General features: G+C 43.5%; 1 protein-coding gene across 1 annotated transcript; it reads right to left on the minus strand.

Moving 5' to 3' along the window:
• Positions 1 to 28,522: 28,522 nt before the first annotated feature.
• HEY2 (hes related family bHLH transcription factor with YRPW motif 2) lies at positions 28,523 to 54,801 on the minus strand. Its single transcript, XM_088443108.1, has 5 exons — positions 54,477 to 54,801; positions 49,369 to 49,447; positions 45,900 to 45,983; positions 39,040 to 39,121; positions 28,523 to 30,976 (listed from the first exon to the last, which is right to left on the minus strand). Exons 1-5 carry the CDS (start codon positions 54,557 to 54,559, stop codon positions 30,306 to 30,308), a joined length of 999 nt encoding a protein of 332 aa, XP_088299234.1. The 5' UTR covers positions 54,560 to 54,801; the 3' UTR covers positions 28,523 to 30,305.
• Positions 54,802 to 72,089: the final 17,288 nt, after the last annotated feature.

The raw sequence follows: 72,089 nt of genomic DNA on the forward strand, positions 1-72,089 counted from the left end.
AACATTTCTAAGAGTATTTTCCCTAGTTGCAATCAATACCTCTTCTTGCTTGGCTTCCTTAATAAGTTCAATTAAAGTTGGATTATTTACACTAAGGGCTGAACAACGAATCCTCTGAGCCACTGGGTCAGATGTTAAGGCCCCACGGATAATCTGTTTCATCCTTTGTTTATCAGCATCTCTTCTCTGAAATCCTCCTTTTTCTATTATCTTAAAAATAATTTTATCTATCCTATATATATAGGCAGTTAATGCCTCGTCAGGCTCCTGGAAAGTCATGCTCAATCTAGAGATTAAATCGTCCACTTCTTCTATTGTTCCGTAAACGTAATCCAAGGCCTCTATATAGTCATGCACAGAAGAGGCTGGATTACTTAGTCTAGTAGCTTGTACTATGGCCATAGCTGGTCTATGCAAGCTTTCCACAACTCTCTGTTTTTTAACATAGTCTGGACATTGCCATTCTTCGATTTGATGCATGGCAGCCTCCTTCCACACCTCATAGGTTTCTTCCCCAGTAGGAATTGGTGTAATTCCAGAGAATATACAAAGCTTACTATAACTACTTTCATAATGCCACCTTTCTAGTCGTGACACCATCTTTCCTACAAAGTTTTCAAATTGGTTTCCAAAGGGATCATTTTTAAAATTCAAGGTTGTAGTCTTATTACCACTTGGGTTAGAGGACAAATTATCATGTGATGAAGCATGTTCTTGCGAGTGTATAATTGGTGTTGATACATGAGGAGAACTCATTGAAGGCTTTTCGGGCCACACTAATCTCCACCGCTTTCCTCGATCATTCTCAGCAACAATTATTGAAGGGAGTATTGCAGGTTCTAGCTCTTTCACATTTTCAATGAGTAGGGCACTAATAACCTCATGCTTTCCTACCCTTTGGTCTACTATACATGGTTGTATTATACCATATAATTTACTCAACATACCTAACACTTCCTCCTTCGGGGTGTCTGTTAAATTCCAACTCAGTCCAAAACCTCTATCTAACTCTACCCCATACTTTTGACACCATACATACACATCATATCCAGTGATACTCTCTATCTCTGTAGTCATGGCGCCCTGTGTGTTAGGACAGAGATCCCTATAATTTGGTTGTTCCCATCTCAGCAGTGCCCCCATTATGTAGCAGGTTTTCTCTCTCCCTTACTTGCTACTATAAACCTTTCTATATTTCTTTTCCTTTAGTGCCTCCACCCAAGTCTTGTATTTCCTTATGCTATAACTGGAGTGGACTTGGGAACATATACAATAGGCAGGAGTCAATGTTGTCTAAGAGCAAAAATAATAATGCTGAGCCGGTGCCGGATGTTACTATGACTAATTACTCAATATCGATATCTGTTGTATTGTCACATAGCTCTCACTATAATATTCTGATGTATTGGTGGCTTGAAAGTATGTAATAGCGCTTTACTTCTCATGTAGTCCTTAATCTAATGCTCTTAGTACAACAAACCTATCTGCTTCAATACGATGTTAGTCTATAGACTGCTGAACTGCTTTCCTGTACTCATGCGGTAAAGATAGTTTTACTGTAATAAAGAGACCTGTCAGCAGGACTAATTTTAGACTTATCTCTGTCTCCTTCCTTCTCTTCCCCAGGCACAACAGCGCTGACTAGACTCCTCCTGGGGCTGGGCCTCAGACCCTCTGGTTGGCTGACTCTCACGTTTCTCAAAGTCGAGTTTTAGGCAGCACTCACTCTCCAGATCCTCCCCCTAATGTCTAGCAGCGTGTCCCACAGTGTCCCTTCTTCTATCAATCACTGGTTTCCAGCTCTCCAACACCAGGCACAGCCTCCTCTCCTCAGGTCAGCAGCCGTTGAAGAGCCACTCTTCTAACTCCTCCCCTCCCAGCTCCAACTGTCACTTCATAAACTGCCAATGGCACCCCTTCATTGCCAGGGGTACTGCAATAGTTCATAGTCCTCCCATTATATAATCCCACTGTCACCACTGCAATCATCAAACCACTGTATATACATTACATTACATCACTATGGCACTCTATACATATTCATAAATACATACAAAAACTATATATATACTATTTACATGCTTAAAGTTGCTTATTTTAATATTGCAAGGGATTACATATGCGCTATATTAATAACTGGTAATAAACAAATAAATAATTACTCACACCTCAGGAGTGGTTATAAGTGGTTTAAAAATAATAATTGGTTGGCTCACAATTATTCGCGAGGTGCCTCATTTAGTCTGCCAAGCTTCTTAGGCAATTGCTTGACATCATAATCCTGGGCTGTTGACACGATAACAGGAAAACCCAAAGTGCGGAGTCCCCCAGTCACAATGTCACACAGTCCCAGCCTGTTCTCCCTAGGGATGTGTGCCTCTTACCTAGGAAAATAAAAACCCCTGGCTGAAAAAGCTTGCTGGAGCTTGTAGAGAAACATTCAGGACCCACTGGAACCTCAAGTGCCACTGAAAAAATATTGTTAAAAAAACACTATGACAGAATATTTGATTGATTTAAACACTTTCCAAAACCCTCTTTTACCAATTTACTGTTCTTGGCCTACACTTAATGTACATGCATATAAATAATCTGAGCGACAGCACTTAAGTGATAACCACAAGGTAAATGGTTGTTTTAATATTGCATCCAGGAGAAAGTGGAACGTTCCTGGGGCTATGTTAGGAAAAAGAGTGAATCTCTGGCACTGGAATGCAAACCCACAATAAACCGTACAATGCTTTATTCTGGGTCTGACTGGCCCACAGTCGTACAGGGGGAAATCCACGGTGGGCCCCACCTCCTAAAGGCTGCACCCCCTTCTCTGATGGCAGGATCCAGACAATACCATCAATTTATACATTGTTACTCTATCAGAGGGTTAGTTACCTAATAGAGCAAGAACATGGATGAACATGTGTAATTGGTTTGTTTCTATAAAAACTACACCAAGATTTGCCCTCCTGCCAATGAAAAGCAGCTGGGTTAACAGATCAAATGTTTTCTTGGGGCAAAATAACATTTAATATATAGCATATTGCGAACAAAGAATTTAGGTGTAAAAGAAATCTCATGTTGCATACACACGGTGAGATTTTTCTTCAGATCTGAACGACAACGATTTAAAAAATCGTTCAATCGTTCATATCTGCAGGTAAATCTGACATATCTGACATGTTTGTCAGATGAACGATGAACGATGCGGGTTCCCGCTTGTCAGATAACGATATCTGACATCTGATGTGTTTGCAGTCAGATTTGGACGATTCCATTCATTTTAATGCAGTCAAAAATCGTTCATAGTTCAAATCGTTCAAATCGTTCATCAAATCGTTCAGATTGTTCAATCGTTCATCTGACACATCTGACAAATCTGACCATGTGTATGCACCTTATCACTTAAGTCATCCCAGTGGTAAGAACTCATATATCATCATGTGCTTTATTATTATACATATGTTGCATTATACTGCATTCCCAGGACTATGAGTCACCACAGTGCATGATCTGGTAGATTATACTGCATGAACTATCAGCAGGTACTGTATAAAATGATAAAGGGGCCCAGACTATGCTGTCAGGATGCGCCCTGGGATCGCGCCGGCGTCCTTGGGCTTAGGTGTCCAGTCGCTGGGAGTGGAGGTGAGTGGTATCTGAGTATTCTCCCCAGGGTCTGCTAAGGCTTCCTTGCGTGCATCCTGGGTGCTGGGCATGGGTGCAGCCATGTTGGTCCATATCACCTGATTAGTGTCTCCCAATGGTAGTCCTGTGGTCACTCAGCTGCTCCTCTGATCCAATGACCAGCTACCCAGGGGTATTTTAGTCTGATTTCAGGAACAGGAAACTGCTGTTCATCTTCACTGTTCCAGTGACTTGTGATACTCACCAAGTGTTGCTCTGTGATATTTCCTTCAGAGTTTTGCTTCAGCCTACTCACAGTTCTCCAGTATTTCTTGTATTAGCTCCCATTCTAATTCTCAGTTTGAGACTTTAGTTCTCTCTTAGAAGTCCAGTATTTTATGTTGTTTTTCCTGTGTGTCTTGTAGTGTGCTGCTAATTCTCCTGCAGCCTCCCTGTGTTACTGAAGTGTCAGGTTTCCTGCTAATTTATAGTTAGCTCTCAGCTGGATCTAAAGCAATCCCCAGTACATGCCTGTGTCCACTTCTCTCTGTGTCTCTCTGTGCAAATCAGCACCTGAATCTGTTGCAGTTCACAGTACATTTCCCTGTGTTTTCAAGCAAGCCTGCGACTAGGATATCTACATTCTCAGGTTCATCACCAGTGTTTAAGTATTCCTTTCATCACCAGTATTCAAGTATTCCATTCATCACCAGTGTTCAAGTATTCCGTTCATCATCAGTGTTCAAGAATTCAGTGCATATCCAGTGTTCAAGTGTTCAGGTTATTGCCTGTATTCTGTTCATCTCTTGTGTACTAGTTACAGGGTCATCCTTGTTTCCTCGGTTCTCCCAGGTTCCTAGTCAGAGTGCCGCGACCTGCTCACTGGGTGCAGTGAAACCCACATCCCAATTGGAGGGGTAACTGGTGAAGGCCACCGAGTGGGTTAGACTCCGCTCCTCTGGCTAGGTCTCGCCAATACCTGGGTTTGACCTTTATTGGGGAAACTAGGACTGTCACTTCCCTAGCCATCTGAGGAACTCTTACACCGGATTGTGACACATGCACTTTAGTATCCATGTTCTCTGCATGGTATGTCCTCTCTAATGGTTGGCCAAGCCCCCTGTGGTGGCAGTGCAGCACTGTCTTTATTTGTGGGTTTACATTCCAGTGCTGGAGATTTATCCTCTTTTCTACACTTACTTGCTCCTCCCCTCACCATTCTGCCTCTCCAGATTTAATGATGCGCAAGTTAGGGATACAAAACATGCAAAAAAATTATGTTTGATTGCACATTTTTCAGGTGTATAAGTGGTCTAATAAAAACCACATATTACACTCTAAAATGGGCCTTATATCCAAGTCTAAATGACAACCCAGAGTGCACCCTAAATAACCCTTCTGCTCCACGGGAGGTTTCTGTCCTCCCTGAGCTCGCCTTAGAACACCTGCGTTACGGTTTCACAGGTGTACCGCCCCAGTCAAACTCCCCACCTGCCACTGTCCCTGGAGCAGAGCGGGAGCACAGTGGGTCTATTCTGTATATTAGTCAAGCATAACCGGGATATATGGTATACTGGTCAAGTTGCATGGTGCTAAACTGAATATCTATCATGAAGACTCACTGTATTATGGGCATGATGGGGCCTCTACTGTATCTTTAGCATGACCAACTATATTGTATATTCCATAGAAACCTTACAGTTTCACATGTCCCATTAAGGCTGCTTAGACATGATCTTAATATTCACAACACCTATTGAATTTCTGCCACTCAAACTCCAAAAAGCAATGAAATTATGATTATTAAGGCTGATGCTTTAATGGACATGTTCCTTGCGTAACACAGATATGGTATGCCATGACACCATGTGGATAACTGCAGATTCAGCACTCTCACAGAGTGAGATTGCTGTAACTCACAAAATGGCAAAGCTGCTAATTTACAGAATTGTGTGCTCATTGGAATACACACATGCAGTCTATGCAACTGAGGTCTGAGCAGTTATGTGGCTCCCACATCCCACTCAGTGCCCACAATCTTCCCATTCCGTCACCACAATAATCCCACCACAACAATCCCACTGGGTTCCAACATCCTTCTCACTCAATACATCTATCTCATTTATTATACACATTCAGCTTCCTAATTGCTAAAACTATCATACTCTGTCTATGCATGTACACTAACCTCGCCTCCATGCTGCTATAACTCCCCCAATCCCTACAGCTGTGTGTTCTCCCAACTGTGCTAGTCTGCATGCCCTCATCCACACCAATATGTCTTTCCCCATGTGCACCGCCCTATCTTCATGCATCCGTGCCACTATGTTTCCATCCATCAGCACCACTGCCTTGCCCCCAGCCACATCACTCTGTCTTCCCCTCATCTCTGCCACTCTTTCTTCCTCCAATCTTTACCACTTCCCTCCCCCAACTGTGCCACTCTGTCTTTCCCCTTCCACCCATACCACTCTGTCTTCCTCTCATCTCTGCCACTCTTTCTTCCTCCATCTGCACCACTCTGTCCCCCCCAACTGGAGGAAAACCTTACTTCTTTTTGCTTGCACCCCATAGAGGTGCTGAAATAACTAGTCTTGGCCTCACTGTTTATGTCAATTTAATGTATAAACATCATAAAACAGTATTTTAACTTTATTTTTATTTTTTGTTTTATTTCAATCTTGAAATATGGAAAGTAGACAGAAGCAGCAGATTAATTAAATAAGAAAGCAGTAAAAGGAGCTGACTGATGGAATGATTAGATGCAGTAAAAGAGAACTTTGGAGAATATGGGGATGGTAAAAGGACAGATGTGTAATAAATGGCAGGTGTATAATAGGAAGCGGTGGTGATTGAGGAATATAAACATATCATACATCACTAGAGATTATTACATTAGGACCAGGCCAGGAAGTCTACTACGTACCTTGGGGGACATATGCCATCCTGCCAGTAGTATCTTTTACTGTGAGGTCCATCCGGGTAGCCGCTTGCCAGCAGTTGCCTGGTACAATAAAGTTTTTTATTTTATTGTGACACGTCACTGACAGAATAGCCAGCCACAGCACGAACAGCCAGAAGACACAGGAGAAGGTAAGTGTCTATGGGGCTGGATGCGGGGGCTGGGTGGAGAAACAGATGAGGTGCTGGCTGGAGAGACAGAAGGGGTGCTATCTGGAGAAACAGAAGGGGTGCTGGCTGGGGAGACAGAAGGGGTGCTAGCTGGATAGATGGAAGGGGTGCTTGCTAGGGCGACAGGAGTGCTGGCTGGAGAAACAGAAGGGGTGCTAGCTGGGGAGACAGAAGGGGTGCTGGCTGGGGAGACAGAAGGGGTGCTAGCTGGAGAGACAGAAGGGGTGCTGTCTGGGGAGACAGAAGGGGTGCTAGCTGGAGAGACAGAAGGGGTGCTGTCTGGAGAAACAGATGGGGTGCTGGCTGGACAGACAGAAGGGGTGCTGGCTGGAGAAACAGAAGGGGTGCTGGCTGGGGAGACAGAAGGGGTGCTAGCTGGACATATGGAACGGGTGCTTGCTAGGGCGACAGGAGTGCTGGCTGGAGAGACAGAAGGGGTGCTAGCTGGGGAGACAGAAGGGGTGCCGGCTGGGGAGACACTGCGGAGCTGAAGTTTCACCGCAGGGGGGAGGGGTACTTATTTTGTCAGTTCCAAGCCATACAACTTTTGATGGCAGCCTTGATAACATATATATGTTAAATTTTATTAGTGTCCTCAGTACTTTACAATATTTTCTGTTGACATTTGCTATGCTATAATGGTATGTTAATTCATTTGCCTGTTTAGTTCTAATTTCATTTGTTTAAAATGTTAAAGTTGACAGGTCAGCATGTTAAATTCATAACAGATCTAGTTATTAGCTAAAATAACTGGATTACATCAGACACTAGCTATGTCTGTATTTGCCACTAGATGGTGAGCTTACCACAAAATCATATACGAATAACATGACATTTTAACTGTTAGCTGAAAACAGAACTGGTAGAAATGCTATAAATAAATATGTATGCAGGAGCTTATCATAACTGAAGAGATATGAGATACAGATGGGGCATAACATTTTTTTTTCCTTTTGTGTTTGTGCTGGGAGTTAGAAATATGAGGAAAATATTTTTTACCAACTTGGAACTCACTGTTGGGAAACATTATAAATAATTCTGTATTTGCTAATAACAGAGTAAAGTAGCTATCATTTAGTAATATATGGAGGGTAAATACAAAGCTGAATAAGTTCTGTTACAATGGCTCTCCACCTTCAGAGTCTCACGCAATAATCAGTATCACTCTTATATAGAGTAATGTGGGGATCCCTCTATAATTACTTAAACATGAACATGATTAACACATTCAGCCTTAGGGTACTTTCAGCCTTACAAAGTGTTCTGTATCTGGAACACAGAAGTTAATTTGGCACTTATGACTGAATTCAGCCATGGCTACACAATTACAATTTGCAGAATACTTACGAATTTGTCTATACCTTATGAGAATAAGGAGTCTATGTATGTATCAAGCTTTTTTTCATAAAATTATGTAGAAACTCCAGTTTCTGCATAATTTTATGAATTGTTGCTGCTTTGTACTATAGCACAATGGAGGAGATAGCACAGAAATCTCTGGCAGAATGCTAATTAACTATGTAGATCACAGTCCCCATTATTATCAATGGGGACTACGATCTCAGCCCTGTGGACCTGATTCAGCAAGGATCACTGATGCGATCGAGGCTGCAATCGGGCACGTAGATCTGCAAAAGTATGCTAATGCTTGCAATCGCAAAGCACTCGCACGGACAACATGCAGACGCCAACTTTCTCCCTCTAACATCCATAATACCTTGCAAACCTCCTCAAACATCGGAAACATCGAGTGCCATCGACCCCTCACTCAGAATTACAGCAGCCCTGACCTTACCTATAAATTGCTAACTACGTTGCACGCATTGAGTACTCGAGCTGCGTATGCCACCGCAGAGGCTAATTTATGCATGCCCATGCAAGGGCATTCAAATGAACAGGCACGTCTGCATTTCTCTGACCACCCCCCATCACCACCCCCAAACGTTTACTACCTGTCCATCACTCTGCGATGGCTCTATGTGGTCTCCGTGATTGCACTGCGATCGCAGTGGTGCCTTCACGCACTGCGATGCATACACATGCGCATTACACAACAATCGGCCGTCTGCGTACGCTTTAGCAATAGTGATCCTTGCTGAATCAGGCTCTATGTACCAAACTCCAAAAAGCGAAGGACAAGGGGCTTCTCCCTCCAGACAGCCCTGCAGCTTTTTTTTTATACTGTTGGGCTATCGTGGATGGTAATCTATCTTTACAGGGCAGATCTCCCACCAGTGCTTCCTCAACTCTTATTTTGAGTTACCAATCTTCCCGTCTATCCATCCCCTCCCATCTGCATGTGACAGCCTCTCCCTCTGCTTCTGCCTCCTCTGTGTGTGCAGTTGTCTTCTCCTCAGTGTGTGAAATTCTTTCTCTGTTTCTCCCTCTGCCTGTAGCAATTATGTAAATACCAATTAGTGATTTACCTATGCGCTGGCATCATTATATATCCATACTTCAGGAGTATTGCATTCACATGATGTAATATTTGTGTCACAGGCTTGACACTTGGTATTTATTTTATTGTGTGGAACAGCAGTTCTTAACCTGAGTTATGAGTATCCCCTGGGTGCTGACTCTGGCATTCAGGAAGATGTGAAACATTATCTGTAATGGTGGTTCAGGAGGTAGAATGTTTTGAGAACGTCGTGGTGAATTAGAAATACAGGGAAAGCAGTGTCCCAGGGATCTCTACCCCCATAAATTACAGTGTGGCCCTGTCAACAGGCAGGAAAATATAGTGATTAAGGGGTATATTTACTAAGCAGTGGATTTTTATAAACCCTAAATTTTTGCAGATTTTGTCTACCAGATTTAACAACAATATTTTGCATTTACAATTAATGTTCTTCTAAATATAGCAGGCAAGATCTGCAAAAATCGTGGGATTTGAGAATCCATTGCTTAGTAAATATACATCTTAATGAACTCCAGATGGATTAGAAGAAATGGTATATCTCAGTGAAAGTGATATAGTTGTCTCTGAATTAACTGCTGGTTCACGCCTGGTGCACCTCCCAAAAAGAGATCCTCCAAGCCTGCTTATGGGTATATTAACCAAAGTGATTGAGTCAGCCCAATGTTATATCCATAAAATGAATGTGTTTGTGGCCATGTGATCTCTGTTGTAATTGTGTATTAAGTTTGTGTAGTAGTAGAACTGACCTAACTATGAAAGTGTGTACACTGATTAGGGGGCCTATTTATGAAAGTGAACAGGCCCGTAATACATGTGGAACAGTAGTCTCTTCATGTTTCTTGAATATTTAAGAAATGGACTCATTCGTGATTTTGGATATTTCCTAGAAGAAATTAAACAATTCATCAAGCTCCGAAAACCAACTGCAGGAACCAACGCCTTCTTCAGATGGTTTTAGCCCGCTCCTTCTTTTTGGATCTTGAGCCGCAAAGCGTGGCAAGTCAGATACTTAGTTTGCGTTGCACCTTTGGGACGATTAATGAATGAGCCTCTAGCTGCATAGACATGGATAGTGGCAGCACAGATATTGGGGGTGCTCAGCCACCCACAGATCTCACTGAGCTGGCTCCTATGGACTCATTAGAGCTTGGATTACTTGCTGTATGTGATATCCCTGCTCTCCCATTGTCCCAACCATTCAATAATATGTCTATAAATTCTACTGTCCAATTTAGGAGGTAGGAGACCAGGACAGTAAAATCTTACCACAATTTGAAATACAGTTAAATGCTCAAGCTGCTGCCTGTCTTGCAGGCATATAACAAGCTGTACTTTAGACCCCATATGAGGGAATACCAGATGAAAAATAGCATCAATTAGTCCAACTGCTTCTTAAGCCATAGGGGAGGAATGGGGACTGTATAAAACTAAAGTTAAATAAAGTAAAAAACATTAAATATCATCACTGTATCCCAGTAGTCCTCGGGACCCCACACAGGTCATGTTTTCCAGATCATCTTGTAGGTGCACAGGTGTGTTCATTACTCACTGACACATTTTAAAAGATCCACAGGTGGAGCTAATTATTTCACTTGTGATTCCTTTTCCAGCATGATGGAGACCCTTGTCATAAGGCAAAAGTGATAACTTAGTGGCTCGGGGAACAAAACATCAAAATTTTGAGTCCATGGCCAGGAAACTCCCCAGACCTTAAACCCATTGAGAACTTTTGGCCCATGCCCGGCGGTTGGAATCCCGACAGCGGCATCCCAGCAGAGGAGGAAATCCCGATCGTCAAAGGAAAGTATATACTAACCTATTTCTACCCCCTAACCCTCCCTTAAGGGTGCCTAACCCTAATCCCCCCTCTAAGTGCCTAATCTTAAACCCCCTTCCCCGCCGCCTAAACCTAAGTCCCCCGGGGGGGGGTGCCTAACCCTAAGTCCCACCCAAGGGGTGCCTAACGCTAACCCCCTTTCCCCTAGCCTAAACCTAACCTCCCGGGGGTGTCTAAACCTAAGTCCCCCCCGGGAACCCTAAACCTTAAACGGCTATCCGCGCTCGGCGCCCGGCGTCCCTTCGATCGGGATGCCGGACGTTGGGCTCATGGCGTATGTCTAATGACAGGCGTCGGCATATCGATGCCTGTCTTTAGACCCTTGCCAGGATATGACAGTCGGGAAGACGGCTGTCGGGATTAAGTCCGCCGGCTTCCCGACTGCATACCAAATCAAAAGACCGAAGTACTAATTAAATCATCTGTGCCCAAGCATGGTTATCCTTAAAACCTGGACAGTTAGGGTGCCTTGAGGACCAAGTATGAGAACCTCTGGCTTATGCAGTGTGGGAATTTGTGGCACTCTACTATGATTTGTGAATGTTTTAATAGTGTTATAACTACACAATAGTACATAATACAAGCTAAGGAGACACATTTGCTGCTATAACACTTTTTACATTTATCCTATTCTATACATTTAATGTTGGCAACAGTACCCATCTTATACCAGGCAACATACCTTTGTGGTGAGCATTTCATAACAGTAGTATGAAAGCAGAGAGAAGCATATGCTTAGTGTATTGATATTGAAGATGGGTGTAGACTAGACACATATTTTGATTTCGGTAGGAGCTCATAAATATTGTTGTTTTGCCAAATGAAAGGTGTTAGTGATTATTTTGGCAAGCAGTAATGAATAGAGGATACTAAAAATGGGGAAATAAAAAGACGTGTGTGTGTGTGCCTATTACAATTATTAGGGTACCCCAGCACTGCCTGCAGATTGACCTTGTAATACCTTGTTTTGACATATTTCAGAGCTGCAATGTCTCATCAGTAAGAACTAACAGATGAAAACAAAATGATAACTGTATTTTTATGCGTGTGCTGAATATGCCAAGCAGAAACCACCAATGTCTAGTTAGTAAGTGACCACCGATAACGCAGGCTGGTATGCAAAAGAATTTCACTTTCATGGACTTGGTTCTGTGGCTTAAGGAGTACTAAATTGTGTATGGCAGTCATTGTCATGATATTATTCTATTTATAAGGAACAATTGAATTGTTATACAGGAGGCATCAGAAATGTATAGTGAGTTATTACGTTATTATGCATGTGGTCACTGGTTTGGGATACCCTAGGATTGAAATGGTCACATCAAAGGGGATTCTCTGGCGTGAGAACCAGCCAATGTGAGCTAGATAATTCATGGACTTATTATTCAGACTGGTTCCCATGATTGTCAGTGAGCAGTGTGCACTGCTTCTTGTAATCCCTTTTCTCCTGCATATAATGCTCAAAAAAAAAGTTTAATGATCCAACTATGATTTACTAATGTGATAATGTGAAGATCTACTGAGGGTTTGCTGGTATCATTCAGCGAGCAAGAGCAAAGAAAGGTCAGGGTGCTGCCAGCAGCCACAAAGACTGTTTGCCAACTTCTTAAAAATATATATTTTTTCATTTGAGGCTCAGTCCTGGATGATGTGATTTGCCTTTGACATGTAATTGTTCTGACTCACACTGCTGGTCTATTCTCATATTGGATTAAAACTCAATATTTGTATATGCAGGTAAGGAGCTCAATCTCTAGTTAGTCTGTTCATGCATCACGTTTCTACTGTTTGATATGTAACTGAATTACTGAGGATCAAACCCCTCCATCCTACACAAAGGTGTTGGACTCTGCTGATGCTATACCTGGGATCTGCACAACTCAGGAGGTGCTTATTCCTGATGGCACCTGTAATGGTCACTTCTTCTTGGCTGACGTTTGGAGAAGTTTAAATAAACTGTAGGCATTGGAAAGTTGTCAATGTAGCTTACTGGATCACTGGGGGCATCCATTCTGGGTAAGAATCTCACCCTTGGGGAGATTTATCAAAGCTTGGAGAAAGATAGAGAGGGGAGAGATAAAGAACCAACCAATCAGCTTTTAACTGTCATTTTACAAGCTGTGTTTGAAAAATGTATTTATTATTTATTTATTACCAGTTATTTATTAAGCGCACACATATCCCGCAGCGCTTTACAGAGAAGATCTGGACATTCACATCAGTCCCTGCCCCGGTGGATCTTACAATCTATATTCCCTACCACATGTACACGCACACATACACACTAGGGTTAATTTTTTGGTGGGAGCCAATTAACCTACCAGTATATTTTTGGAGTGTGGGAGGAAACCGGAGCACAGGCAGGGAGAATATACAAACTCCGCACAGGTAGGGCCATGGTGGTAATTGAACCCATGACCTCAGTGCTGTGAGGCAGTAACGCTAACCATTACACCATCTGTGCTGCCCTAAAAAAAATAATAGTTGGGACCTGATTGGTTGCTACATTGGGGGATATTTATCAAAGCTTGGAGAGAGATAAAATATCAACCAATCAGCTTCTGTAATTTTTCAAGCACAGGGGTCTATGTACTAAGCCTTGGCGAGAGTGCTCCTGCTGGGAGACCTGGAAAACGTGACCTGTGTGGGGTCCTGAGGACCTAGTTTGAGAGCCACTGCTATATACTATATATAGCAGTGGTTCTCAAACTCAGGCCTCAGGACTCCACATAGTTCAAGTTTTGCATGTCACCTAACTGGTGCACAGGTGTATTCATTACTCACTGACACATTATAAAAGATCCACAGGTGCAGCTAATATATCACTTGTGATTCTGTGAGAAAACCTGCAAAACATGCACTGTTTAGGGTCCTGAGGACAGAGTTTGCGAACCTGTGACTGAACTGTTAGCCTACCTACTTGGATTCTTTGGATGGCGCCATATGGCTTAATACATTCTTTTTAAATTAATTGCGACATGACAAACCCTCACTTGTTGCTTTGTGTTAATACCCGCTGGACAATGGGTTAGAAGAGTCAGTGAAAATATTTTTTTTGTTTATAAATAAAACAATTGCATCTATTCCTGTAGATCTATACATCTACAATGGTTTCCCTGTGTTCTGCTCATGGATGACTCCAGCTGTTAGTCCATTACTTTAGTGTAACCATGATAATACCTGACCTGTACCTTTAGTGTGAGGCCTCGCTCCCGCTAACTAGCTGCAGATGCCTTTCACACACTTGTCCCACAGTACGTGTGACTACATACATATAGGATCACAGGCAAAAGAAAGAGTACTGTAACAGTTTGTACATCCCTATCTCTGTACAATGTCATTGTGTGAGATGACTGGCGTTGCATGCTATGAAACATTATGCTGGGTGAGGGGAGTCTGTGCGTGTGGTTATATTAATGATGAAAATGGATTACAAATGTAAAAACAGGCGTAAGCAGAATGCTAGGAATTCATTGTGGCTTTTCTCTTAACAAGAAGATAGCCTCCAGACAAAAACATTTCATTTAGATCAAAGTTTTCAAAGCCAACCCTAAAGAAGTTGGAAGGATGCCTTCATATCATTTGATGACATTTACTCACACAATGTACACACACCAACTGTATGGATATAGGCACATTCTTTGGTTGTAATAAATAATTCCTTCTTTCAAAAACAGATTTTACTGGAAAAAAAAGTTGCTTCCCATTGAATGTATTTGCAGTTGACAGCTGGTATTGAGACAGGAAAAAATATTCTAGAATAAAATTAGTTAGTCTTACATTCATTTATACATGGCTCAGTGGATAAGGATGTTGACAATGGCCTGGCTAGAGTTGCTGAACATGAACTATGCAAATGATCTGTAGGTAGCACATAATATACTTGGAAAAGGGTGTTGCAGATGAGATGGCAAGTGATTGGATGCGAACTGGACAATGTAGCTTGGGATTGGTTACCATGGCTACACTCAATTACACAAGGTACACTGATTGACTTAACATGATGGTGAAAATCTCACTGACATCACTGGGTTTGGTGTCACCCAGTGCGCCTACTACTCACCCTGCGAACTCCAGCGTGGAAGGTGCTTGCAAAATGGGCATGCCCCGTTTAAGGACATTTCGGGGAAGTGACCGCATACCACACCCCGGTTCTCGTCACACTGACAAAGTACATCACAAGATGATATAGAGTACGTAGAAGCTTTTACCATTTGTATTATCCTTTGACCTTATTGCTGCACATGGTATGTACTCTGTAGCTATTATGTCAACACCAGAATGGCAACAGTCAACATTACAGGTTTAGAGTTAGGTTTAGGGCTTTAATATTAGAAATATGTTACATCGACATGCTGTTGAACTGCACAATGCTGACATTATGTGCATGTTCACATAACGTCCATGTCGACATTCTGGTGTCAGCATAACATACTCACATGATTTAAATTGTATTAAAAGGTTACTACCATTAAAAAAAAAATTATAACGTATTTTTTTTATGTAATAGTTTTATCTATGTTGCAAAAGGTTAACATTTTATTGAATTGTTTTCACTCTCTCAAAGAGCAGGAGTCTTAAGCTGGCCACAGACATTGCGATGTGCTCACAATCAGCCGATGTGTACAATTTCACTTTAAACTCTCCCCGGCAGCTCTGCACACGATCTCCACACGATTTGGTGTCCAATCTTCTTACGATCTCTACTGCATCGGGTCGTAGATTGTCAGATCTGCCCTACTTACAAGGCAGATCTGACGATGCGATGTGCGACCAGCGGGGACGCGCATCACATGGTGATCATGAGTGGGGACTCACGATTTACTCAGGATTTGGCCATATTTTACACGATCTGTCGTTTCAATGTATCGGAATCGGCCAGATCGGATAAAATATCGCTATATGTGTGGCCAGCTTCAGGGGTATACAGTGCATCCGGAAAGTATTCACAGCGCTTCACTTTTTCCACATTTTGTTATGTTACAGCCTTATTTCAAAATGGAATAAATTCATTTTTGTCCTCAAAATTCTACACACAATACCCCATAATGACAATGTGTAAAAAGTTGTTTTGAGATTTTTGTAAATGTAATAAAAAAACAAAAAAACAGAAAAACACTGAAGCTGGGTACACATGTAAAAAGGTTTTCTGTCCAACCATCCAACTAGTTGATTGATTGGAATGAAAATCTGGTAAGGTATGAAAGCAAATGACAATCAGCAATTTGCTCCCAAGTGCCGGAAAATTAACAAAAACTGTTGTTGGAACAAATTGTTTAGATCAAACATTTAACAAACTTGTCTGAATGACCATTTTCATGTTTTCTGGCATTTAGGAGCAAATTGTTGATCATCATTTACTCCCATAAGTTACCAGATTTTCATTCTAGCCAATCAACTAATTGGATGGTTGGATAGAAAATCTTTACGCGTGTATGCAGCATAAGAAATCACATGTACATAAGTATTCCCAGCCTTTTCCATGAAGCTCAAAATTGAGCCCAGGTGCATCTTGTTTCCATTGATCATCCTTGAGATGTTCCTACAGCTTAATTGGAGTCTACCTGTGGTAAATTCAGTTGTTTGGACATGATTTTGAAAGGCATACACCTGTCTATACAAGGTCCCACACTTGACCGTGCATGTCAGAGCACAAACCAAACATGAAGTCCAAGGAATTGTTTGTAGACCACTGAGACAGGATTGTCTCGAGGCACAAATCTGGGGAAGGGGACAGAAAAATATCTGCTGCTTTGAAGGTCCCAATGAGCACAGTAGCCTCCATCATCTGTAAATGGAAGAAGTTCGGAACCACCAGGGCTTTTCCTAGAGTTGGCCGACCGTCTAAACTGAGTGATCGGGGGAGAAGGGCCCTAGTCAGGGAGGTGACCAAGAACCCGATGGTCACTCTGTCAGAGCTACAGCATTCCTCTGTGGAGAGAGGAGAACCTTCCAGAAGGACAACTATCTCTGCAGCAATCCACCAATCAGACATGTATGGTAGAGTGGCCAGACGGTACCCACTCCTTAGTAAAAAAAAGACATGGCAGCCCGCCTGGAGTTTGCCAAAATGCACCTTAAGGACTCTCAGACCGTGAGAAACAAAATTCTCTGGTCTGATGAGACAAAGATTGAACTATTTGGCGTGAATGCCAGACGTTATGTTTGGAGGAAACCAGGCACCGCTCATCACCAGGCCAATACCATCCCTACAGTGAAGCATGATGGTGGCGGCGGCATCATGCTGTGGGGGTGTTTTTCAGCAGCAGGAACTGGGAGACTAGTCAGGATAGAGGGAAAGATGGATGCAGCAATGTACAGAGACATCCTGGATGAACACCTGCTCCAGAGCGCTCTTGACCTCAGACTGGGGTGACTGGTCATCTTTCAGTAGGACAATGACCCTAAGCACACAGCCAAGATATCAAAGGAGTGGCTTCATGACCACTCTGTGAATGTCCTTGAGTGGCCCAGCCAGAACCCAGACTTGAATCCAATTGAACATCTCTGGAGAGATCTGAAAATGGCTGTGCACCGACGCTTCCCATCCAACCTGATGGAGCTTAAGAGGTGCTGCAAAGAGGAATGGGCGAAACTGCCCAAAGATAGGAGTGTCAAGCTTGTGGCATCATATTCAAAAAGACTTGAGGCTGTAATTGCTGCCAAAGGTGCATCAACAAAGTATTGAGCAATGGCTGTGTATATCTATGTACATGTGATTTCTTAGGTTTTTTTATTTTTTTTTATTACATTTACAAAAATCTCAAAACAACTTTTTACACGTTGTCATTAAGGGGTATTGTGTGTAGAATTTTGAGGACAAATAGTTATTCTATTTTGAAATAAGGCTGTAACATAACAAAATGTGGAAAAAGTGAAGCGCTGTGAATACTTTCCAGATGCACTGTATTTACTAAAGTGAGAGTTTTTAGAATTAGAGATGTTGCCCATAGCAACCAGATTCTATTTAACATTTAACTAGCATCTTCTAGAACAGGGGTTCCCAACCACGGTCATCAAGGCACACTAACAGTCCAGGTTTTAAGGATAGCCATAGTTGAGCACAGGTGACTTAATTAGTACCTTAGTTTTTTGATTTAACCATCTGTGCTTAAGCATGGATATCACTAAAACCAGGACTGTTAGTGTGCCTTGAGGACCGAGGCTGGGAATCACTGTTCTAGAAGATAAGTGAGAATCTGATTGGTTACTATGGGCAACATCTCCACTTCTAAAAACTCTCACTTTAGTAAATATACCCCTTACTCTCTGCTCAATAGAGCAGAAAATAAGAGTTATGGCAGTGGTTCCCAAACTTTTTCAAATCACGGCACCCTAGAGTATCAGCATTTTTTCCACGCCACCCCTGGGCCTAAAGTTTCTTACAGAGAAATTCAGCAAAAATTAATTGAAGTAAAAAGTTCTTATGTCACCCTTAGGTTCAGTTATGTGGTGGTTGACAGGGCTGTACTTCCTTTTGTCCGCATATTTTGATTGGCAGCCATTAGTACTAGGGATGTGCAGGCTCGGTTTTACTCGGTTCTTATCGCCACTTTACCGCAAATTCGGATTGATTATATTGGCTATCCAAAACACATGATAGGCGATAGCCAATAAAAAGATCAGAGTAAATCCGAGTAAAACCGAACCCGCTCACCCCTAATTAGTACTGGATTTGCCTATCACACTGTCGAAAAATTATTTCATTTGGTACTGGGCCACCAACCCAAGGCACCCCTGCAAGTGTCCTATGGCACCCAGTTTGGGAACCACTGAGTTATGGTATAACATACCTTTGTTAACGCTCTTTCTCCGAGGTCCATAGGGTCCACAGGAATTACCTTGAGGTATGTGTTTGGAGTGATCCAGGCACCAGTTACAAGCTTTCAGCTCCCAGGATGCACTGTGTCCTCCTCCATATATACCCAGCTCCTGGCTACAGGCCTTTAGTTTGTTACCAAGCCCAAATTAGGAGAAGGAAAATATGAAAAAAGAAGGAAAATTGTACCTCAGAAACACTCTAAGAGGAGTGAATCACAGAAATACAAAAGAAAAGATTACCCAATAACACCAGGTACATTAGGGTGGGTGTCCTGTGGACCATGGGAAAAAAAAAAAAGAGTTAACAAAAAGGTATGTTATGCCATAACTTTTATTTATTCTTCGGGGTCCATAGGGTCCACAGGAATTACCTTGGGGATGTCCCAAAGCAGTTCCCTTAAGGTGGGGACGTTCCTGTTTAGTAGAAAGGAGAATACACCACCCAAAGGAAGCATCCTTGAGAGGCAAATGTATCAAATGCGTAACATTTGACAAAAGTGTGGACAGAAGACCACGTGACTGCCTTGCATAACTGTTCAGCAGAGGCACCACAACAAAACACCCATGATGGTCCCACGGATCAAGTAGAATGTGCTGTCACTGTTTGGAACAGAGAGTTCAGCTTGTGTGTACGTTTGAGAAATTGTCATACGAAGCCACCCAGCCAGAGTCTGTTTGTTATCTAGCCAACCTCGCTTATGGCAGCCATACAATACAAAGAGAGAATCCGATTTCTTAATGAAGTTGGTGCGAGCCACGTAAATACGTAGGGCACGCACCACATCCAGAGAAGCTTCACCCCTAGAGAGGCCTGAAGACTGGAACCACAATTTCTTAATTTACATGAAAATGGGATACAACCTTAGGAAGGTAACCTGCCCTTGTACGAAGAACAGCTCTATCCTGATGAAAAATCAAAAAGGGATAGTGACAAGAAAGGACTGCCAAATCAGAGACCCTACGGGCAGAGGAGATAGCTAGAAGAAAGACTGTCTTCTCTGTCAACCACTTAAGGTCAACTGATTTTGGGGGTTCGAATGGGGGAGCCAGTAGAGCCCTGAGAACCAGAGACAAATCCTAAGGAGCTACCGGAGGGACAAAGGGAGGCTGAACCCACAGAACACCCTGAAAAAAAAGTCCTAACATCAGGCAGCTGGGCGATCCTTCGCTGAAACCAAATTGAGAGTGCAGATGCCTGAACCCTCAGGGTGGCCAAGTGGAGACCCACGTCAAACCCAGCTTGAAGAAAAGCAAGTGCTCGAGAGATCCTAAAAACTTCAGGATCATATTTTCTATGTTTACACCACTGAAAATACGAGTGCCAAACTCTGTAGTAGATGCGGGTAGAGGAAGGTTTCCGCGCCCTAAGCATCATCTGAATTACAGACATGGCAAGCCCCTTGGCTCTTAAGATGGAAGAGTCAAGAGCTATGCTTTCAAAGACAGACGAGGAAGGTCCGGATACAGGGAGGGACCCTGTGTTAACACGTCCGGCCTTAGAGGAAGAGGCCGCGGAGTGTCTATGGAGAGACTTTGAAGGTCGGTGAACCAATGGCGTCTGAGCCAAGCAGGGGCTATCATTATTACTGTTCTGTCCACCCGCTTGAACTTTCTGATGACCCTTGGGAGAAGGGAAAATGGAGGAAACTGGTATGCTGGCTTGAAGTTCCAATTCACTGCTAGAACATCCACAAATCTGCTGCGGGATCCCTGGTTCTGGCACCGTACCTGGGGACCCTGTAGTTGTGGCCTGAGGCCTACCTCTGCAAGTCCCCATCTGTCCACTAGGTTCTGAAATACTTGTGGATGAAGAGCCCACTCTCCGGCGTGTATATCCTGCCGACTTAGGAAGTCCATTTCCCAATTGAGGACCCCTGGTGTTAATACTGCAGAGATTGCTGGAAGATTACATTCTGCCAAGACCAGAATGTTTGATACTGTACTTATGCCATGGTAGCCTGACTTCGCATGCCTCCCTGATGGTTGAGGTAGGCTACTGTGGTGGCATTGTCAGACTGTACCTGGACAGGCCTGCCCTTCAGTACATCCTGTGCCTGAACAAGTGGTCTGAACACTGCACGTAGTTCCAGGATGTTTATGGACAGGAGACCTTCCATGGTCATCCATCTTCCCTGAAATGTGTGTAGACCTGTCACTGCGCCCCATCCGCGGAGGCTGGCATCGATAGTCAGGAGCACCCAATCTGAAATCCAGAATGGGTGACCCCTGTTCAGACGAAACGTCTGCAACCACCATGAGAGGGACAGCCGCACCTCTGCAGAAAGACTGATAGTCTGTGGCTTTATGGAGTGGTACTCCCTGTTCCAGCGGGAAAGGATTAGGTGTTGCAGTGGTCTGGTGTAAAACAGAGCATATCCCACCATGTCGAAGGTGGCACAGTGGATCCCAGAACCTGCATCACTGAGTGAACAGATGCTGATTGGTTGTGGAGAAACCTGCAAATCTGCAACTGAAGTGCCACAATCTTGTCTTCTGGCAGATCTATCCTCTGTGCCTTCTGTGACTTCTTCCAATTCATGATCCAGCCGCGTCTGTGTAGATAGGCAATCGTCAGTCTGAGATGATGCTACAACACCTGTGGAGATTGTGTCAATATCAGGAGATCGTCCAGGTATGGCAGTATTCTGACTCCCTGGTGCCTGAGGCAGGCCAATATCACTGCCATTATCTTGGTAAACACCAGAGGGGCTGTTGACAAACAAAAAGGCTGTGCCTGAAATTGGAAGTATTTCTGCAGAACGGCAACCACAGAAACCGTTGGTGAGACTGTGTAATTGGCACATGCAGATACGCATCCTGAATATCCAAAGACACCATAAAATCCCCTGGTTCCATTGCCAAAACAATTGACCAAAGGGTTTCCATATGGAACCTGGGCAACCGGATAAATGTGTTGAGACCTTTTAGATTCAGAATAGGTCAGTGAGATCCATTGGGTTTAGCTCTAGAGGGAGACTGACCCTTTGCTTTTCCTTGTGGCCGAAAGGACGACTGCCTAGGTCTAGGAGTAGATGTTGAAGGCAGACCAGCCACCTTGGCGGCTGCCACTATAGCTACAATATTATCCAACTCTGTGCCAAACAGAATGCCTCCCGTGAATGGAAGGGATTCCAGTGCCTTCTTGGACCCTGCATCTGCTTTCCAGTCCTTTAACCATAGGGCTCTGCGAGCCACAACTGAGCAGCTGATGCCTTAGAGGAGAGAATACCAGCGTCTAATGCCGCCTCTCCCAGATAGGAGGCTGCCTCCTTAATATAGGAGATAATTGTCAGCTGTTTTCTGGATGCCTCGGGAAGAATATTTTCCAGTGCCTTTATCCATTCCTCACTAGCCTTAAAAACCCAGGCCATAGCCATTGTTTGGGCGGGTAACAGCTCCTGACAGAGAAAAGACCACCTTGAGACAGGTTACAAGTCTCCTATCTGTGGAATCCCTAAGGGAGGTTGCAGATGGTATGGGCAATGTGGCACTCCTGACCAGATGTGCCACATGCGCGTCTACCATCGGCGGAACTTCCCACCTAGCTCACTAATCTGGTGGGAGGGAGTATAAGGCTGTAACCTTCTTTGTAACATGGAATCATCGATCTGGAGAACTCCATGCTTCCTCCATAAGTTCAGAGAGGTGCTCAGATTTGGGAAATTCAGCTTTCTGGTGTTTAAACACTAGAGCCTTTCTTAGCTCTGGCTCCTCATTATCTACAGTATATTTAGCACAACTTTGACCGCCCTAAGCAAGGAGGGGACATCCGCTGTTGGAAAATGGTCCTCGTCTCCTGAGAGAAACTCTTGATTGGAGCCCTGTATATCCTCTCACTCATCAAAAGATGCACCAGAGTTTGCAGGCTGGATGGAGTGATAGGAAGAAGCCGACCGCTTTCTGGTTTTAGGATGTACTGGCCTAGCTGCTTGCAGCGCTTGCTAAAATGCAGCAGGGGACGAAGACATACTCTGACCTGAGAGGGCATAAACGTCCATCCAGGACAGATGCATAGGGGGCATAAACATAGTAGGTTGTAGGTGCTGAGGGTACCCCATAGTATGGGCCAGCCTAGGAGCAGATAACCGGTCTACAACCTGCGCCATAATCTGGGAAAAGAAAGCCCAAGGGGGTTCCTGCCTAGGAGCTGGTAGATTTGACTGATGTGGTGACTCTTTATAACATTGACCACATAATCCATTCTGCATGAATTCCTGAGGGGATAACCCAGTTTTAAAGGCCATACATGACACCAGCGCAGGGGCTTCAGCAACTTGCTTATCAGTTTCTTTGGACATAACAATATCCCTAATGTTATGCAAAGTAATACACAATGTGACAATGTTTCACACCCATCCAAAATAACCCACACACCTGTAGCAGAGGGCTTGTGAGGAGAAGCAGCAGTGATAGCTACAACTGACAGTCATTCAGGAAAGGCAGTATAACACAGCAGATGTCACATGCAATGCTATATATATATATATATATATATACACATATACATACATACATACCACACACACACAATAAGCTCTTAGTCAACTACGAACAGCACCAGGCCAAGTAGGATATTGAGCGCTGTATAACCTGGTCACCAAGGGAGAGGTATACAGGAGACTGACCAAACCTCCTGAGATTGCAGCCACCGAGAGTGGTCTCTGGCGTCTCTTATACAGGGGAGGCTGGGAGGGGCAACCCAGACACAGGAAACCCCGACTCTGGATCAGCATCTGGGTTGGGGGAGGGGCCGTCGGGGAGAGCGTACCTCCCCCTCTGCTGCATGGATCCACCGGACACACTGTCATATCATGGCCACCGCCATTATCACCCCTGCCTGTCAGGATCCCTCATGTCCCGGTGGTCTAGTGGGGGAAGCAGTTCACCTGGCTCCTTACTACAGCATCCCCCGACAGGTCTACACCGCTGGAGGCACAGACTGCCACGTGATTCCCCACCGTCAACGGCCGCGGGGAGCCACCTTACCTGCATTCCCGATTGTTCCAGCTGCAGTCCTGGGCTCAGCGTATATGCTACTGACACCCGCAGAAATCAAAAGTTCCCTCCCTGGTGTTGCGGCGTCTGCAGGGGTAGATGGAGCAGCAGCACGGGCTTGCATCCAGATGCCTAGTGCTGCTTACTCATACAACAGTCCCCCTGTTCAGTACGGTGCACTCCTGCGCACCAAACAAATTGCCTGTAGCCAGGGGCGGGGTATATATGGAGGAGTACCCAGTGCATCCTGGGAGCTGAAAGCTTGTAACTGTTTGGTGCCTGGATCACTCCAACCACATACCCCAAGTTAATTCCTGTGGATCCTATAGACTCCGAAGAAGAAAATAAGCTACTTTTGGGTCTATTTAGTAAAAATGATAAAGCATATAAAAATTTTGATCTCTCTCGATTTCAGGAATCGAACAGTAAAAAAAAGGGGATAAGAAAGCTGATTACTCTGAATTTTTCTCTATAATAAATATGGAGATCTGACATTTTAAGCTTTTTTGTTAGTTTACTAAATAGATCCCTTAGTGACTGACTGGGGATGGAAAATAACAGCAAACAAAAAACAAACTGTGCAATCAAACAATATATACATTTCATTGAACAAAACATTATGTAATATTCTATTAAAGGTTATGCTTTAACATAACTTGAGAGGATACATTTTAGATATTGGCATCTAATTAAACTACTACTACTTTTAGATTTGGCTTAGCATTTCTTTTTTTAAATAACGTCATTATTAGTTTTGTTGCTGTGTTAAATAATGTTTAACCATCCTATTTTTCAACTTATCACATTATCTCCATTCCAATGGCTAGTTTGGTTGGTTATGGTATTGTGAGGTTTTCTATTTGTTAATATTATTTAATGGATTAACTACACACAAGCTCCCTTTTGCAGTGTTACTGGGAAATGCAATTTCAACTTGACAATAGTACATCTTGGCTTCTTATTTTATGGTTTATTTTCTCAAAGACAACAGAGTGGTATATAACTCTGTAGCCCCCCTCTCCTCCCCATCACAGAGCATAGAGAGGCATTCCTAATCTATTCCACTGGTCTTTATACAATCAGACACCGCATTATCTTAGGTCTTGAACATTTTAAGAACACAAAAAGATATGTAGTAAAATTAAAAATGTGTTTACAAGCAGCATGTTGGTCCGTTTCTGTGGATTGTGCATCCTTGTATGAAAACAGGCATCTCTCCTATACACCATAACATTGTCAGTAAATAAAAATACTTCATTTAATAATAAGTAAATATTTTTTTGTTGCCATAGAAAAGAGGTTACAAAGTAATGCACAAAATAAACAGCTAAATACTAGTGCACAGTATTTATAAAACAAATATTTTAAGTATAGCTTGCATAATGTTTAACATTTATTGCATTCTCCACACAGCAGAGAAATGAAGAGCATAATGAAACATGCTGTGTTTTTTTCAAAGTAATGAACAATACAAGACCTGCTTCACATGTACATCTAGCAAGCACAATGCGGAAGGAAGACCGATCAATAGCCACACGGATGATGTTTACATTTTGGTCATTACGGAGGTCAACATAAGTGGTGCTCAATCTTTTCTTTTTGTCCTACAGTCCTTTTATTAGATATAAACCCCATTGTTCTGGAAGCCCAGAAGAGGTAATTCCCAACAGAATATTTTGCATATGTAATGATCAGGGAACACCAAAAAAATTTAATTGTAGGAGTCTTTGGGACACTTGTTCTAGTCTACATGACATTGTAAACGTTTCCCTGGGGATTGGACCTTAGCTTTCAGTTAAAAATCTAAGTGTATTAATGAAAGACAATCTTGCTTTTGCTGTTATCATTAGTGTATTACAAACACTCAAAATTAGTATGTGCTGTAACGATTGAATCTTTTTGAAGGTGTATTAAACCTCAAATACAAGTTGCCTTATAAAAGAACAACAATTCATTTTCACAAACATATATGTAAATATAGCCATACATTGATATATTTAAAAGCTTTGACAGTGTATTTCTGTTTTTTTTTAATGCAGTTAAGTACAAGTTTCTGTCTCTAGTATCTGCCATTTTTCAGGACAAGAGGATGACTGCAGTGTCCATCAAGAAGCATACTTGCCTACTTTTAAAAAAGCATTTCATGGAGATAGTGACAGCAACACCTATGAGTGCGGTGGTAAAGTGGACGTGTATTGCTACATCTGAGTGGTGTGTCATATAATTGATTTACATCCAAATGTAAATGAGCCCCAAAGCAGTGTTACGATCTACTTGCTGATGAAAACACACTGATACTTTTCAGAAAATGCATGTAGCCATAGGGATCATTGTATAGCCAATGCAGGAAAATGATACTAATGATCCCATCTGAATGTATATGTATATTTTTTTTATATAGATAACAGCTTCATAATGGGGGTAAAGTGCAATGAGGGAGATTATTAGACTTTTCAGGGAGTCAGGGAGATTGCTGCTATTTCAGGGAGTCTCCCTGACAATCAGGTACAGTTGGCAAGTATGTCAAGAAGGTGTCACGAAATAAGTATATGGTGTATAGCAGGGGTGTCCAAACGGGTCCTAAATGACCCCTAACAGTTCATGCTTTCCAGACCATCTGTGGATCTGTAGAATGTGTCAGTTAGAAATGAACACACCACATGTTTTAAAATGGGACAGTTCGTAATAACTACACCTATGCAGCCAATAGGTGGTCTCCAAAATGTAATGTTAGGGGCTCTAGAGGGCCGGGTTGGCCACCCTTGGTGTAAAGGGAATAATCTTCCCCTCCAATCCCAACTTTAATTGGATATCTTCATTCTTATAAGAAGTGACTTAGTGGTTCTTAGTAAATCTTTTTTGTATGAATACTTGTAATTTTGTTATTAGTCAAAGAGACACTCCTATCTTTGCATATGGTTTTACATAGCACCTGAGTACATATTAAACAAGGGAAACATTTTGATATGAGAAATAACTGTATCTGAATGTTTTTTGTGCACCTTGATATATTCATGTCGGGTTATTAGCTGTACATAAATCCCTTCCCCAGCCTCAATTAAAGTCACATCACACTATTATTTAAAGCATGAATGGTTGCACAGGATGGAATAGAACAATCAGATATCCCTTTTGAAAAATGGTCACCAGGTAGTGCAAGCCTTGCAACTGGTTTGTGCACAGCTATCCCTACAGCAAAGGAAGTTAAAGGTACAATATAAGACATCGAAGTAAAGATCGCACCTCCCAACTGGTATGTATCAAAGTCAGCACTAACATCAGAGCTCATATTTGAATGCGTTAAATGCTGTGCCAATCTAATGATAACGGTCAAGCATGCATAAATTAACAGGAACAATATTTGGCAATCTACTTAAGCACTACTTATTTAACTCATTTTTATGTGTGTTACATAGGTAATGATTCAAGCTTTGAATATTCTGTTTTAGGAATTAATTAGCTAATGTAATATCAGACTTCTGCTTTATATTAATCAAACAAAATAAATATATGTTTTGGAAACTGTATAGAACAGTGAACATTTGCTTGAATAATTAGAATTAATGGATTAATAGTTACTCCCAAGAAAACACGTACAATTTACCGTATAGGGCTATCAAACATGGCCCTTGTGCAAGCTTAGTTCTGCCTATCATTGTATTTTAAATGGGTCCAGCCCTTAAAAGAAATATTATATGCAAGCAGAAAAAAAATCCTTCAAATGTTCAATACATGTAGAAAGATTTCTGAACTGTAGCTCAATAATAGACCTTGAAGTCTAGAGCTACCGGTTTATATTATCACAAGACGGACAAGGCTCTGTAATCTGTTGTCTATTACTTCTTGTAGTTTTGTTGGCACTGAGCGATATCTCGTTCAGTGTGGACTCAATGTCCACTGCACAATATAATGAACGATTACAATATCGTTGTTGTTCATTTTATCGGGCTAGCGCACCATTAGGCTTAGGCACTAATGGGGAGTGCTTGGGTTAGGGTGGGGAGGGATAGGCTACAAGAAAGGAAGGTTAGGGGGAGAAGGGGGGAGGGTAAGTATACTTACCCGACCCCTGTCAGGATACCAACCATTGGGATGCCGCTGTCAGTATTCTGACAGGAGGCATCCCGACGGCCGGCATTACATACCCATTCCTATTGTGAAAACTTAATTTACGGCCAAACAATGATGGGCTCAGAAATTTGTAAGTTATGTCAGTACAATAGAACACACACTTGGCCAGGAAATGGTGATTATTAATAATCCCTACAGCTGTATCCCCATGCACCTAGCCTCAATACGCTATGCGACATGGGCTATATGCTCACATAACATGAGCTATATGCACGATCACGCCTGGCGCGATTGAGCTGCACAGAGTGGTGTAGCGTCATTTTTGCTGTGAGACAAAACCGCTTCACGAGACTGCACTGATTAATTTGATATGCAACACTTGTATAACTGTGTGCGACTGAGTCTGAATCTGTACAATGGAACTGGCCATGAAAAAAGCAGCGGTCACTGCAACGCAGCATTTAGTATACAGATTCAGTTGCACACAGATGTTGCATATCATAATAATTAGTGCAGTCTCGTTAAACAGTTTGTTTGTACGGTGTTGCTACTTAGTGTTCATTCTAGCACCCTGCATCTGTCACAACCCATGCAGTTCCTCTTTCCTGCCTGGGGTGTCTCTCTACTCTAGTGCTTCTAGCACACTCTGGCCTGTGTCTCAGAATTTTGTTGCATCAGCTGAGTGTGCTAGAAGCACCAGAGCAGAGAGTGACACCCCAGGCAGGAGAGAAGAACTGCACGATTTGTGACAGGTGCGAGGTGCTACAATCAACACTACTACCTTGACGTATATTCGAGCAAAAAGATGCTCTGTGCAAGCCTAGTCGCACTCGACCTGGTTTGCCGAGAAGGGCTGTTTGGCTTGACTGCGGCAATAGGACACATCAGGGCCGGCTGTAGGGGTGTTCGACCAGTGCAGTGCACAAGGGTGCCACCCTTCCCCAGCATCCCAATTTCAGAGGGACAGTACTGTCCCGCTGCTCCATCCGAGGGCCGAAGTGGCCCGCGGGTGGTCTAATTGGGAGGTTGGGGACCCCCACCGCCGCAGCTGTGCAGCGGTGCTGGACCCCCGGAGTGTGAATGGATGCCGCGCGCATGCACGCGCCATCCATTCACTGACGGAAGAGGGCTGGGGGAAACCCAGCCAGTGACGGATTACTGGGCTTTACCCCCAGCCTGACGTTATTTGGAGGCGTGCCATGAGGGCACGCCTCCAAATAACGTCACATAGGGGGTGTGGCTTATGATTATTAGGTCACGCCCCCAAATTCGCTCGCACGCGGCTAAGCCGCGCACAATGAGAGGGCGCCGTATGATGGGCCAGCACAGGGTGCTCTGACCCCTGGAGCCGGCCCTGGGACACATTAGTACAATAATAATAAAAACATTTTTTTCGTGATTGCTATTTTCTTTCAGCTGTGGGTTTATACCAAGTACTACTGGATATATTGGCCCTGAAGTTTTAGATAAGCAATAATTAGGTTCTGAACTTATAATGGGCACTGCTGGAAAAAATAATTTAAATGAATTATGGTAAAACAGGGAAAGAGGAAATCAGATTATCCAGGGCTACTATCTCTGAACATCTAGACCCGGGAACAACTGTACCACATACACTGCCTGAATAGCCATTTTGGAAAGAACCATTCTGTGCACATATGCTTCAGATAACCCTTGCATCACTAGTAACAGACCAGTTTGTCCCAAGTTACACATGTGAAGAGAAGCCAACCGCAGGTTAAAGTGGATTCTCCAAGTTCATAAAGCAACATATACAGTAACATTGTTATGTAGTCTCTAAGGGCCTGATTCATTACGGATCGCAAATACGATTGCAATAGAGATTACGCACACAGTCTCACTGCGATAGTATGCTAATCCACTGCGATCGCTATGCCGTTGCAGCACTACATAAGGACGCCACTTTACCTTACACACATGCGTAATATTTTGCAAAACCATCGGTAACCAAGTACCATCACAGCCTCACGCTCACTTGCACAAGGTCTGACCTTACTCAGAAATTGCTAACCTCATCGCACGCAGTGAATGCATAAGCTGCGTATGGCATCGCAGTGGATAATTTATGGACGCCCATGCAACGATGTTCAAACGAACTGGCACGCCTGTGTTTCACCGGCCACCCCCCCGTCACCTCCCACAAATGGCACTTCCTCACAATCACTCTGCAATGGGTCTGCATAGTCACGCGCAGTCCCGATGTCAGTGGGTGGTTCGCATGCACAGAACGCAACAATCGGTGGATTGCATGCGTAATCGCAGTTGCGATCGGTAATGAATCAAGCCGAAGTTCACAAATCATCTGTATTTCAGACACTTTTTTTTCACTTTTTTACTCAGGGCACTGTTCCTACACAATTTAAAAAAGTCCACTTAAAAAGCAACACTTTAAAATGCTCCTACTTCAGTCCCCCAAGGCCGGTATGGCTTACTGTTTGTACTGGAGTTTGTTTGCCGTGGACTGGATGTTGCAGACAAAGGAGAAGTAATGGCTGTTGCAGAAGCTGCCATTGCTGCTGCTGCCCCGGGTGGAAGTATTGGGAATGCTCCAGCAAAGGACAGGGGAAAGCTCTGAGCAGCAGCAGCTGCAGCGTGTACTGTGGCTGAAAGTGACAGCAAGGAGGTAGAAAGAGGAGGAACTCCAGAAGCTACACTTCCTACAGAAGGCATTCTAAGAGCAGCATCTGCATGAGCAAATGTAGCTGTGAGGAGTGCAGAGCCATGTCGTGGTGGCAGCTCTGTGTTTGTGGATAGTCTGCAAGGTATGTTATCAGAGGAAGAGAGTCCAGTTTGTTGTAACAAAGCTGCAGGAAGTTGGTGAAATGCTGCTGCCCAATGGTGAGGATGCAGGGAATGCTGGTGCTGCACCATTGATGATGTCATAGCTACCGCTTCCCTTTGTGAGGCATAGGTACTAAGATGAGAGACCAGTCGTACTCGGAGGGGATCTGATGTATCCAGGCCTTCAACAGAGCTAAGATATCTTGCAACTTCTGTTAAACACTCTCGAAAACCGATGCTCATGAAATCCATAGCCAGCGCGTGTGCATCAAAGTAACCTTCAAAAATGCAAAATATAATTAATAACAAAATTCTCTTAAAGATTTACATATACATTATATAATCCTTCTTGAAACAGTTTCCTCACCACAATAGATTTGTTCCAATGAAACAGTTGAATTATATGCTACCTTACAGATGAGTCAACATACATTTAGCATTAAACAGACCTTCTAGTCATGCCATACCATGGAGCAACTCGGTAGCACAGAGCGTCTTTTTGTGCGCCTTATTCGCAAAGTGCCAGTAGGACGCACAAGCAGCTTTTGCTGAGTAAAATGATATGCGGCATGCCTATGTTGTGTGTGAGACTGAGGCTGTGTCTGCATAAGGAAATACTCCGTTATAGTGTCACAGCTGCTGACACTGTAACGTAGCATTTCACAGGCAGATATGACTGCTGTCACACACAGAACATAGGCATGCTGTATATCATTTTAACCAGTATAAGCTGCTTGTGCATTCTATTTGCATTACTTTGCGAATAAGATGCTCTGAAAGGGAAAAAATGCAAGAAAAGATGCTCTGCGCTACAGAATCGCATGGCGCTCACACATTACGTGTAACGTGATTTGTAGCGCACTGAGTATAAATGTATGTGGACACATCTTTCATTGTCAAATAGCAATGCTTTTGTTCTTCTAATTCATGGCCATTTGTAGGCCTGGGCTGTGAGCATGGAGCACCATCACTAACATTATTTTAGAATTATTATTGCAATACAGGTTGAGACTCCCATATCCAAAATGCTTGGGACCAGGGGTATTTTGGATATCGGAATATTCCGTATTTTGGAATATTTGCATACAATAATGAAATATCTTGGGAATGGGACCCAAATTTAAACACAGAATGCATTTATGTGTTATATACACGTTATACACACAGCCTGCAGGTAATTTTATACAATAATTTCAATAATTTTGTGGCACACACAAAGTTTGTGTGCATACATGAAATTAATTTAGGTTTCATTGACACCATATATACACAGCCTGAGGTAATTTTCGTATTATATTTCTCTAAAAATGGTGCGCTTCCACATGTCCCAGTAGTTGTACATACCCCTCAATCCTCTCCAGTGTTGGCATGCTGAAAATAATAGTGCTAAAATGGTCAATTTAGCAAAGTCAATGCCAAACGTTGCACTGATTCATTGGAAGCCACCCTGTAAACAATTAGGCGGCTGCATATGGTGAACCTTTGAAATGCTGTATATGACATTTAGTATTTCTGTATGTGCCAGGCCAATAAGCATACTTGCCAACTCTCCATCATTGTCAGGGAGACTCCCTGAAATAGTAGCAATCTCCCCGATTGTACCTTACTCTCATTTGAAGCTGTTATATTAAAAAAACAGAGATATATACATTCAAATGGGATCATTAGTATAATTTCCCTGCATTGGTTATAAGGCACAAAGGGCCTGATTCAGAGCCGGACGCTCTGACCAGAGCGCTCGCTCTGAATCAGGGCCCTCCTCCATTAAAATGGAGCGTCCTCCTGGACGCTCGTATAGCTGTGGGTCACCACCCACAGCATATACGAGCGTCCAAAAAGATGGTCGCGATGGTCTTGACCATCGCGACCAGCGGACTTGCGACGGAGAACCTGCGGTAGGGTCTCGCTGCCACAAGCCCTGGAGTGATTTTGGCTCTATCAGAGCCAAAATCACTCCCACTGACATCACTAGTTCCCATGGGAACGCCTCCGTCTGTCAGGCACGCCCCCGGCACGCCCACCAAAGGGGGCGTGCTGTCAATCAACATCGACAGCATGCCCCCTTTGGTGCGAGACCCGGAGCGACAGCTTGGCTGTCGCAGTCCGGGTCTCGCGCATGCGCACAACGGAGCTCCCTCCATCGTGCGCATGCGCAGTGGGGAACATCGACCCACTTGCGAGCGTACTGCCGCTTGCGAGTGGGTCTGAATGACCCCCAATGATCCCTATGGCTACATGCATTTTCTGTAGCAGTACAGGTCCACTTTAACACACACCCAAAGGTGTTGCTTTCACAATCTCCCTGAAATGTGTTTTCAAAAGTAGGTAAGTATTCCATTAACTGACTTACATTATGTGCCGGGAGTTGTCCATACAGGGGGATGTATGTGGTGGACAAAATGGAGGCTGTGTATTTCCTGAACAGTTAGAGGGCCACTACATTTGGCAGATTGAATGGCCTATACATTTGGAACACAACTGTATGAAATGTTTTTATTAAGAGAAGCTGGTAGAACAAATGTAATAATCTCCAATTTCTTACATTATGGCAACTAACTTCAGATAATTAGTAGGTTTGGCATTCTTGGAGGCAGGGTAATACAGAAGCTTCTTATCATAGCCAAATCATCTATCATGCAACCCATTCACCCACCTAAGGCCCTGTGCCCTCCGAAGGGTCTGGGTTACCATAACTCATTTTTATGTTTATGTTGTTTTAAACCAACAGATATGGGAAGGAAGCCCAAATTAGCATTGCCTAAGCCACACAGGGTCTTAATCCATCTATGCTGCTTATATATAATATGCTGACAAGTGCGGTTATCAACCCGCCATGACAATTTACATTGCCATAACCCAGTATTTTGCAAATATGACACAAAGATTCTGGCTCATTTGAACAGTTACATAATGATATTCATCGCAGACTGATGATTCATGTATCCCAGCCACACCAAACACAGCAGCAGCGTCACAGGACAAAGCTTGGGCTGTGTTTGAACTGCTAGTAAATCATCTCCACTAGTATGAGGAAAACACAGCAGACCACTGTTACGGAAGGCTGAAGTGGTGAAACAATGTGTGAGAGAAAGGCTGGTAATATAATACACCACAATGTTTGAAATTAAATAGTACAGCAGAGAAAAATTAACGAACATCAGTTCCATAAACTCCTAAAAATGTATAGTGGTGCCTCTCATCTTGTTTTGTGTGGTAGGGACATTCCAGAGGAGCTTTCCCATGGTAATTCTGATCCAGAGTGTCTCTCTCTGCCCTGCACACAAACACACGCACAGACAAAGATTAAAGGCTCTGGCTGAAGTCAGCCCCCTCTAGTCTTTCTCTACAAGACCGACAATTACATGATTTCTAAGCCCTGACAGTTTGAGGGACTTGAATGTATGATCTGCTTAGTGCTACAGTGCAGACTTGTATGACATGTTTTGTCACTTAACTGCAAACTAAGAACATCTTTCTCTGGCATCCTTTCATCAAAAAAGTTTCATGGAAAAAAGATATGCAACGAACATACACACACGCACACTTTACTTTGATGCATTACCTACCTTAATTACTACATGTAGACCAACAATAAATGTAAATGAACCAGAGTGTGTTCCAATGAATCAAACTGTACAGAAAAGGTAAAACTGTATATTCGCAGCCATATAAAGCCACTCACCTGCTGCATCCAATATTGACTGTGGTGCATATTTGATGAAAATGGAATGATGATCTACTACAGTACCTTCATACCATATATTTTGTATCAGAATTCAAATACTCATCCTTATGAATTAATCAGGACCTATAAATATGCTCCCACTGATAGGAGAATATTGCCAAATATTATTCTGTACATGTCCCGTAAAACTAGATTTGAATATTATGAGGTTAAAACTATTTCAATTATATTTTGCTTTGCATTGCTCTTACTGTATAGCAACACGTATAATATTTGATTGGGGGAGCTTTCTCCAGTATCTCATTTCTAATACTGGAACAAGCACGATGTGTCCCGGCACTAATAGGCACAACTACAATGTCTCAATAGTTCATCGTCTTTCTCTCCATCATTTACTCCCTTAGGCTGGGTACACACTTGTCGATGTGCCCGATATGTCGGTGCGATCCGCCGGACTGGACAACATATTGTCTAGTGTGTACCCAGTAATAAGTTCCCTTGAGAAAAGTCCAATCCTCTCAAAGCAATTCAGTATGTATAGAGTGACCTGGGATAAATGTTTTGGCCAAATAAGGGTTGTAAAAGGCTACGGTTCAATATATCTATCATTACAGATTGGAGGGGGGAAAATCAATAGGGTTACTCTGTCTTTTAAGTTAATAAATTGGCGCCTACTGTTATTCACTAACAGAAAGCTGGTGACATCACACTCAGCGGTTCCATCATGAAGGTTTGCAATGGTATGTATCACTGCAACACTTACCGAATCACAAACCATTATGCTGCTATTGTAGCATTAATACCATCTATCTTGTTAATATTCATCCAATATTACAGAAAAAATAGTTACTATCATTGTAACCTATTGAAAATGTGTACTGACTGTGCCACCTAAAATATTAAACAATCAACTCTCAATCCATGCCCTTGAGATGGATTCTCTGCTCACTGTGTTGCTTGCTTGCTTTCTACACTGAATGGATTCCTGACAGTGAGATAGATTCTTATTGCATCAATGTATGGATCACATAACTTTATAATCCACAACTGGAATGCATTATAATTACCAGAATGAAAACAGCTAAAGGTTTCTTGGGAAAATAGTGCCATATTTTATTTTAAACATTTGTAATTATTGTCTCATTTATTTTATGTAGTGCAGTGTTTACATATTGTCTGTTTTCCAATAGTAAGAGGGGGGGGGGGGGGGGGGGGAGGGGGAGGCACATGCCCCAGGCACCAGATTTGAGGGTGTCTTGCAGGGCCGGCTCCAGAGCAGAGGACAGTCATAGTGAGAGCTGCAGGTGCCATCCGGGAAATACAGGCAGACAGTCAGCTGTCAGCCCAAGGCACCTGGAAGAAACAGGAGTGGCATAGGATTTGTAGTTTACCTTTTACTCAGAGCCGGCCCTAGGCATAGACAAATTAGGCAAATGCCTAGGGCATTTGGAATGCCTAGGGGCATGCATTTCAAGCCTAGGGCCAACTCAGCTTGACAGCGGGCAATGATGGGACCGGGACAGGCAGACTCACCTCTACTCGCTGTCCTAACGCGATCGGAGCTCTTAGCTCAGCTCTTATCGGGCGGCAGCTAATACAGCCGGCAGCAGTGGCACTGGGGAGCAGAGACAGTGGGGGCAGCGGAAAGTAACATAAATCGTCACTGGAGGAAGGCTGCTGGGCATGCCCAGCCACAGCAGCTCCTCATCCCATGGACCTTTGCGGAGTCCAGTAGCCTGTCTGGATGGAGACAAACAGGGGGTTGGGTGTGCCAATGCTCTTGCTGGCACAGGGCACTAAAATGTCTAGTTACAGCTCTGTGGATGAGGATTGCAATGGGTGAGGGGTGATGAATGTTGCTGGCTGCTGCTGTGATCTGTACTACTGGTTGATTGGTGCTGTACTTGGAGAAGGGGTGCTGGGTCAGAGGTGGAACTAGCGATGGTGCTAGGGGGCACCACAAAAATAGGTTGCATGGGCCTCCAACTGGTTAGGGCTGCCTCTGCTTTTACTGCTCAGAATCTGAGCAGTAAAAGATAAACTACAAATCCCATGAGTCATTGCCAGCAGGGACGTCTTATTGTATGGGCTTGCTGCCTATAGCTTGTTACCGCAGCTGGTAACAGTCACCGGGCCTCAAATAGCTTTCACTGCAGCTACTGGCCGGTAACAGCCACCCACCACCCCCCGCCGCTGGCAGGTAACAGCCCCACACGCCCAAACATGCACTGCACTGACTGCAACCACGTCTGCTGTACGCACAGCTCCGCCCAGCCTAGGCAGTTCCCACTGGGCTTTGAACTGGCCAGCCAGGTGATGTGCTGCTTTTCTCTTAGTCAGCCTGACTCCTGATAGAAGCAGCCCACAGGTAAGGTAGCACTTGTCTGCACTGCATTCAAAAAAGTTATAAAGTTGTCTGCCCTGCTGCATTTATGTGCAACACTGACTGTTAAACTCCTACAGTATGTGCAATTCCTGTATGCCACTTATGTCCAGTTGCTCCTATCATTAATGTCACAACAAGGGAGGGTGCCAAATTACTGCCTTGCCCCGGGTTGACAAAAATCCTAGTTTCAGCCCTGCCATCACTGGCTCCTCCCAATTCACCCTACACTGAAGGGTGCCAATTGACCAATGAGCATTGCTCTAGGGCCCTGCAGCCCTGTGATTAATAAGGATGAATAGTACCCGCCCTAATCATGGGCTATATTAGCAGGGCGTGTATATCCTTTCTTATTACAGACGTTAAACTGATATTTTAACATACTAAACTGTCCCACAGTTTTTCTGTGTTGTCCCGGATTGGCAATTTGACAATTCTGACATTTGGGGCCTATGATTTTTTTTTTTTTTAGTTGCAGATCAGCTTCAGTTAGCCACTAATATCAGGTGGTTTGCTTCTTAATATATTTTACGTTTTACAATAGCCATAAGTGCTGGAACACTTAATGGGATTTAGACATTTACAATGCCGACATGTTCAGAATTTGAACATAACTATCAACAAGTGAAAGGTTAATAGCCTAACCCTATCCCTCTGGTCCATGAAGAATAAGTGAGCAGAGAGGAGGGTTAGGTACCATGTGGAGGGGGAGGCTGCAGGAGGGAAGGTTAGGGTTAGGCACTAGGGGGGCAGGTTAAAGGACAAAATGTTCCTGGTGGTCTAGCGGTGACCTACCTGGTCCAGCTGTTCCTACAGGATTTACAGCGCTGAGTATCATTAACCTCTAACCTGCCCTCAACCATTGTTCCCCTCAGTACATCTTCATCCTCATTTCCACATGCACCCTTCCCCGCTTCACTCTGCCAATGACTGCCACCTCACCTCCTCCCTGATCAAAGAGTAATAATGCTTGACATTGCTATATTTGGCTTTTAAAGTGTACACAACTCATATACAAATGTAAATGGTAGTTTAAAGTACAGGGTCAAAATTTCAGTTGCTACCTCAAGCTGGGTACACACCTAAAATATATATCTGCAGATGGTGGTTGTTCATACACACTGAACAACCATCATCTGCCATCTAGCCGTGGGTCCCACTGGTCAGGGGTCGCACCGCGCCCCCCTCTCCTGCAGCAAGTGTACGGGCAGTCAGCTGACCACCTGTACACACACAGCAAGATGAGCAGATATAACTGCAGGCATATCTGCCATCGGCTGTGCAGCAAAGCCGATGCAATATGTTTGAACAATGTAGTTCACAGACGTATCACTGGTACACACAGGCCGAAGCACACATGATATATTGGTAGATCAACTGATCGGCCGGTATATCTGCCAGTCTGTACCCAGCATCAGGCAGCAGAGAGCTAGCTCCTGCACATTTAACATGTTCTCCTCAACAACTGTCCAAACTGTCTGTCACTTAGATCATGTCATATGGTCGGATGAGGCCTCACAAAATTTGTAGTCCACCAACGAATAAATCTAGTTAATAAATCTGTATACAGTGGTGACCAATAATAAAATAAAAGAGCTCTGCTGTGGCACAGAGGCAATAGACCCAACTGACACACAGAGGCAACTAAATCAAAGAGGATAGTTAATCCATTTAATGTTAGCTATTCTGGGTCTACCAATAATAATGAAGACTCACCAAGAATCTCTTTGCCCATAGAAAGAGATCAGGAAGTGAATTTCCATGCTGAGATAAGCACAGGGACAATGAATCTCTCCATTTCCTTTAAAGCCATTGTCTATCTGTATATACATCAGTCTGTTCTTCTTCGTGTCCCACAAAAATGTGTGGACAATACATGGAGCTCCCCTCCTGCACTTCCTTCTAAACATGCAGACACCACGTCGCACAATTGTAGGCCTCCAGTCCTCCTATTTATTTTTTCAAATGCTTGTGTGTTTGTTTTGTCTCTGGGCACAGATTTTCGCAGTCTTTGCAAAACTCCCAACAAATCTGTGGCTGGACTGTCTGTGAATGAAGCTTTTACTCCCACAGTGTTATGAAAGCAAACACAAGCCCAGGGTCAAGTGCTTCTTTTGTGCCTGTAGTTCTTTCCCACGAGTTCAATCCTACCATTAGCATTGATTTCTACTCCTTTTATCTAGATCCGCCTACCAGTGTTTGTCAAAGGGATGTTTGCTTAGATTTCCATGCTCCTCTTGCAGTGTAAAAATTACAGACAGTTAAAGCCTCACCTTTACCTCCAGTAGCCTGCAGCATCTTCAAATGGTCTACGGTCATCTGTAGGATTTCAGCTTTTTCCAACTTTGCAGATCCCTGGAAACACATACAGACATAAATACAGCTTAGACTGAAACTTCTTATGTGTGATAAGTCAATTTACTTTACTTTCTGGTTTCAATTTCCAGAACTTGAACAATACCCCCCCCCCCCCCCCCCTTGGTCTCTCTTTCAGAGAGAGCTAGGGGACGCCTGCCACTAATAAATTGCCAACTGTCCCTAATTTGCAGTGGAGTCCCTGGTTTAAAAGATGTTAAAATGTTGTCTGCTATGTAATTAGTCCGTCTCCAAGCTGGTTGTTTATATGTTTTCTAGATGAAAGTTGTATGATAAGAAGAAATATTCTATCTTTTCAAGTTTTTGTTTTTAGCTCTTTTTAATAGGATGCTGCAATGTGCTCAAGCTAAAGGCACTTGTTTCCACCCAGCAATATTTCCGCTACTGCTCCATGATGCATACACAGATCACAGACAAAAGCTGGAGAACTAAAACTGCTCAGGTAGGTAAATCAGTAAAGTTCTAAAACAGCGGAGCCCAACCTCAACCCTCAAGTACCCCCAACAGGTCATTTTTGGGGGAAATAGGTCTGTGAAAATAGGTGGGATAATTTCTGACCCAGCAAAACAGAATAACTCACCTGTGCATGATTAAAGAAATCCACAAAACATGACCTGTTGGTGGTACTTGGGGATTGGAGTTGAGATCCACTTTTCTAAAACATATATAAAAACTCTATTTTAAGATATTCGTTATTGTGAGAGATCTGTAATCATTATTGTGTACGGAGGTTTACACGTGAACTTCTGCAGCTAGCACACTGTGATAAAATGATGAAAATACGGATTGTGATTTGACCATCTATAAATGAAGCAAGACAAGAGATTAGTGTCTCAAACATGCCATATGTTGTGTGTGCTTACTCGTCTAACCACATCAAGTGACCGCTCTATGAAACAGACATCCTAAATGCATTATAGGGTTTTTTAACTTTTGAGACTTGTAGGATCGTGTAGGTTTTAATCCTTTATGTCACATAGTCTATACATTTTTTTCTACAACTTTTTTTACTGTAAACTAGAATTGTTGTATAAAAGTCTGAAGCTGATCATGTGTGTGTTACTGTGTTTCACTTGCAAGGAAACACTGGGGTGCATTGCAGGAAACCGATGCAAAGGGAAATGTGTTGCCCATAGCAACCAATAAAATTCTGGCATTTTCTTAATGCAATTTACAAAGTAAACATAGTAATCTGGTTTGGTTGCTTTGGGTAATGCTAACTTTTTACTTTTCTCCAGATTTCAATGCCACCCACTATATTTGAGCATGGTTGTAAAAACAATGCAATGTAAAAAAAAAAAATTCACAAGTCTGTGGATGTTACTGTGAAACAGCAGAACTGTGCACTACGTAAACCCTTACCAGGAATGACTTACTGAGGTTATATAAGAAAGTGCCATTGTAATACAAGCCTGATAGATACAGGATAGAGCACGTGGGCAATATAAAATGAAGATTTTAGCAATCATGGGACAAATATGTCTATCGATCAATAAAATATGTTTTTATATTTTTATTGTTAATCTACTTTATTAGGATAAGACAGTAATAGGTAAAAGAGAATTAAAGGAAATAAGAAATAGTTACTGTTACATTTCTAAAAATGTTCATTTACACATACCATATGAGCTGGCAACATGTAACATGTCTGCTTTAGTTCTGTTTTAGTGATTTCATTTTGAGTAAGATTCTAAAAGAAAACGCTGATAAACTGCTGCAATCATTTAGCCACAGAAAAAGCCAGGCAGGTAATAATTGCTACATTATAAAACATCAATAGCATTTACAAGAAGGCCTATCAGTATCAGGCCTTATGGGGGTGTCATTCATAGATCATTGACGGGTTTCAGATATGTGGGTGCTGCCGATCATAAGTCATTGAATTTCCCTAGAACGATATAACCCTATATACCCCACCAATCAATACTCTCAAAGTGAATAATTCCATGTTGGAAGTGGACGAGAGCTGTTTAACGAGTCCATACCAACAGAATAGTGTAACTCTGCATGTGCCTGGAAAAACTAGCTTAAATTGTATACTTTTAGTATGGAGAGATGTAAGGTAAAGCCAAGCCAATATATGATCATTGTTCACAATAATTTATCTGTGGAAACATACGTCTATAGATGATATAGAACACCTGTGAAAATCAATAAATACAGTAATTAATATTAACAAATACAAATATGTCAGTAAAGTTTTCCCATGCATATATACATTGCACTGTTGATTTACAGAAGAGTAAATAAAACTGGATCCTACCTACAGTAACAGGTTCACTGTGAGTAAATCAGCAGAGATGTTGTTACTAATGCTGGGCATACACTATACAATTATTGAGCCGACCCGCCCGATATCAACGGATCACCACGATAATTGTACTGTCTGTGCAGCCGGCCGATGTTAAAATATCGATCGGTCGGTCATGCCGGATCATCCAGCATGTCCATCCGATTCAATATTTTGTAAGTTAAAAGTATGCTGCAGCAGGCAGTGTATGCCCAGCCGCGGCAACCAACAGACATTTCCCCTGCTCACAGAGAATTAACGAGGAAAGGTCTCCTCCCCAGGGGAGGAGCGCAGATATTGGGGCCAATACACAGATATCTCACATTGTATGCCTGTGACATCTGCAGGGTGTCAGGCTGCAAGATAAAATGTCTGTCGGTCTGATAGGTATTTTATCTGGCAGTGTATGCCGAGCTTAAGGTACAGAACACCCTTATGCTGAAGGATAAATTGTTTAAAGTGCTCCTGTGCAGTTAAGTGTCAGATCCCTTTGAATGTTTCAGTGCACCTGGCAAGTACTGCATATGTAGGTTTTTATTTTGCAATGTGTCAATAATACATGTTAACAAGAAAGATCACAGAACACATTTATCAATGAGTTTTATCATACGCAATAAGATTTAAAACTCATTTTGTATGATAAATGGTGCTCAAGCCAATCAGCTCCCAACTGTCATTTTTCAAACAGATGACAGTTAGGAGTTGATTGGCTGGAGCGCCATTATCATGCACAACAAGTTTTAAATTTCATTGCGTATGATAAAACTCATTGATAAATGAGCCCCGTAGTATTCAGAATAGAAGGATCAGGAGGATTTGATGGACCCTTTCAAATGGGTCTTAACAAAACAGAGACAAAAACAACCTGTGTGCACAGTTCCACTATACAACATACTATATAGCACGGAGTGAGAGGGACATTGGAACCTTGTGTAACATATGTTTCTATGGGAGTTTTATCCAATCCAGCAGTTAAAGGATTTTGGCAGAGGCATGGTGCTGGTAACCAACAGTCCATCCAATGCCACGTCACTGATTGGCAGTACTAAGCCGACAGTCTTTTTTAGGCTGATCATCCCCTGGTTCCCAAACATGATCCTGCCTGCCTCCACATAAGTATGCACTCACTTTATGGAGAATAATGTAACACCTATCGCGGGCCACTCAAGGAAGCTCTCTGCTGCAAACTATCTGCTTGCCACACAGGAGCACAATGCCCTTTATCAAGCAAAATAAAGTTAAACTATAGTTTACGTATAACATACAATTATAAATGTTAACATATCTATTATATTCTGATACAAAGGATAAAAATATCATCGCTAGATCTGAAAGTATGAAGATCATGGGCTCAGACCCCAAACTTAAGTATAGTATACTGAGTCATGTTTATTAGTAGTATTTATTGAAAAACTTATTTGTAACAACCTGATTTACACATGTTGCAGGGCTCCAAAACTAGTATAGCTATAATTAGCTGGAATCTAACTGCATTAGTTTCCAGCATTTCAGAGAAGCAGCAGATTATCATTGGAGTTAAAACACAAAAACAAATAATTTCAATAATGACCCAGGCAGATACCAGCACTGATTTATAGCTTCAGTGATATATTGGTGTCCGTGGCCTAGTGCAGCACAATAGGGACCTATGTGCTAAAGCAACTCAAGGGTTGTTGCAGAGTGGCATTTTTAATTCATTTCCATCACATTATTTTTTCTTTGTGACCGTCACCTTATGACGCCATAATAAGGGTAACAATTCTAATAAATTTCTGTTTTATACTCAGAATATTTTTCATGTTATATCTAGAACTATAAATAAATATTGCATTTAGCAAAAGTTTTATTTTATAAAATATATCTCTGAGACAAAGGTTCCAAAACTCTGCCATTTATAGTTCAGGTTTTAAGGATATCCCTGCTTGAGTCCAGATGGATAAATCAAATTTAGTCATCTGTGCTTAAGCATGGATATCCTTAAAATCTGGACTATAAAGGCAGAGTTTGGAAACCTTTGTCTCAGAGGTTATCTTTATCTAAAGAATAAATACATGTACTTTTCTACAATCAGTGCCATTATAATTGCTAATATCATATAACCTTACTATAATACTACAGCCATGGCCAAAAGTTTTGAAAATACACAAGTATTGGTTTTCACGAAATCTGTTGCTTCAGTTTTTATGATGGCAATTTGCATATACTCCAGAATGTCATGAAGAGTGATCAGATGAATTGTAATTAATTGCAAAGTCCCTCTTTGCCATGACAATGAATTTAATCTCAAAAACAACATTTCCAAGGCATTTCAGTCCTGCCAGAAAAGGACCAGCTGACATCATGTCAGTGATTCTCTCGTTAACACAGGTGAGAGTGTTGACGAGGACAAGGCTGGAGATCACTCTGTCATGCTGATTGAGTTAAGGCCCCCATACATCAGCAATCAATTGTGTATAAAAATCTGCAATGTATGGGCTTCACAGATCACAGATTGCAACCAAAAAGGGTTTGGAATTGTTAAATCTGATTGGGGCTGTAGATTGCTAGTGTATGGACATGATCAGCAGATTTGCAGATCGTTACTAGCAAAAGGATGGGCCTTTCAAGAGTGGTAGATCTGTGTTTGCTGCAATCGATCTGCAAATCACTGAAAAAGATCTGTAATGTATGGGCGCAGATTGCTAGATTGGGAAATCCGAAGATCGGGCAATAAATCTTCAAATTGTTCAATTTTGGTTTTCAGATTGCTGTATGTATGGGGGCCTTTAGAATAGCAAGGAAACACGTGCCAGTCATCATTGCTTTGCACAAAATGGGCTTCACAGGCAGGGATATTTCTGCTAGTAGGATTGCACCTGAATCAACCATTTATCAGATCAACAAGAACTTCAAGGAGAGAGTTTCAATAGTTGTGAAGAAGGCTTCAGGGCGCCCAAGAACGTACAGCAAGTCGCCAGGACATCTCCTAAAGTTGATTCAGCTGCGGGATTGGGGGACCACCAGTGCAGACCTTGCTCAGGAATTGCAGCAGGCATCTTCACACACAGTGAGGCGAAGACTTTTGGAGGATGGCCTGCTGTCAAGAAGGGCAACAAAGAAGCCATTTCTCTCCAAGAAAAACATCAGGGACAGACTTATATTCTGCAAAAGGTACAGGAATTGGACTGCTGAGGACTGGGGTAAAGTTATTTTCTCTGATGAATCCCCTTTCAGATTCTTTGGGGCATCTGGAAAAATGTTTGTCCGGAGAAGGAAAGATGAGCGCTACTATCAGTCCTGTGTCATGCCAACAGTAAAGCATCCTGAGACCATTCATGTGTGGGATTGCTTCTCAGCCAAGGGAGTGTGCTTACTCACAATTTTGCCTAAGAACACAGCCATGAATAAAGAATGGTACCAAAACATCCTCCAAGAGCAACTTCTCCCAACCATCCAAGAACAGTTTGGTGACGAACAATGCCTTTTCCAGCATGATAGAGCACCTTGCCATAAGACAAAAGTGATAACCAAGTGGCTTGGGGAACAAAACATCGCAAATTTGGGTCCATGGCCAGGAAACTCCCCAGACATTAATCCCATTGAGAATTTGTGGTCAATCCTCAAGAGGCGGGTGGACAAACAATAATCCCAAACTACAAGCATTGATTAGGCATGAATGGGCGGCCATCAGTCAGAATGTGGCCCAGAAGTTGATTAACAGCATGCCAGGGCGAATTGCAGAGGTCTTGAAAAAGAAGGGTCAACAAATATTGACTCTTTGCATAAACTTAATGTAATTGTCAATAAAAGCCTCTGACACTTATGAAATGCTTGTAACTTTACTTCAGTATACCATAGTAACATCTGACAAAAAGGTCTAAAACACTGAAGCAACACACTTTGTGAAAACCAAGATTTGTGTCATTCTCAAAACTTTTGCTAATGGCTATAGTATTGTTGTTCATATTAAACATGTTCTATTGTATAATATGTGTCATTTTGTATAGCTGAGTTGCTCTGTTGTATTGTTTTGCTTGTTACTTTAATAGCCATCTCTATAATTACTCAGAAGTATCAAATGTGTTGATGAATGCAAACTGGGATGATTGATTATTCTGTTTTGCGGCATTTGATGGTGGCTAAACATACAATACAAAAAAATCCTTAGGAACATGATGCACATTTATACTTCGGAAACACAATAGGTTTCTTTCTGTCATAAAACAACCACAATATTTTCTGGAGAGGAACATGAGCGATGTTATCCCTAAGGGAAAACAACAACTGGACTGGAAACATTTCTTCCTCACTTTCATGATCGGATTATGTTTTAACGGTTTTGCCACAACAAAGCATTTAATTGCAAAGCATGCTCTGTGCCAGATAAGGCCACATGCAATGTTATTTTAATGAGCCTAGAAGAAAACCAGCAACTTTAGATCAGAGGTGCAGTAAAATGGATTTAAAACTTTGGAGGAAACTTCTTACTTGTTTTTCAAAAGCGGTCGGCACAAGTCGCCTTAATTCAGACAAGCTGTTATTGATACGATCTCGTCGGCGTTTTTCTATAATCTGTTAGGAAGAAACAATGTGTGACAAACCCAACCAAAAAGCAATACTAAGTCATTACACATTTATAATGGGAAGGATCTTGTAGACTCCACGCAAGTCTCGATACTATATAAATAGCTTGATCCAGAAAAAGAATTGAAGACCTGAGGAATTATCACAACTCATTTATTTCTAGGAGGCCTTAAAATGGGCTGAAGCAAATTCCCTTATTATACATACAACACTGGCTGCTCCTGCTGGTCTCACTGATCTCTTCTTTTACTTTGCATATCAATCAGAGAAGGGGATGTTATTCCACACACAATATAATGGATTAGCAAAATAATATGGATAGGAGTATGTCTGTGTAACTGTCTCTGGCACTAAAAAAGGGGATGGTGTTGCATTTATGGACTCCACAGACAATGTCACAAGTTACATAGTAACAGCTAAATAAGTTTAATAAAAGACACATGTCCATTAAGTTGCATATTTCAAATATTCTCATTGTGTTCTTTAAAAGAATACACTAAATGATGACATTAGGCAAAGTTAAAATCTCAATTTTAGCAATTAAAAAAAAATCATACTATTTAATTGGGTTTTGTGCAAAAGTAGCTAAAATGTCTGTGTCTGAGGGAGATGTACTAAGCCTTGGAGAGAGATAAAGTACCAACCAATACAATCAGCTCCTAACTGCTATTTTTCAAACACAATCTGTAAAATCACAGTTAGGAGCTGATCAGTTGGACTTTATCTGTCTCCACTTTTCAAGGCTTAGTACATCTCCCCCATTATGAGATAAACATACATGCACACATCTGTAAGTATACAAAGAGGGCAATACAATAGTGTATATATATATATATATATATATATATATATATATATCTCAAGAATATATGCTTTCACATATACTTTGCACAGACTTTAAAAGTAACCTCAAATGGATATACTTATCACACTTTTTTTCTCTCTGTAGTCACATTGTATTAATGGTAGGGCATAAGAGAGACCTGGTGATGTTGTATATCTGGATGAAATCGATATGGGTTGGGTACGGGATGTCGGTGCTCAGGATCCCAGAGCTCAGAATTCCGATGCCAGAATGCCAACTAGGTGATTATGCCGACACCCGCAGGTAAGTATCCTAACACTAATTCTAACCCTACCCCTAAAACTAACCCTACCCCCCTGCAGCCAAACCCTAACCTTCCTCTCCCGTAGTCTAAAACTAAACCCCCCCCCTCCGGAGCCTAAACCTAACCACACCTCACCCCCCCTCCCCCCTTCCTCAACCTAACTCTATCTCCTATTAGTGCCTAACCGTAACCACTAGCCCTCCCCCTAACCCTAATACTTACCTTAGGGATACCAGCTGTCAGGATGCTGGCGACGGCATTCTGACCACCGGGATGCCCGCTACATCCCATTAATAGAGATGACTGAATGCTGGGTAATGTTATAAATGTAGCAACTTCTTAAGTTGTGCTTCTAGGAACATTAGGGACATATTTAATTGGGCACGCTATTTTTTTTTTCCCCAGCACGTGTGAAACTGCAACGGGTCACAGGAGTTTTTGCTATCCAATTGGCCACGAGAACTTCAGTCGCTGTAATTTCTATAGGATTTACCATAGATTTTTTTATTCTGTCAGCTCCAGAGTAGGTGCAAAATCGGGTAAAATGGATATTTTAAGGTGAAAATGTCAGTACTTTGTTCAGAACCCCTGGGATACCCCCTTGCGATTAATTAGGCATTTAGAAGTTTTTCATTAACTTAATTGTGGGAAATAACTACATGTCATTAAGGGGGTGAAATTCTGCCAAGTGCAGAATAATGGATTAAAAGATATGGGACAGGTATATAGGGGTGTGTATGGATGGGACAGTTGTTTTTAACATTGCACGTGGAAGTTACAGGTTTTTTTTAATATAATTTAAAGTGGCTTGAAATGACTAAGAAAACAGTAAACTTTAATTTTTATGCAACCCTAAAAATAAGTAGAGCATTTACTTCCTAAAAAAATAGCTATAATTTTTTTTTCTTTACAAAATAGAAAAATCAGTCATTTAAAACCTATTAAAAACTTCAAATAGTTTTCTTTGGGACAGTAATAGATATCTACATTGTTAACCAACATTAATTTGCCCGATTTTTAGGGTACTGTAAAACATATTGAATTTCCCATTTTCCTTTTACATTTACTAATGCAACAATGTGTATAAACCATGTCCTGCATTGTATTGTACTGTAAGTCACTGGTTTCTTGGTCACTTATTTGTTTATGTACTATGTAAGGCGCTGCGGAACACTTGTGGCGCCATATAAATAAAGGTTAAATAATAACAAAAAGCAACTAACTATGCACCTGGGTAAAACCATGTTGCACAGCAGATGTAAAATGTGCAGAGAGATTTAGATTTGGGAGGGGTGGGTCCTGTGTTGCACCCCTTGTATTGCAAAATGGTTTCTCCAGGTACACAGTTACTTGCTCTATTCCCAACTCAGAATGAGGCCCCTTGGTTTCATAGCCATCATCATTATCAGTGCATACTTGCACCCTATCCCTGGTGCAAGATATTAATCTGAGAACCGGTGTATCTTCGTGTACACCCAACTCTGCATAGTCCTCAGTTCTGTCAGCACACCCACACTGTAGGTCTATGTGGTGCAATACTGATCCAGAAATGATACCCACCAGTACATTTTATCATATGGGGTAGTTTATTTTAACAAATAAATTATTTAAAAAAAAAACAAGATAGTTTGTAATAAATAGAAAAAATAATAGGTGTAAAAATATGTGCACGCTCATTTTGTGCCAGTTCCACCACTAACAGTTATTGGTCAAACACAGATATGACTGGCAAAATCGTGCTCAGGGGCGTATCTATAATGGGAGCAGGGTGTGCTCCCATTTATTAAATACTTACCTCTCCATGGTACTGCGTCGGTGGTAGCATCTCTGTACAAATCGCCTGGAAAATGGCGGCCGTGGCCAGTTTCCCTGTGTTCTGCACAGACGCAGTAGGGAAATCACTGGGAAAATGGCTGCCCTGTCATTTCCCCGGTGCATGTGCACTAGACTCTGGCATAACACTAGAGTATACTCTAGCGCCCAAGCGCAAAGAGTATGCTGCACTCAATGCACTGCCAGCCGCTGGGTAGAGGAGGGGGCTCCGGATGGAGACTGCACATGGGCCCCCTCCCCTGATCATGCGATTATATAATTTCTGTCGCTGTGCCTTAATTTGTAATAATAGATAATGTAGCTTGAGAAGTAACTTGTTAAATCAGGAGAAAATACAATCAAACACAAATTATTAATTGAATCTTTCCAATAGCCCTAAAATGTTCTGTCCTACACATTAAAAACTGAAAATTAAAAAGACAAGAACTTACTCCTCTCCGTTTCTTCCTGGCCATGATCTGTGAGGTTGTTGTTGGCGAGTTTGATCGAATTAGTGATCCACTACTATGCCTGTGAAACAAATAATGAGAGAAAAAAAAAGAAGTCTGTCAGTCAGATACATTTGTTCTTTATACCAAATGGTTCCCAAACTCGGTCCTCAAGGCACCCAGGTTTTAAGGATAACCATGCTTGTGCACAGATGGTTAATTCAAATTGACTGAAATACTAATTAAGCCACCTGTGCTCAAGCAAGGATATCCCTAAAACCAGATTCTTAACAGCAAATTATTATTTATCTAAATGTAATCCTCCAGCTTTAGTAAATACATAAAGAATTTCTTTATACCTGAATAGTTATACTGGGATGACACCTGAGAGACCCAGCGGCTGGCTGAGTGTCACGCAGACCGAGCAACCGATTTGGTAAGCATACCCACTTACCAATCTGTCTGGCCATACATTAAAACTATGTATCGGGTCAGTTGATGGGTCGCCTGTACACACCTGCAGATGCACATGATATATTAGCAAGATACAGTACAACGCATCTGCAATGCTGCACAGCCAAAAATATATCTGCGAACAATGTTGTTAGGAGATATTTCAGGTGTACAAATGAGCCGACGTGATGAGCAGTATATTGTTCGATGGCTGTACGATATATCGCATAGCGTGTACCCGGCATTAGTTTGCCTTAATGTAAACCCTGTTTATAAGTTAGTCAAGATATTTATTTAAACATTCTTTAAAAGGATCTTAAAATTAAGGTGCGTATATATATATACTAGACGCAAGTGGAACAACTGCACGATTACAACATTGTAATCGTGCAATCGTTCTCCATCCTGTGCAGTGGATAATGTGCCCACACTGAACGATATGTCGTTCAGTGCAGACACCCTCCATCATCCCTGAATATGCCCAACCTGTCGTTATCGGCAGGTTGGCCTGCATATTCAGGCAATGATTGATGTTGAAAATGACCAGCGGGAGCGCGCATCACGAGTCGTTTTCATCATTTTAATGCACAATTTGTGAACGATTAATGAGCGATTGAACAATAACTATGTCATTATCGTTCAATCGCGCATTTTAATTGACAAGTGGATACGCACCTTAGACATTTAACTAAACATATTGGCAAGGGTGTTTTAAAGTAAAGACTACAATAGGGACATTTATGAAATAAGTGCACAGGAAACTGTCATGTTGTCCATAGCAATCAAATGTTTGCTTTAATTATCTGAACTACATCACAAACATAATAGCAAAATTCTAATTGTTAGTTATGTGCAACGCTATAGTTCTCTTCTTGGGCACTACTTATCAGAAATTCCCCCAAAATTTTTTGTGTGTGTTTTAGCCAATATTATACATACTTTTTATAGTGTATCTCTACCGATCGTATATCAAAGATGTCATTTTACGAGACAATTTAGTTGGGCCTTGGCAATATGAAGGACATCCCAGGCTTTCAGGACACGAAAACAGCACATTTCCCCCCTTTAGAGATTATACATTCTCATACAGCATATCTTTATTTCCAATTGCTAACAGAAAAACACATCCCAGGGAGTAGATTTACTAAAGCTTCTAAAACAGACAAATCATACGTGCCAACTCTCCCTCATTGTCAGGGAGACTCCCTGAAACAACAGCAATCTCCCTGAAGAGTCTAGCAATATAACCAATTGCACCTTACTCCCATTTTGAAGCTGTTATATTAAAAAAACAGAGATATATACATTCAATTTCTGTGCATTGGTTATAAGGCACAATGGGCCTGATTCAGACCCACTCGCGAGCGGCTGTACGCTCGCAAGTGGGTCGATGGTTTGCACTGAGCATGCGCACGACGGAGGGAGCTCCGTCGTGCGCATGCGCCAGACACGACGAGCGAAGGACTTTCCTTCGCTCGTTGTGTCCGATCAAAGGGGGCGTGCTGTCAATGTTGATTGACAGCACGCCCCCTTTGGTGGGCGTGCCGGGGGCGTGCCTCCCTGACGGGGGCGTTCCCACGGGAACGCCTCCCGTCAGAAGCCGGCCCACTGACATCACTAGTGATGTCAGTGGGAGTGATTTTGGCTCTGATAGAGCCAAAATCACTCCGGAGCTTGCGGTTGAAAACCTCAACCGCAGGCTCCGGCTCGCAATTTCGATGGTCGCGATGGTCACGACCATCGCGGCCATCAAAATGCACGCTCGTATAGCCTGTGGGTGGTGACCCACAGCTATACGAGCGTCCAGGAGGACGCTCCATGAAAAAGGAGCCCGGCCCTCATGCAGAGCGTGCGCTCTGCTCAGAGCGTACGGCTCTGAATGAGGGCCAATGATCCCTATGGCTGCATGCATTTTCTGGAATGTATCAGTGTATTTTCATCAACAAATAGATCTTAGAAACTGCTTTGTGGCTCATTTACATTTGGATGTAAGTCAATTTTATGACACGCCCCCCAGATGTAGCAGTACACGCCACTTTACCACCGTGCTCATAGGTGTTGTTTTCACAATCTCCCTGAAATGAGTTTTCAAAAGTAAGTATGAGGCAAGTGGTGGTGTTGACCATAGCAACCAATCAGATTATGTCTTTCATTTTCTATGATGCAATACAGAAAAGACAGCTAGAATCTGGTTGCTATGGGCAACACCTACACATTTCATTTTTAGAAGCTTTTGTAAATCTACCCCCAAGTCACTATGTCTACTTTCTACTTTCAAGGCATTTAAATAAATTTTCAAAACTTTTTTGGAAATTCCCAAAATGTCTAATATATCAATACAATAGTTAGCACTCAAAATTCATATATTGCATGCTACATTTGTGAAAAATATGGCAGATCATTAGCATCTTGGCCTACAAAGAGTCAATTTGCTGAAACAAGACAAATTAATTGTTGGTCATCAGCTTAGTGCATTGATACGTATAGAACAAGCAAGCAGTGGCAAATGGCTGCATAGATGACGCATCCACAAAAGATGGCTTATATTTCGGTTTTTCTTATAGTCTGGATGACATAAATCACAGCATATATCTTGAAATAATTCACACTTCCTGCTATTTGAGATAGGGTGAGAGACTGAATTTCAATGCATGGGATGTTAACACTATCTGATGAGCACAAAAACTATTTAATGTGCAAAATGACAGCAGCTCAGAGACAGCCCAGTATATATATTATAAACATATACACACCAAGAAAAAAAAAAAGCCTACGACTAGAATTTTAACGTTTTAAACCAGAAAATGAAGGAATGTTTTATTTATATTTATTTATTGTTTATGTAGAATTTACATTTACCTTTTGTTTCAATGGCACAAGTTCAACAAACACAGCCTAGAGAACACATGAGCAAGCAATGCAGGAACAATACATTTTGAATTATGCTTTTAAAGGTAAAGGCTGCAGTTCCGTAACTTTGGTGTAAATATGTCTAGTTCTGACACCAGCAATTCGGCACCACTCAGAATTTCCACTAACACTGTGGCCTCCCATCATTACAGAGCACAGGTTACACTTTTCTAATTTTTACAAAGTGGCACTTAATAATTTATTCTGAGATGGAAGTACATAATGCTTTCAAATATAAATTTACACTTATTCTGAGTGAGGGCAATTTGTGCAGTATAATTGTGACTTCAGTCCCGATTTAGCCAACACAAAACAATTAAGGCGTGTATCCACTTGCCGACAATGAAGGACTGAACGATAACGATATCGTTCAGTCGTTGATTATACTATGCAGTGCCCACACTGATATTTATGTAGTTCAGTGCAGGCACCCTCTCCCATCCCCGAACATGCTCAGGTTGACCGCCATGTTCGGGCGATGAGCGATGCCGACAACGACCAGTGGGAATGCGCATCGCTGGTCGTTGCCGACATTTTTCTGCATGATTACTGCATGATTAATGGGCGATTGTCGTAATTGTTCAATCGCTCATTTTTTCTCATCTAGTGGACACGAGCCATTAGATTTACTGTGAAAAGGTTATAATTACATTCTTTTAAAGTCTATGATTGGACATTAAAGATGGAAAAAAAAACAGGATTTAATAAAAAATATTAACTGAACAAACAAGCTAAGGAAAAAGAGCAAAAACTGCTTGCTAAAAAGAAAATTTAAATTTTTTTTTACGATTTCTGTATTAATTTGTATCTGATTATGTGAAGCTTTAGGCCAGCTGAGCCCAGTAACATTTAATTGTAAAAATAAAATGTCAAATTTATTAAAAAGTTACTTGCTATCTAGTTCAATGTTATACGAATTAGTACTCAAAAAGTAAAAGCTGTATTAATATCAATTTATATGCAGATATATATAATTGTACAGGTCACATGCCTCATTAGCATATCTATGAACCCTTTCAAGTGTTATCTGTAAATGTAATATGGTATTTTATCGATGATATTCATAGCCTACACATTAGATTTATGTGACTAGAGATGATCTTGTACACCCAAATCTCTCTACTATTACTAAAGTTTTGGTCATACATCTAGAATTCTAGATAATCAACATAATAGCAATTTGCATTACATCATGTGTAAAACAGAACATCAATCACTAATGAATTAATGTGCCCTAGACAAATCTAATTACATGAAATTGTTAACTCCCTTTTGGCAGTACAAAACTGTTTAATTACATAACGCCTAACATACAAACCGTAACAAGTAAATAAGACAAATCCTACTAATTATATTTCTGTTACATTGAAAAATATATTCCAATAATTGTTTTGAACAGAGAAATGATACAGTAATGGGGATGCATCCTCTGCTTGTAAACTGTAAACTCCGCTCTCTGCTTACAGCAAAATGTATTACAGCATGCAGGTTTACTTATTTCATTAGTTTTAGATAGATAATGTATTTATTTACGTTGTTGTATCCTATGATGATAAATATAAACATGATATGTGTCACAAACACTCCGACCTCTGTTGTACTGCATATTGGGATGTCGCAGTGATAAGGGAAGGTAGTGGCCAAAGTTCTGGGTTTTTTGTTTTAAGTAAATGCTGTGTGACTGGAATATATCTCATTTACGCGGTGTCTCTCTGTAGATGCTGTCCTGTCCCTGCCCTAGTACTCACCCGGAGTAGTTATTCTCGCTGCCTACATCGATGGTCTCATCCAGGTCAGTGTCAGAGCTGCTGTCAGCACACGGCCTCTTCATGGTCAGGTAGCGGTGACACAGAGTGACTGTGATCAGACGGGGAGTCCGGAGCAGTCACCCCTGGGGGCAGCGCTGACAGTGCCCCGGGCTGCACAGTGTAACAGGAGAGATGAGGGAGCACAATACAGCCGGTGCAGGGGTGTAATGCGGGCGCGGAATCCGGGTGCTGAGAGGTGAATGGGAGAACACGCCACCCGGACACGTAGCATCGATCCCCCGACTCCTCTGCAATTCTTTCCCACGCTGCTACTGCACACTCACAGCCTGTAGCTCCGGCGCTGATGACGCCCCCTGGCTGCCACTCCCACCCTCCCCTCTCCCTGCGCCGGCCCGCTCCCACCACCTCCTCCTACAGTACATGATGATCCCACTGGGAAGTCCGAGTCCACTCCTGCCCGCTGGGTGTAGTCAGCAGGGTGACAGCAGCAGTGGTTATGCTATTAATTAGCAGCATCACAGCTACAGTGGCGATGTAAGAGGGCACGGGCAGGAACAGAGTTCACATAAGAAACTTTTTTTCAGGAACGGAATGTAGAACAAGTAACTGCAAGTGATGTAAACGTAAGAGGTGCAATGAATGCAGTTATTGCTGGCCTGACAGGATGCGGCTGCCTTAGTACAGATGCTTAGATCCTGAGGATGGCGAGATGGTGATTTTAGAAAAGTTACATAAAAGTGATGGCAACTACAATGTAATGTCGTGTAATGAGTTAGTATAATGCAGAACAATATTACCATAGTCATCCTTTTTCTATGCATCAACAAGATGGAAACAACCACATCTGAAATACTCCTCCTAAAATCTGTGCATTTTAACCCTTTGAGTGCCTATCTATGCATTAAGTCAATATTCAATCGTTGCCAAAGTTGTCCGTTCTCACAAGAAACTATTTTAATCCAGTCCTTCCAACTCATTTTAGAACTGTATTGATCAAGAATAAACTTTGATTTATTTTAAATCAAGATTAATCCACTTGAAAAATAATTGGAGCAATTAAATGGCCTCTTATCTCCTAGGTGACATTTTCTTAGCTAATTTTTGTGGATGGAAGACATCTTATATTTTCTGTTTATTAGGCATTAATAAGATATAATCCTGAGCTACTGTATGCTATGGCTGTGTATGATTAATGTTTTTATTAACATTAATATGATATCTGTACATCAAGGTATCACTTACAATGCAATGTATGCAATCTTTGACACTCCATTTTGTCACCATAAATGATCCCAACCAACAGCAACATGGCGCGTGTTTGATAGCACTCATGATATATGAGCTATTTTCTTAAGAAAAAAGGAAAAGGTAAAGAAAATTAATATTTGTCACTTCAAATAAAGCATCCACCAATGTTAATAGGATAACACCATAAAAGTTTAAATGTATGGTAGGGATATATATTAGACATGATAAAGATCATGCTTTATTGTACAAGACATTCACTTTTGAGTTCCATATTTAAAAAGGTAAAACAAAGACACATATGATTAGTTTATTGTACATATATATGACACCATGGGTATTCAAGTATTATTTTGAGAGGGCTAATCTGAAAAGTTATGGAGCAAATATTTGAGTTTTACCATGAAAAATCAATATTGATTATTTGACACCCATTTTATATAGCCTTATTGATTTTTAACCCTCTTCATATAGCCTTATTGCTTTTGTGCCCCCTTTATATAGCCTTATTGATTGGCCCCATTTTATATAGCCTTAATGATTTGGTGCCCCCCCTTGATATAGCTTAATTGATTGCCTCCCATTTATATAGCCTTATTGATTTTGTGCCCCCCTTTATATAGCTTTAATTGATTGCCTCCCATTTATATAACCTTATTGATTTTGTACCCCCATTTATAAAGCCTTATTGATTTTGTGCCCCCTTTATATAGCTTTATAGATTGCCTCCCATTTATATAGCCTTATTGATTTGTGCCCCCATTTATATAGTCTTATTGATTTTGTGCCCCCTTTATATAGCCTTATTGATTTTGTGCCCCTTTTATATAGCTTTATTGATTTCCTCCCATTTATATAGCTTTATTGATTTTGTGCCCCCTTTATATAGCCTTATTGATTTTGTGCCCCCCTTTATATAGCTTTATTGATTGCCTCCCATTTATATCCTTATTGATTTGTGCCCCCATTTATATAGCCTTGTTTATTTTGTGCCACCATTATTTAGCCTTATTGATTTTTTGGCCCTCATTTATACAGACTTATTGATTTTGTGCGCCCCATTTATATAGCCTTATAGATTTCACCCATTTACATGCCTTTATGGATTTTGTGGCCTCCCTACTTAAAATTCCTTCTACTTGCAATCTCCTCTCTATGCATCTATCTTCTGATTCTCCTTCTTAACCCCCCCAGCTGGGCATCTCCTCTCTTCACTTTGAGGATGAGATGTCAGATGTTGGTCAAGTCTGCTCATGAATGTGCAAGTTCGTAGTGAGATTGGACTGTGAGTCGGGTGAGTTGTGGTGCTGTTGCTGGCGTTTCTATGTCATTGCAATGGTTATTGTAGCTGATGGTGGTACTCAGTCCGGTTTCCGTGTGGTGTTGGTGCTGTGTTCTGGTGGGGCGGTGTCCCAGTGGCAAACGCAGGATTTTGAAAGGGGGGTTACCAATAAAAAAAAAAAATCTAACCACAATAAATATTCCCTATATATGTATTTAATGGACAGTTTGGCATTACACAAACAATGACACAGACATGCACACAGACACAAACTGGCACAGACACGCACACACATACTGACACAGACACACTGACAAAACTACACATACAGATACACACATTGAAAGAGACCACTTTCACTTAAAAACATGAGTGCAGGCAAATTGAATGCAGGTAAATAAGTACACCATCATTTATTAAAGATCCTTCACCCCTCCCCCAGCCGGCACCCCCAACATGTGATACACACACATACGGCTACAGGAGAGAGCGCCGACAATAAAATCAGTGAGTGGGGGTATGGAATATTGACTTAAATGGCCTGGAATCTGGGGAACACTTAGAACCCTAAAAGCTTTAGGGATTTTGATAATGTGAAATCAATTTTAGATACTTTTTAACACTATATGGGATAAAAGAAACCATATTATATTATAGAAAGTTATCCTACCTGTACTGCCCGCACTAAGTGTCTGACAAATTTGGAGCAGCCAGCATAACCAATACTCTCTCTTCCAATAATTCAGTCAGATGTGATCTGAAGAACTGAGTTTATTATTCGATAGAGGAACTTGTGTAGATGTACACAGATCGATGCGTATAAACAAATGTGCATGTGTGCGCGCATGTGTGATGTGATGAGATGAGTGATGACAAGTAATGACAAGTGATGTGATGAGATGAGTGATGGTAAAACTGTAAACAAACAATAAAAGCAATTACTATATGTACATGGGAATGCAAGGCAAACATATACATAACATGGGATATGCAAACAACATGAAACATACAGTATGCAAAGTATAGGCTGTGGTGTCACATAGTACAGCTAACATGCATTACTGACTGGCTAGCAGATCTATGGCACAGTTGAAGCTTAGAACTCACCATCGGATGCTGTACCAGGTTGAGCATATGTAATGATGACTGTCTGGGACCATGTGAAAAGGAAAATGGTTGCTTACAGCTCCTTTAGCCCAGAATGCATTGCTAGACTGCTATGGAATGCTAAGAATGTCAAAATGGATCAGATTATGGGGCCTATTCATTAAACCTAAAAATTTGATGGAGATAATTAGGTTTAGAACTCGCATGGAGTTCTACCTAATTATAGGTGGAATTCATCATTCCACCTCTCCATAAGTATCTATTCCGAAAAGCTGTCATTTCTACTTCAGGGTCCATAGGGTATCCACAGGATACCTTGGGGTATAGGTGATGACGTCATGCATCGGGCACCATAGAGTTAAGTTTCAGCCTCCCAGGATGCACTAGGGTCCCCATCCTATACCCCGCCCCCGAGCCAAGGCATTTCAGTTTAGTTTGGTGCCCGGCCGGAGTCGGATGCACCTGTTAGAGGGGGGCTATGAAGAGCCCCTGAAGTTTCTTCAATGCAGCTGTGGCTGCACATCTGGAAGCACAGCATGGACTGTCAGTCCTGACGTCCATGCTGTCTTCCCTACACCCCCGCCGGTACCAGAACACCGGTACTGATCCGGGGATGCTGGTAGGCATCTGGGGTCACAGCTAGCGGTGACCCCAGATGTTTAGGACCATGGCCGGAATCAAGGGGGACAAAGGTAAGCAGCGGGATCCTGCGGTGGGTCCCCGCTGACACATGGTCCAAAGTCCCCAGGCAGGGGGCTCCCTGGGGACTGGCTGCAGCGTGGAGCCAGGTTCTAACCTGCGCTTCCACTACCCCCCTGGGACAGCAGGACCGCGGCAGAGCGGTAGCGCTGCAGCGTCCCAGGGGTTAAATGCATGCCAGGGGAGCGCGCCTTCCCTGTCTCACAGCCGGCGCCTCCCCCGCTGCACACAGCCCTCTCTGCACACGCTGACTGGTCCTGTGTCAGCGCTCCTCCCCCAGGCCGGCCTCCTCTCTGCTCCTCGGTGGCCATCTTTGGAAGAAGCATGGTGAGCGTTGCTGGACGCTGAAGAATGGCGGCATTGTGGTCTGGGTCCCCCTGCATACCTCTCCTCCGTTGGATAAGGTCTGTGTATGCAGCGCTGTGTCCTACCAGGCTCTGAGTCTGTGTAGTTGAGGATCAGCGCTGATAGTGCAGGAATTGATTTCTTTGCATTGTATGTGACCTATGCTAGCGTCTGCTGCCTGTACTTTCATTTTCTATCTGTCAGCATTTAACTGTCCCTGTTCTTTCTGCTAAAGCCCTTGCGGTGCGATGCTTGCAGGGTGGTCTCACACTATAATAACGAGTATCAGTGAGAGGGGTCACATACTTACCTTTATGTCTGAAAGTGATTTTCCTCTCCAGCTTTTATGTACTACATGCAAGGTACCTATAGCGGAGGGGGACGGCAGTGCGGAGGGACTATGTCGACGGTATTATTCGTTGACGCGGCCGATTACGGTCACGGCTCCGGTACAGGAGTCGCCCTGGGCTTGTTTTGCCAAAGCGCTTACAACCCTCGTGGGCCAGTTACCTCCGCAGCCTGCCCTCACTCAGATGGGTTTGTCCCAGCAGTCAGTGGTGTCGTCACCCATGCAGGGTTTCCCAAGACAATTGATGGTACCCCACAGTCTCCCTATTTCCCCTCCTCAGGTCTCTCATGAGCCTGCGTGGGTTAATTCGTTAACAAGCTCTGTACAGCAGTTGTCAGAAGTGTTGCAAGGGGAGTCTGTGATGTGGCCTCACAAGCGGCCGGTGGCGTCTCTGTCTGCTCCTTATGAGGATGACGACGGGACGTCCGATGATGGGGAGATTCTGGATCTTTCTGACCAGGAAACTCCCCGCCCTAAAGAGTCGGACGCTAAGTCTAAGGTGTATATACCTGGCCTTATTCGTGCAGTCCGTACTGCTTTAGTTATTGAGGATGAGGAGCTCCGGTATCAAAGTCCAAATACGCATTTTTCAAAGATGTTAAAGGAGATACCACAGTGTTTCCTCTTTCGGGGCAATTAGTTGACCACCTAGAGGAAGCGTGGAAACAGCCAGGCAAACGATATCAGCTCCAAAGGCGTTTAGCAGTGGCGTATCCATTTGCGGACAATTATTTTACCAAGTGGGAATCCCCTCCTCAGGTGGATTCTCATGTGACACGCCTTGTCCGTAGTGCCACATTACCCATGCCATCCATGTCCTCCCTTAAGGATGCTACGGACCGCAAGGTGGAGATCTGCCTGAAGTCCATCTATTCCCTTGCGGGGGGGGGGGGGCTGCGCGGCCGGCTATGGCCATTTGCTGGGTTGCCCGAGCTATGGAGCGCTGGGCTGATACGTTGGAGGCGTCCTTCGATTCTGACTGTTCGGCTGAGCAGACGGAGTTGATCGGCAATCTCCGGGATTCGGCCACTTATATCAACGATTGGATATTAGTAACCTGGCATCTCAAATTTCTTCGGCAGCTGTGGCTGCTCGTCGCACCTTGTGGTGGCGATCCTGGAAGGTGGACACTGATTCCAAAAAGGGTTTGGAGGCGTTGCCTTTTAACGGAGAAGTTCTCTTCGGTCCCGACCTGGACAAAATTGTAGCCACGCTGGCGGCAGCTAAATCGGCATGTCTCCCGTCGGCTGCTGTTCCTTCTCGTTCAGGTACTCCGTCTTTTCGGTCTTATAGGGCCCAGGGTAGGCCTAAGACACAGTCCTTTCCCCGACAGGCTGGCCCCAAGAAATCGGCCAAGCCCCGGAATCAGGCCTGGAGTACCAGACGTCCGGCCCCTAAGCCAGATGACAAGCCTGCGGCCTGACGGTCCGGGCCTCCCTTTGGGGGATCCCAAAGTGGGAGGCCGCCTGCTGCAGTTCGCCCGGTGTTGGTTGGTCACCACGACAGACACTTGGGTTCTCGAGGTGGTCTCACACGGGTATGCCCTCTCCTTCCGGCACAGACCCCCCGGCTCGATTCTTCACCACGGATCTACCATCAGACCGGAACAAAGCCACGGAGCTGCGGAAGGTTTTGCACACTATGCTCCAGGCTGGAGTTATAGTGCCTGTTCCATTCTCCCAGAGGGGCCAGGGTTTCTATTCCAATCTCTTTTTGGTGCAGAAACCCAATGGGTCGTTTCGTTCGATTCTCAACCTCAAAGCTCTCAACAAATCTTTGCGGGTGCCGAAGTTTTGGATGGAGACCCTACGGTCCATCATTCTGGCGCTGGAACCTGGGGACTACATGGTGTCATTGGACATACAGGACACTTACCTACATGTCCCTATTCTTTTGCGCCATCAGCAGTTCCTCAGGTTTGCAATCCGCAGCGACCACTTTCAGTTCCGGGCATTACCTTTTGGCCTGGCGACAGCACCACGTGCTTTCACCAAGGTGATGGCGGTCATGGCGGCTTCCCTGCGGCTGCAGGGGGTCCGCATGTTGCCGTACTTGGACGACCTTCTCTTAGTGGCAGGATCTCCGGAGCTCCTTCTGCGCCACTTGGACCTGACCATTGCGCTACTGCAACGGCACGGCTGGTTAATAAACTGGCAGAAGTCCACCCTGGTCCCGTCTCAGCGGATTCTGCACCTCGGAGCCTTATTGGACTCAGGACAGCAAAGGATCTTTGTGACGGGGGAAAAGATCTCTGCCTTACAGTCGAGGGTGCGCAGTTGTCTGCAGAGCCGCCGGGTGTCTCTACACTCGGCGATGAGGTTACTGGGCTCCATGGTGTCGGTATTCGACATGGTGGAATATGCCCAGTTTCACTCCAGACCTCTGCAGCACCTGATCCTGTCCAAGTGGAATGGACTGCCTCAGTCTCTAAAATCCCAGACGATAGTGCTCACTCCGGAGGTTCGCCTGTCCCTTGCCTGGTGGTTGCAGACGACCCATCTCAACAAGTCATCCGTTCTGGGTGGCGAATTGGGTCTTGTTGACGACGGACGCCAGTCTTCGGGGCTGGGGAGCTGTTTCAGGTCCACACTTGTTCCAGGGCAGGTGGACTCTGGCAGAAGCAGAGCTTCCAATAAACATCTTGGAACTCCGAGCGGTGTTCAACACTCTCCAGCAGGCACGTCGGGTTCTCCGAGGTCATCCAGTGCAGGTCCAGTCGGACAACGCTACCACCGTGGCCTACATAAACCGCCAAGGAGGAACCCGAAGTCGGGCGGCTCTCGTAGAGGTGTCTCGGATCCTGGTATGGGCGGAGCGCTTTCTTCCGGCCATATCAGCTGTCTTCATCCCGAGAGTGCTAAACTGGGAGGCAGACTTTCTCAGTCGCCAGGACGTTCATCCGGGGGAATGGTCGCTGCACCCGGTCATTTTTCAACTGCTGGTGGACAGGTGGGGTCTTCCAGAGATCGACCTCATGGCGTCCCGGCACAACAACAAGTTGCCGGTGTACGGGTCTCGCACAAGAGACGAAGAGGCATCTCTGGTGGATGCTCTGTCCGTCTGGTGGACGTTCCGGTTTGCTTATCTCTTTCCGCTGATTTCCCTTCTTCCACGGGTAATCCGGAAATTCAAACAGGAAGGAGGGACGCTCCTGTTGATAGCTCCCGCATGGCCCAGACGGCACTGGTTCTCAGACCTTCAGGGTCTGTCCGTGGACAGTCCTCTGCGGTTGCCGCTACGACCGGACCTTCTATCACAGGGTCCTTGTCTTCACCCGGACCTGACTCGGCTGTCTTTGACGGCATGGCTGTTGAGACGGCCATGTTAAGGTCCAGGGGGTTTTCCAGCTCTGTAGTGCGTACCATGCTCAGAGCTCGGAAACCGTCTTCCGCGAGAATATACCATCGCGTGTGGCATACGTTCTTCCAGTGGTGTCGGCCGAAAGGTTATGCACCGCTGGAGTTTCGTCTGTCTCGGGTTCTCGCCTTCCTGCAAGTGGGACTAGACCATGGGCGCCTTGCTTCTTTGAAGGTGCAGGTTTTGGCCCTGTCTGTCTGGTTCCATCGTAGGATTGCTACAATCCCGGATGTGCGCACCTTTATGCAAGGTGTTCTACGCATTCAGCCACCCTTTGTTCCACCTGTGGCTCCTTGGGATTTGGCTGTGGTCCTGAGGGCTCTCCAGGGACCGCCGTTTGAACCACTGGGCTCAGTGGATCTTAAATGGCTAACAGCTAAGACTGTTTTCCTTCTGGCCATAGCTTTGGCCAGACGTGTTTCTGATTTAGGGGCTCTTTCTTGTAGACCCCCTTTCTTGATTTTTCATGGCAACAGGCCAGTGCTACGCACTCGTCCTGAATTTCTTCCCAAAGTTGTTTCCCAGTTTCATGTTAACGAGGAAATAGTTGTTCCGGCCTTTAACTCACCTGGCCTTTCAGTGGGTGAGGCCACTTTGGATGTTGTGCGGGCCTTAAGGACTTATGTTGACCGCACTTCTTCGTTTAGGAAGTCGGACGCCTTGTTTGTCCTCTATGGCTTCCGTAAAAAGGGTTGGCCTGCTTCAAAGCAAACTTTGGCAGCCTGGATCCGTATGGCTATTTCTGAAGCTTATCTTCATGAAGGTCTTCCGGTTCCTCCTTCTGTGAAGGCTCATTCCACTAGGTCTGTGGGTCCTTCGTGGGCAGCTCGACGTGGTGCCTCTGCAGTCCAGATCTGCAAGGCTGCTACGTGGTCCTCTGTCCATACCTTTGTGAGGTATTACAGGTTTGACACCTTCGCCTCTCAGGATGCTTCCTTCGGGTGGCGGATTCTCCTTTCTGCAGAGGAGCGTCCCCACCCTTAAAGGATACTGCTTTGGGAAATCCCCAAGGTATCCTGTGGATACCCTATGGACCCTGAAGTAGAAAATATGAGATATGGTAAGAACTTACCTTTGTTATCTCTATTTCTACGAAGTCCATAGGGTTCCACAGGACTCCCGCCCTGTCGCACCTGTGCTGCAGATGGGCTTTACTCTGGTCACTGGTTTTTCCGTCTCCCTCTGGTGAGAATGTGATTCTTGTGTGTGTCCAGATCTTTCTTCTCTCTCTTCCTTCTCCTCCTCCGGCCTATGGCTTGGTACCTAACTGAGATGCCTTGGCTCGGGGGCGGGGTATTGGAGGGGGACCCTAGTGCATCCTGGGAGGCTGAAACTTAACTCTATGGTGCCTGATGCCTGACGTCATCACCTATACCCCAAGGTATCCTGTGGAACCCTATGGACTTCGTAGAAATAGAGATAACAAAGGTAAGTTCTTACCATATCTCATATTTTTTGCGATGACAGCTTTTCGGGAAATAGATATTTCCCTGCCTACACTACCTTATTGCATCTGGAAACAATGCTGCGCATGCGCTGTTACATCTGTAAAACCAGCGCATGCGCAGCACTGCCTACAGATGCGTTAAGTTTGTGTACCCCCCCTCGACCACCCCCCTCCGCTCACCTTCCCCCCCCCGACTTACCTGTCCGCGCAGCAGCCTCCGGCTCCGTCCTGCTGGTCTGTCATGTGGTTTCCCAGCAGACCACATGACAGATTAGAAAAAAAATAAATAATTTTTTTCTTTTTCTAAACTTTCTTGTGCTCTGCTGGGGAGCACACATGTCCGACCAGCCTCCGGAGCCTGAGGACGGAGCAGAGCGCCGGAGGGACTCGTCGGGGGAACTGCACACGTGGATACAGGTAAGTCAATTCTGCTATTCGCCACCTCACAGTGGCGAATAGTTACTGCATCAAATTCCAAAAATTTATAATTTTCGGAATTTGATGAATACCACAATTTCCACATCCCCATACTAATGTATGGGGAGTGTGGAAATTAACGCAGGGGAACTTAGCAATGAGATATCTGTGATATCTCCTGTGCTAAGTCTGTTCATGAATACCAAAATAACGTTATTTAAGGAAAATGTCCTTAAAAACTTTATTTTAGTGTTGATGAATAGGCCCCTTAAACTGCTGCTGTCCTGACCACTAGGTGGGGCTGCTAATGTGAATTAGTGCAACATAACAAACCCTATGCTGAAGGCATGACACTACCTGTGTTCATACCATCCACCTGTTCCCCATATCTGTTTTATTTCCCCTTTCTTTAATGTCTCACATGTTATCTCTGCTCCTCTTCCATCCCTTACTTATTTACCCCTTGCACCTCTCATATACTGTCTATCCCTCACTCAGGCGGCAGCAGCCATGTACACACATGGCGCCTGCAGCTCACTCACCTTCCCCAGGATATTATAGGCGGCTGGGAGTGGCTCCCTACCACCGCTGGAGTCCTGTGTAAGTGACCCTTGGGACTGGGGAGAACAGAGGAAGATTCCCCCCAGCACTGAGCACAGTCACGGTGGTCACTGACCTGGAGATGACTGCTTCCGTAAACATACAAACTTACCCTTAAAGTCCTGTTCTGCTCACCTCCTGGTGAGCGATCTGGCTGTCTCCGGTGTCCTCCAAGCTACCAAACTACAAGGACACCAGAGACAACGAGATCGCTCACCAGTAGGTGAGTGGAATAGGACTTTAAGGGTAAGTTTGTGCACCTAGGGGTCACGGGCATCCTCCAGATAGGAACTTTTAATCCATTTGGGTTCAGAACTTAACACTATCAGAGTATTGGTGCAAATTGTGGATGCCGCATTTCAATATATGACTAATATTAATATGTGTAATTGAGAAATATACTACAGTACACCAGATTTTCTCTAATTTCGCCAATTTTAATATCTTGTATCTGTATAATTATTGTCTGTTGTATATATTTTTCTCTCTACTTTCACTATACATGCTTTTGGACTGCAATCTTTAAACCCAGCCATTATATCCAGTGATTAACAGGATAGCATCCTAACCAAATATTGGAAATCACTTTACAACTGGCTGATACATTTATTACTTTTTGCTTTTTACATTTCATGTGTATTTGCAATTTTCACACATTTATCGATATGCCAATTGACTTGTATATATTGTGAGCAAACCCCCCCTTTTTTTTGTTTTTGTTTATATTCTGTAAAAACCACTTTATATTCCACCTTCACAAATTATACTTGACTTAATATTTTTTGTATGTTAGATCCACATCACGTAATTGAACTGTTTGTATCTTCTCACATATATCAATATATTGTGTAACACCAATTACATAACTCACTGTAGTGTGTCCTTTTTAATATTTGTACCTTTACTGGAAAAAGACTCCTGAGTATAAAAAGTAAATTTTCTTCCCCTCTTGTTTTTTAATGCATATCAATAATGAAACAATACAATTGCAATCAAAAGAGTGCCCCAACATATAGAGTCTTCTTTCTTTCTCCTTTGATTTATACATGATATACCTGACTCTAGCGAGCTCCACCAACCTTGTGCTTTAGTAGGATTATACTATACTATATGATGGCCTATATGTTGGTTTTTTAACATTATACACACATCTATTTTGACCCTATTTGGATCAGGCCAGTGCGGATTCACACCCTCCCTTTTGGTCGGGTTATCCTATAAAGGTCCTGCAGCTTATGTAAATACACCCACCTTGCAGCCCATTCCTAGTGGGTGTGGCTCTCCAACCCCATTACTATTGATCCTATAGGTGTGTGTGTGTGGGGGGGGAAGGCGAGTTGCCATTGCAACGACGTAGAGATGCAAATCGTCCCCTGGCAGCCTGTTCTCCTCCCATACTTGCAGATTTATGTAAGCAACCTTAAGGGGCTGCAAACAAAAATCAGCGAGTCCACAGGTACTACAATTGCGGCATATAGCCACACTTAATCAAACCGCGAGTGGACTCGCAGTTAATAGGATCGAACCCTTAGTGAGATATTTATCAAGAGGAGATAACTCTGTTTTCTGTGTTTTTGTATGTAAATAGGGGTTTTTAACCGCTTCTCAATACTTAAAACAATGCAATCAGAGATTTTTCCAGTGGTGCCTAACATATGGTATAATATCACTGCTGCCATAACCGAGCTGACAATTTTAGTTGTTTATAAAAAAACCAGTGGCATCTGAGCTTGGCATTATGCTTATCTGCTGTGCTGCCAATGACTCCAGACATCCTAGTGAGATTGCCTAATTTGCATGTTTGGCCTTAGTGGCTAACACATATCCAATAGGGTTGTGCATTGACATGTACGTATCTCATCAGCGTATGTTGCAGTGAAATAGAAGGACACAGATCACCAGAAGGGTCACTTACGTCAAGAACTTTCCGACGGATGAACTATTGATAGATTGCATTGCTCTTACATCCTGTATCACTTTGATAAGTGGACGTGTCTTAACACTGAGAAAACCCTGATATTGATAAATCTTCCCCATAGTTTCCTGGGCTGGCACTGACCTACTAGTAGCATCTGACAGGAACATTCCTGTGATGTCTGGAAGGATTTATTTGCAGGCCTGTAACTTATCTACTGTAATTTGATTAATGAGGAAAATAAAATAGGTGTTTTTGTGGGCTGCATTAAGGTAATCTATCTGCTTAACCTCTAACACATCTTTGATCATAGTGTGCCATACAGTCTTCTAAGTCGTGGCATGAGAACAGCGCGGCATGGCGCAGTGAGGCGCAGTGAAACTTGACCATGTCCATGGCATGCAATACACAGCTTCACCACTGGGTGGCTAGTGCTCCACTGAATAAGTGTGAATAAGTATTGAATAATACAGCAGTGGATGGATACAGTATGACATTACAGAATACAATAGAACAGTAATGCTGGGTACACTCTGACAGATATATTGGCCGATCAATTGATTGGCCAATATGTCTGGTGCCTGTCGGCCAGTGTGTACCAGCAATGTCTGTGAATGACGTCGTTCACAGACATATCGCATCTGCTGTGCTGTACAGCTGATGGACAGATATATCTGCAGATATATCTGTCCATCGGCAAGTGTGTACGGGCAATGAGCTGATCACTCGATCTGCAGATATATCTTTGCAGTGTGTACTAACCTTAAGCCCTGACAGGCGGACCAACCACATACAGGGGCTAATTCAGACCCGCTCGTGAGCGCTGAGCGCTCGCAAGCAGGTCGATGTTGCCCAAGTGCGCATGCGCACGAGGGAGCCGGCTCCGTCGTGCACATGCGCGAGACCCGAATAACGACGGCCAAGCCGTCGTTATGGGTCTCGCACCAAAGGGGGCGTGCTGTCGATGGTGATTGACAGCACGCCCCCTTTTTTGGGCATGCCGGGGGCGTGGCTGCCCAGACGGAGGCGTTCCCATGGGAACGCCTACCGTCTGGGGCCGGCCCCACTGACATCACTAGTGATGTCAGTGGGAGTGCTTTTGGCTCTCCAAAAGCATTGCAGGGCTTGCGGCAGCGAGACCCTACCGCAGGGTCTCGTCGCAAGCCCGATGGTCGCGATGGTCTTGACCATCGCGACCATCATTTTGGCCGCTTGCTAAAGCTGTGGGTGGTCACCCACAGCTATGCGAGCAACAGGAGGCCGCTCCAAAAAGGAGAAGGGATGGCCCTGATTCAGAGCGAGCGCTCTGTCAGAGCATCCGGCTCTGAATCAGGGCCACTGTACTGTACAGTATTGCAGAGTGTAAACAGTGGGCATGATTCAGCATGGATCACTATTGCAACAGCATATGCATATTGGTCATTGGTGCGTAGTGCACATGCGTATGCAGCACAGTGCGAGTGCGTGGGTTAGCATTGCAATCACTTTGCAATCACTCAAGCAAAATTAAAGCCATCGCAGAGTGATGGGGGTGGTGACGTGGGAGTGGTCCAAGAAATACAGGCATGCCTGTCCGTTTGAACGGCGTTTCCTGGGTGTGCATAAATTAGCCACTGAGACGACATACACAGCTTGAGTACTCACTGCGTTTAACAAGACTTCAGCGGCAGGTCAGACTGCTGTAATTCTGCGTGAGAGCCCGATGTTACCAAAGTATTCGCAGGACTGCAAGGTATTACGGATGTGGTAGTGGACGTCTCTATGCTGGCTGTGCGACGGCTTTGCAATTGCGTTCATTAGAATATTTTCGCAGCAGACCTTTGTGCGTTATCGCAATGGCAATAGAAATCCATGCTGAATCAGGCCTAGTGTCTGTAATATAGTATACTGTACAGTACTGTAGTAATTCTGCACAGCACTGTGGCATTGTAGAAAGTGGTGTGTTGCACGTAGACAGTGATGGCATGTGTTAGAAATTAGTAATGGGGTCTGAGCAGCGGTGCATAAAACCATCACTGAACTACAAATCTCAGCCCAGAAAGAGGTGTCTCTGAATTGCAAACTGACTGTGCATTTTATGCCGCACACTTGCGGCAATGTCGGCATTGCTTTGCCACTAGGAGCTTGTACAACATGTCATTAATCAGTATACATTAGTAAGTGCCGGTCACTGCGACACTTTGAAATCTTTGGAGCAGGTGCTGTGATCACATTACAAACTTGGTGTGCCATCTAGGTCCCTTCCCCCAAAGCAAACAAGCATTGCTTTTAATTGACAGCCATGCGGCTTACAGCCAATCAGTGGCCGCTTACATTAGAGCAGCCTCTGATTGGCTGGTGGCCTGGAAAATGACAGAAACCACCCGGTCTCCGTCATTTACCAGGGAAGCGATGTATGTGGAAACCCACACATCACTCTAATTGTTTTTTTAATTTTGCCAAGTCCCGGGACTCTACTAGACAAGGGGACTGAGCTACGCCAGGAGATAGGTGAGTATAGATTTTTTTTTGTTGGAATACCATGTGAAATTCTACTGAACAAGGAGACCAATCACCTGGCAGAAGTATGTGTGTGTTTTGTATGCAATAAAACTTTACTATCTACGGTGTGTCATTATTTTACTATCTTTTTACAGTGGGGTTACGGGTGCCGGCCGCCTGCTGGCACTTGTAGTTCCACAATGGCAAAGGGCAGGCACGCTGGCACCTGTAGTCCCACTGTAAAAAACAATAGTAGACATATATAAATCCCACTATTACCACTGCACCCACCAGCCAGGGTTGCAGGGAAGGGCCCTGGGCTTCAGACTAAGCCTGGGGTGCTCAGAAGAGGGGGGACCCCTTTATTGGGGGGTCCCCACCTCCCCTGAGATTCTCGGCTTTGGCTAACTAGATTAGGGTGTTAATGATTGGCCCAGTGAGAGGGTCCCCTGGCTGTGGCATTACACCCCATCTAGTTAGAGTTCAGTGCTGGTTTAAAAATAGAGGGAACGTCACGCCATTTCCCCCCCCTATTTTTAAAACCAGGACTGGCTCTCAGAGCCCAGGGCTGGTTCATAAAATAGGGGGAACCCTACACGTTTCCCCCCCCCGTATTTTTTGAAACGGGACTGGCTCAGGAGCCTGGAGCTGGTCATGTTCGGGGGGGGGGGGAACCCCACGTCATTTTTTTTTTACATGTAAGCATTTCATTCACTATAAAAGCAGAAACATACACAGATCACATTGATCTGTGTATGTTTCTGCTAGACACGCTGCTCAGGAGGGGGTCTATTTGAAACTTCTATTTGGACACAGAGGCCCTGATTCAGTGCCGGATGCTCTTTGTGAGCGCTCGCTCTGAATCAGAGCGTTTTTTTTTGTTTTTACCCCCCGCCTCCAGGCCGATCGCTAAGCTGTTGGTGACCACCCACAGCTTTAGCGGGCGGCCTGCCGATTGTCGCAATTATCGCGACCAGCGGGCTTACGACGAGACCCTTGTGGTAGGGTCTCGTCCACTGCAAACCCCAGTGAACTTCCTGCTCTATTAGAGCAGGAAGTTCACTACTGACATCACTGGTGATGTCAGTAGGGCCGCCCACAAATGAAAACATCGGTAACATCGAGTAACAGCAGACCCATACCCACAGTTGTGGTTGAGCTTGAACTGACTCACAACTGCGAAACTTCCTGTCACCATCTAGGCCTCTGGCTGTGTATGCCATCGCAGGCACTTAATTATGCACTCCCCTGTAACGGCATTCAAACGCACTGCCTGCGTTTCTCCGACCACCCCCTCTCCACCACCAAATGGTGCTTCCTGTCAATCACTCTGCGATGGCTCTACATATCCACTGCATTTACTTTCGTGATTGCAGTGGCTGATTTGTGCACGCACACTGCAGTGCGTATGCATGCGCAGACCGCAAACATCGACCGAGTGTGTGTGAACACAGATGTGCGATCCAAACTGATTGATGTACTCAGATAGGGATCTCATAGTGCTTCCTGCTTCAAAGAGACGAAGCAGGACGAGTTATAGTGGCACGATCCGTGGCGCTATAAAACATCTACCCCTTTATCACATAGTAGCACATGTTATTCATGTTAAGTCACACAGTAGTGGCCCTTAGGGAAGACCATCGGTAGGTTACCCATCAATTGTATCTTTGGTGGATAATATCGATGATATGAAACCATATGAAACCATCAGCTTTGAACCATCAATGGTTTCATCCACTAATGGTCATACCTGTTTTAATACTGTTTTAATCCTGGATGTGCAGTTTTGAAAACATCGATGTTTTGTGCCTTTGATGGTGGTGAAAAATTGGTTTACCGCCTAGCATTGCAAAATCGATTAATGTCACATTATGTCACACAGTATTCAAGTCACTAACAGTTTGTCACACAAAGGCCCTGATTCAGACCCACTCGCAAGCGGCTGTCCGCTCGCAAGTGGGTCGATGGTCTGCATTGAGCATGCGCACGACGGAGGGAGCTCTGTCGTGCGCATGCGCCAGATGCGACGAGCGAAGGAAAGTCCTTCGCTCGTTGTGTCTGATCAAAGGGGGCGTGCTGTCGATGTTGATTGACAGCACGCCCCCTTTGGTGGGCGTGCCGGGGGCGTGCCTCCCTGACGGGGGCGTTCCCACGGGAACGCCTCCCGTCAGAAGCCGGCCCACTGACATCACTAGTGAGCGCTCGCTAGTGATGTCAGTGGGAGTGATTTTGGCTCTGATAGAGCCAAAATCACTCCGGGGCTTGCGGTTGAAAACCTCAACCGCAGGCTCCGGCTCGCAGTGGGAGTGATTTTGGCTCTGATAGAGCCAAAATCACTCCGGGGCTTG

Source organism: Taudactylus pleione, unplaced genomic scaffold, assembly GCF_031769625.1.
Source record: "Taudactylus pleione unplaced genomic scaffold, aTauple2 ptg000326l, whole genome shotgun sequence".
NCBI classification, from domain to species: Eukaryota; Metazoa; Chordata; class Amphibia; order Anura; family Myobatrachidae; genus Taudactylus; species Taudactylus pleione.

What these genes read in the sequence shown, in the direction of transcription:
- HEY2 (XM_088443108.1), bottom strand. Translation starts at nt 54,559, where the DNA reads ATGAAGAGGCCGTGTGCTGACAGCAGCTCTGACACTGACCTGGATGAG. An exon ending in CCAGGAAGAAACGGAGAGGA is followed by an intron (nt 45,984 to 49,368) that starts GTAAGTTCTTGT and finishes TCTTCCTAACAG; the next exon opens with ATTATAGAAAAACGCCGACG. An exon ending in GCAGGCTACTGGAGGTAAAG is followed by an intron (nt 30,977 to 39,039) that starts GTGAGGCTTTAA and finishes GCATTTTTGAAG; the next exon opens with GTTACTTTGATGCACACGCG.